Source organism: Phragmites australis, chromosome 15, assembly GCF_958298935.1.
Source record: "Phragmites australis chromosome 15, lpPhrAust1.1, whole genome shotgun sequence".
In the NCBI taxonomy this organism is placed as follows: Eukaryota; Viridiplantae; Streptophyta; class Magnoliopsida; order Poales; family Poaceae; genus Phragmites; species Phragmites australis.
This window is the reverse complement of record NC_084935.1, coordinates 28589771-28659783: the sequence shown is the minus strand read 5'-3', so window position 1 is coordinate 28659783 and position 70013 is coordinate 28589771. Positions and strand designations below refer to the sequence as shown.

At 44.6% G+C, this 70013-nt stretch overlaps 6 protein-coding genes, 1 long non-coding RNA gene and 2 other non-coding genes across 17 annotated transcripts; 4 read left to right on the top strand and 5 right to left on the bottom strand.

Annotated features, from left to right (window-relative positions):
* Positions 1-5078: 5078 nt before the first annotated feature.
* On the top strand, positions 5079-6700 carry LOC133891945 (transcription factor JUNGBRUNNEN 1-like). The gene is made up of 3 exons (XM_062332666.1): positions 5079-5448; positions 5719-6020; positions 6110-6700. Exons 1-3 carry the CDS (start codon positions 5229-5231, stop codon positions 6542-6544), a joined length of 957 nt encoding a protein of 318 aa, XP_062188650.1. The 5' UTR covers positions 5079-5228; the 3' UTR covers positions 6545-6700.
* A 26602-nt stretch (positions 6701-33302) lies between these two features.
* LOC133893325 (dihydroceramide fatty acyl 2-hydroxylase FAH1-like) lies at positions 33303-35503 on the top strand. Its single transcript, XM_062334323.1, has 6 exons — positions 33303-33385; positions 33783-33875; positions 33953-34149; positions 34235-34340; positions 34871-35017; positions 35116-35503. The coding sequence occupies exons 1-6, from the start codon at positions 33335-33337 to the stop codon at positions 35233-35235; spliced, it is 714 nt and encodes a 237-aa protein (XP_062190307.1). The 5' UTR covers positions 33303-33334; the 3' UTR covers positions 35236-35503.
* Positions 35504-38236: 2733 nt separating this feature from the next.
* LOC133892278 (uncharacterized) lies at positions 38237-40553 on the top strand. The gene is made up of 5 exons (XM_062332964.1): positions 38237-38445; positions 38543-38642; positions 38699-38867; positions 38935-39155; positions 40173-40553. Exons 1-5 carry the CDS (start codon positions 38237-38239, stop codon positions 40551-40553), a joined length of 1080 nt encoding a protein of 359 aa, XP_062188948.1.
* A 4440-nt stretch (positions 40554-44993) lies between these two features.
* Positions 44994-48391, top strand: LOC133892746 (probable UDP-arabinose 4-epimerase 1). Its single transcript, XM_062333687.1, has 10 exons — positions 44994-45636; positions 45873-46000; positions 46307-46420; positions 46515-46622; positions 46754-46845; positions 46925-47066; positions 47200-47300; positions 47390-47519; positions 47659-47803; positions 47919-48391. Exons 1-10 carry the CDS (start codon positions 45576-45578, stop codon positions 48158-48160), a joined length of 1263 nt encoding a protein of 420 aa, XP_062189671.1. The 5' UTR covers positions 44994-45575; the 3' UTR covers positions 48161-48391.
* A 792-nt stretch (positions 48392-49183) lies between these two features.
* On the bottom strand, positions 49184-56693 carry LOC133892604 (uncharacterized). Of its 9 annotated transcripts, none has more exons than XM_062333477.1 (14): positions 56226-56693; positions 55091-55473; positions 54095-54294; positions 53507-53674; positions 53036-53347; positions 52701-52859; positions 52473-52625; positions 52191-52370; positions 51168-51872; positions 50921-51061; positions 49976-50101; positions 49741-49871; positions 49565-49669; positions 49184-49479 (listed from the first exon to the last, which is right to left on the bottom strand). In XM_062333477.1, the coding sequence occupies exons 1-11, from the start codon at positions 56620-56622 to the stop codon at positions 49987-49989; spliced, it is 2913 nt and encodes a 970-aa protein (XP_062189461.1). In that variant the 5' UTR covers positions 56623-56693; the 3' UTR covers positions 49184-49479; positions 49565-49669; positions 49741-49871; positions 49976-49986. The 9 variants fall into 9 exon arrangements, with proteins under 9 accessions (XP_062189461.1, XP_062189460.1, XP_062189464.1 ...); XM_062333476.1 differs by having other exon boundaries at positions 49753-49871; XM_062333480.1 differs by having other exon boundaries at positions 49741-49833.
* A 1445-nt stretch (positions 56694-58138) lies between these two features.
* Positions 58139-59175, bottom strand: LOC133892021 (uncharacterized). Its single transcript, XR_009904338.1, has 2 exons — positions 58997-59175; positions 58139-58372 (listed from the first exon to the last, which is right to left on the bottom strand). It is a non-coding gene; the product is annotated as an uncharacterized LOC133892021 (long non-coding RNA).
* Positions 58695-58764, bottom strand: LOC133894200 (small nucleolar RNA Z105). Its single transcript, XR_009905010.1, has one exon. It is a non-coding gene; the product is annotated as a small nucleolar RNA Z105 (small nucleolar RNA).
* On the bottom strand, positions 58841-58928 carry LOC133894233 (small nucleolar RNA SNOR75). The gene has a single exon (XR_009905041.1). It is a non-coding gene; the product is annotated as a small nucleolar RNA SNOR75 (small nucleolar RNA).
* Positions 59176-67170: 7995 nt separating the features above from the next.
* LOC133893154 (G-type lectin S-receptor-like serine/threonine-protein kinase At1g34300) lies at positions 67171-68613 on the bottom strand. Its single transcript, XM_062334125.1, has 2 exons — positions 68495-68613; positions 67171-68384 (listed from the first exon to the last, which is right to left on the bottom strand). The coding sequence occupies exons 1-2, from the start codon at positions 68511-68513 to the stop codon at positions 67171-67173; spliced, it is 1233 nt and encodes a 410-aa protein (XP_062190109.1). The 5' UTR covers positions 68514-68613.
* Positions 68614-70013: the final 1400 nt, after the last annotated feature.

Here is a 70013-nt window from a genome sequence, read left to right as displayed (position 1 = left end):
ATGCATGTTTGGGATGAGGAACCTAAGAAGCGGCTTATCCTTTTGTCGGGCATGGGGATGCATAGGAAGACAAGTAAGGCACGAAAATAATTCAAACGACTTTCGAGGAAATATGATTTTATTATTATGAAGGTACTCTTAGTACTTACACTTGGGACTTACAGACCTTACTGACGACCCACAAGCTATTGTAGACCTAAAATCTTAAACCTAATGATATAGACTAGATTAAGCCGATAAGCAGTGACCCTTATTACTTTAGGGGTAGTGTAGACACTGTTACATGGGTTCCGAACTAGTCGTGGAACCCAGCCTCAGGGTTTCTGGGTTTGTGTCTTGAGTCGATGTGGTCGCGGTTACGACTGAGGCTTCTTGTTTACCTTGATCCTTGAGCTCTTGGGTTCCTTGCTTGCTGGTGTTGAACTGCTATGTCGAGACTCCGCTTGTCACAACAGAGACCTACCTTGGGAGAACCCTGGACGATGATAACTCTCTTGGGTCCTAGGATCTTCATGCACTGATAAGCGTAATGCGTGGCTGCTATGAATTTAGCGAGAGTAGGTCTTTCCAAGATGGCATTGTATGCCGTCTCAAAGTCAATCACGTCGAACATAATCTTTTTCGTCTAGAAGTTTTCATGTTTCCCGAAGGTAACAGGGAGCGATATCTGGCTGATGTGAGTGGCCGAAGATCTGGGTATCATGTCATAGAAGGCTTGTGTAACCGGTTTGATGGCAAATTCATCATAGATTTTTTATCAGATTGCTCCCGATAGGTATCTCGACAATCCATGTTGTCGGAAATTATGGAGGAAGATCCTAGCTTGTGGTGAATAGAGCATTCACGGCTATCTTGACAGCCGAGTGGTTCGAACTTGATGTTGTAATCCTTGATGCATTGATCCATAAAGTGACTTACCTTATTGCTAGAATTGTCGTCGGAAAGCTCTTTCGTTGAAGTTTATCCGGTCAATTACCGGTTCATCAGTAGGAGGGATGAAGTCATCATAAAATCCCTCATCTGAAAAACCGGTCCTCGGCGCAGGCGTAATCGATAACATGTTGTGTGTAGACTCTTCAATGCCTATTGTCATGATCCTCACGGACAGCGCCAGCTGTCGATGATTTGTGAACGCTGATCTAACAAATTTATTGAAGAAATAGAGGATGGTTTGAGTAGATGGATTGCAAGAGAATACACAGGGGGTCTTATACAAGTATGGGCCTCCAAGAGGATAATAATCATATGTCATATTTGTCTTCTATTGATCTGAACCTATTACAAGGGAATGTGTGGCTAGCCTAGATAGATCTAAAACTAGTCAGTGACTTTCTTGCTTGGCTTCTGTTAGCTTATGTTGCTCTGTATTGCTTGTGTTACTTTGTCTCGGCTTGTCCTCCGCAAGGTCCCCTGGCTCCGTATATATATAGGGGTGCCATACGCTATTTGGTGTCTTCCTTCGTATTTTTAGAGATAAACCTTCTCGTTTATGAGACATCTTAGGTAACTATGAGTAATTTTCTTTCATACAAGGATCTCTTCCTGAAAATAAAGATATACCCCGAGAATTAAAAAAACCCTCTAAGTACCCGGATATGATAACTATACATTATTTATTGTCAGAAATGAATAGATGTGTGGTATAGCTCGATTGATGCCCTATCAAGAAAATGATACAATTAAATTAGTTCACTTCAAAGGATAATTAATCATGCAAGCGCGTGCAACTTTTAGAGAAAAAAAGGATAATCATGCTTTGCAATGCCATTTTGTCATTTCTATGTATCCTTGATGCCCGTAATACATGTGACAATCAATAAAGTGGCAAATCCCTATATTTTCTGAACACAAGAGTATTTATTAAATCCCGATTTCTGACGAAGCCTGAAACGAGTTTGAGTACAACCGAAATACAACGAAAACAGAACCAAAGAACTCCACGTTATTCTCGGCTCTCTCTGAAGGTTGAAAAATCCACAAATTCAGTGTAATATATATAAGCTAGCCCAGAATTAATAGCATCAGTCAAAGATGAATCAAACTCGTTCATATTAAGTGCTCAAGAGTCATGCTTAAGATTTGCCTCGATCTCCGTGGAAGGACATATCTGTATACCATGACTAAGGAAAAAAGACGACCATGATTATTTGGCGATGAGCGCTTCTAATATACTGTTTTTAATTTAATTTACCTATGACTATTGACAGCACCTACAATTACATATAGGAAATTTGAAGAAGTGTATCAACAGGTCGTCGTTGCATGTTCACATGCATGCATTACTCCATGGTTGCATACTATATATCCTCTAAAGACGCTACAATTAAATTACTATTTTAGCATTTAGAGAGAGAACCATGCAAACGTGTACTAGCTAGCATTTAGAGAAAGAGAGAATATAATTGTAGGATTTGCAATTGCATTCGTTGTCCTATTAATTTCTCATTGACATACAGGACACTGAATAAAGTGAAAAATCCTTGATTTGTTGAGAAAGAAGAAATATGGCAGTGTACTTGTGTACAATCACCCCTTTACTTTTTGTTTTGTTTTGAAGCTAGCTACGAAAGACGGAAATATAAAATATATTTTGTTGGCTCAAAATGTGCAAAGTCACATTAAGTGGCTACTTACATATATATATGTGTAGTTGAAAAGGCAAAAGGGGTTAGTCATATAGCAATGCAAATCTTGTGGGATTGTTACGCTTGCAGATTAGACAGTGACAGTGACATATATGAAACTAAGCTACCTTTGCGTACACATTCTAAGTGAATTTGCAGATATTTAATTAGAAACAATTATTGGTCATGGTAAATTTATGGAGTGAATTTTCTCGCTCATTCTAATCGTCCATGACTCCACGTGGAAACAATATTTGATGGTTTTTCTACCAACCAAAAATAAGTACATGTCACATACTTATTGGCCGGGGGTTGAAAAAGTCACTCGCTCTTTCGTATTTTCTTTTGCATCCATGGAGAGTCAAGCAACAAAGGTTACTGCATATTTCCTGTTTTTTGCACCGTCGACCACACAAACCGCTTTGCATTTATGTTGAAGAAAAATGTAGAAATCTATGGGACTCTCGTTTGGAATATAAGGAGAATCTTCCTTTTTGTATGCTGATGTAGTTCTATCAAACCCTTGCGAGTCATATGAGAAAAACCTAGTGTTTTGTTGATGAAAATAATTTGCATTTTAGCTAGACAGGCAATTATCGACCACTTCAGCAAATGCCACAAGGTACTACGATCGCTAGTGTAAGTGTTTTTTTTTCCCAAAGCAAGGGTAGTCTTACTTTTTAGAGGGAATGAGTTCCTAAGTATGGAATTTTTTCTCATTGTAAGGCCTCTTGAATCGCAATTATTCTAGAAAAGAAAAGGGGAAACATCTCACTTGTCTACTTGATAAATGCTCCTTGAATATCCATTATAATGAGAACAAAATAAGAAAATCACAAGGAACGAGATTTAACATGAAAACCCTGAAATCAGAAAGACCAGTCGTGCACAGATGCAAATTAATTATCTACTTCATAAGAACTCTGCTACAACGATTCTTCATATCTAGTGTGTCTATAAAGTATGATACAGAAAGAGTTCCTACTAAAAAAAGAAGTAAGAAAATTTGGAAAGTACTCCACATACCTAAAGAAAACATATAAACTATCATATCATTAGAATTCAGATCACAAAATAACTAATTAATTATGTTTATTTTTCTCTTTACACAATTATTGTGATTTAGAATAAGTGCCAAAGGGAGAGAGATTGTTTTTTTTTACTGATGGCGTAGCTAAAGGCGAAATAAAGATTTACTTGTCCCCAAGTAGAGTTAGCATACATGGGCCGCAAATATATTTTGTTAAGCCTATTACCTAGAAAGTTGATGCTTTTTCGAGATTTTGCCGCCTTTGCTTTTCTCCAACAACAATGGAAGAGATAAGTGTATCCTATCAGAATTGATCTTTTCCATTCCAACTTGTGATTTAGTAGTTCCTTCTTCTATTTGTTGTTAGTGAAGAGGGCAAATATAAAAAGGTTAAGGCTTGGTAGTTGATACTTGGCATATTATCACACGACGATTGGACTTGGTAGTTGCATGTCAAACTCACTTTATTCTACACCTTCAAGTACAATAAAGTGAACGATCCAGCAGTAGTGGTTGAAACTTTGTATTAGTATATCATATATTCGAACAGAAACCACGTACTAAGCAAATCTAATAGCTCAAGAAAACTAATATGATTGGCGTATGATGACATGTGTGATGACCGATATATATGTACAGTATAGCTGTGTAGCTAAAGATACTTTGATTATTCGTACACAAATAGATTATTACCATGGAATAAACAGCAGGGTCCCCCCTACTTGTCAGCATTAGTTACGGGAGCTTTGTTCTGTACATATCTCTAATTGGGTCTTTATATTTCTGGTAAATGATTGCTTTAATTTGGGTCTCTGAAATAATTATATTTAACAAATTAACCCTTTGTAGTTAACTAGCTAGAGTAGTGAAATATAGTCAGTTTTGACCCCATATGTGCAATTCGATCGGACATGCAAAAAGAACAATGAGTAATACTCCATGGTCGAGGTCACCAACTTTCTAGTTGTAGCCCAAAGAGCTCAGTAACTTCTCATTGAAGGGCTGATCTCGAGCGTCCATGTTCCTTCCTACGCCCTGGCCTGATCAGAGTGTCGTTGGTGTACGGTGAAAGATTGATAAGGTCAATAATAATTAAGCATCCATTCAAAATTACCACGAGCTTAAAGGACTTTGGCTTGTACGGTGAAAGGTTGATAAGGTATTGCTGTTTACCCTAAGGCGACAGATAGACATACAAAACAAAAAAGCAGAAATCACCACGAATAATTCACCGAAGTACAGTCAAGGAATGCAAATTAACATCAGGACGAAGACGATATGGTTGGTAGCCTAGCTTGGGTAGCTAGAGAAGTCAAACCATAGCTTGGACCAGACATATGAACCTTCATGACTCCATCGTCCTCCCCAATATCCAGGGCAAAGTTCAGTACATGCATCCGTACATATATATAGAGAGAGAGAGCCCGACTACTCCCATCTCATCTTGCAAGAACACAGATCGATTTTTGAGCAGTAGAGCAGTGCAACAAGAGGAAGCAACCAACGGCTTGACCGTTCGATCGATCGATCGAAGAACTGCAAGAACCTAGCTAGTAGAAGCAGCAAAGGAGAGCATGCACGAGATGAAGAGTGATCATGGAGAAGGAGAGGAAGAGGTGGTGCTCGTAGGAGACGAAGAGGAAGAGGACTTGGTTCTCCCCGGGTTCCGATTCCACCCCACCGACGAGGAGCTCGTCACCTTCTACCTCCGGCGGAAGGTGGCCGGGAAGCGGCTTAGCATCGAGATCATCAAGGACTTCAACATCTACAAGCATGATCCTTGGGACCTCCCAAGTAAGTAGCTATACCTTCTAATATATCAAGGATGCATGCCTAGTACTTCATCATCTAGTTACTATATCTTTCAAGTTTTATCTCGATTTGTTGGCATGTTTGATATTATCATACATGACATGTACGTACAATCAATTAATCCAATTCCTTGCATGGTGATGTTCATTCATCCTTAATTTTAATTTCTCATGTCCTTCATCATGTAGAGCAAGCATTGAAAGGAGCTGAGATCCTGATATCTAATTTTGGTTCAATTGAATGATTACGCAGAGGCGAGCACGATTTCCGGGGAGAAGGAGTGGTACTTCTTCTGCCTGCGGGGGAGGAAGTACAGGAACAGCATCAGGCCCAACAGGGTCACCGGCTCCGGCTTCTGGAAGGCCACCGGCATCGACCGCCCCATATACTCCGCCGCCACCGGTCGCGCCGGCGACTGCATCGGCCTGAAGAAGTCCCTCGTGTTCTACCGCGGCAGCGCAGGCAAGGGCACCAAGACCGAGTGGATGATGCATGAGTTCCGCCTTCCGCCGCGCCCCGAAAGCGCCAACTCCTCGCCGAGCACGCAAGAAGCGGTACGTCCATGATCTCTCTCTCTCTGTCTCTCTCTCTCATCTGAATTTCAGTGTGACCGATCGAACTAACTTGTGCCTGAAAAATGCAGGAAGTATGGACCATCTGCCGGATATTCAGGAGGAGCATCACCTACAAGAAGCAGCCGCAGCGGGTCGCCGGCACGATGGCCGTCGCGCAGCCCGATTCGAGCTCCATCACCGGAAGCCTCGAGTCGGACACTGGGGACGAGTACATGAACGGCCTGCCGGCGCCGCAGGCTCCGGTGAAGAGCAACGTGAACAACGACTATGGCTACAGCCAGCAGTTTCAGGGGCAATGGAACAGTAGCGTCCTGCATGCGGCGGCCACGGCCCCTCTGCCATCGCCGGCGATGGCAGCATCCCATCACGGCGTGCTTAGTAGCCCCGCCGCACCGAACGACGACCTGTACTACAAGGATGGGTGCAGCTGGGACGACATTGGCAGGATGGTGATGGAGCTGACTGATCCGGGTGTGTTCTACGACTGCAGATACGCTCAGTGAAACCTGCCGACAAAACACGAGACTGACATGCATGTAGGGCCTGCGTGCTAGGTACTTACAGCAGAGTGCAATTATATGATAGATCACAGAGTACAAATTTTTGTTGTTGTCATTTGTAGCAGTGTATACATCATATGGGATAAGATATTTAAGGGACATGCTATTGTTCACTCGGCTGAAAATAGACTTGATTATCATCGACGTCTTCCAGTCATTTGATCTCATCAGACGGCCCTACTTCTTTATTCATCCTCCGACTCTTTCTTCCACCTGCAGAGCAAACCTTGTTTCTTTCTCGCCCTCACTCCGCCCTCCTCCTTCTATCTCTAACGATGCTCCCACCACTAGATTCACAACCACCACCCGACGCCTCCTAACACGGTGGTGTCGGGTCTTTTCTTTTTCTACCCTACCATTGGAAGAATACAACCACCATGTAACACCCATCTTTAAAATTCGTTTATAGTGCAACCCATCTATAGGGTAGACCCGTATACGAATAGCACATCTCTTATATTTTTATCCTCGTTTTGTGTAAAAAGGTTAACCGAAGGTGCTATATTTTAAAACACAAAGACTTATTGTTGGGGATCATCTCCTGCCATCCCCGTATCCGAAGACAACTGTGAAGTTAGTTGGAGGTGCTGCGGGACAACTGCTGTGTTGGTTGCATCTTCCTATAACCGAATTGGCGTATGCGAAGACTGATCTGCCTCGACTGTCGGGCGAAGCCCCAATTCGCATCCCGCGCCCTTCGCTCCGTGCGAAGACAAGACCAGGCCTTCGCCAGGAGGTGGCGAAGGCAGCTCGTCAAGAGGTCGGACGGAGTGGGCTTCGATATCCTTCGGTTGGGAGACCAGCTAGACAGTGGACCCAATTGTCATGGGCACGGTTGTAATTATGGGATCATGCTTATTTGTACTATATTACCCCCAGATATTCCGGGAATGTAGCAGGTTAGGAGGTAATATGTGTAAACCGGGTCCGTGATCGTCGGGTACGGGCTATAAATAGAGCCACAGTGTAAACATGAAAGGCAATCGAGACTGTTCTACTTCCAGTACACGTCACTATAAGGGGCCTTCGCCAATTCCACCCCCGAAGGCCCATCTTGTCTGGGACTTCGATCCCAACACTTATATAAGCTGGCTCCTAACCTATCCTAAACTACCAAGTTGATACTAAATCCATAAAACTAGAACACTTATATCACACGAATTGAAACCAGAAACACTAATAGACTGAGGTATTACATTCTCTTCCCCCTCTTCTAGGCTAACACCCTTAATAGCTTATCCCGTGTACGACAGACAAATACAGGATCTCCCTTGGTCCCATGGTCATGCCATGTCCCTTTCATGGGCCAACACGTATGCACTCGTGCAACGAGAGTTGACTCTGAATACCATCTGTAATATCCTACCTCTAAAATTCACTTACAGCTCAACCCACCTATGAGACGGGCCCGCATACATATAGCACATCTCTTATACTTTCGTCATCGCTTCATGTAAAATGGTTAATCCGAAGGTGCTATATTTTAGAACACAATGGCTTATATAAGGTGCCTCCACCTATTTAAACTATCAATGTGGTACTAAACTCACAAACCGAAACAGTTAGACCACATGAGTCGAAATTAGAAACACTAATGGCCCAGAGTATTACACGTTGGTCCTTCACCACCACGACCGGTGGCACCACCGTCGCTTTGCCACCCGGCCAACCCCCATTCTCCTCCTCCACTGCTGGTGTAATACCTCGACCCATTAGTGTTTCTGGTTTTGGCTCATGTAGCAAGTATTCTGGTGCGATGACTTATAAAATATTTGTGCTTCAAATATAGTACATTCGGATTAACTCTTTTACACGAAGCGATAACAAAAGTGTAAGAGAAGTGCTTTGTATATACGGACCTGCCCCATAGGTGGGATGGGCTGTAAGTGAATTTTGGAGGCGAAATATTACAGATGGTATCAGAGCTAACTCTTGCCTCACGAGTGCATGTGTGTTAGCCCGTGGAGGGAACATGGTCTTGCCGTGGTACTGAGGAGAGATTATGGGTATTTGTCTACCGTGTACGTGGTAAGTTACCGATGGTATCAACTCTGAAGAGAAGAATAGTGTAATACCTCATTAGTTTTTTCGGTTCCGTGTTGCCTAAATATTCTAGTGTGACGAGTTTAGTATTATCTTAGTAGTTTCGATAGGTTGAAGTCAACTTATATAAGTATTCGCATTTGCAAATATAGTACCTCTAAATTAATCTTTTTATACGAAATATAAAAGATATATTATACATATACGGGCCTACCCATATATAGACTAGATTATAATCGAATGTTAGAGATGAATTGTTACAGCTAGGCCTGCCTAACTAAAGATGGTCAAGTGGGTCGGGCCAAATGGGCCGGCACGAGGTACGACCATTTTGGCTCGATCCAAGCATGGCACGACACGACAACTTGAGCCGTGCCTGGGCTAGAGCTGCGGCACGACAGGCCAGCACGAGGTACGACCATTTTGGCCCGACTCAGGCATGGCACGGCACGATGGCTAACGGGTCAGGCCGGCACAGCACGACAACTTGGGCCGTGCCTGGGCTGGAGCCGCGGCACGACAGGCCATTACTGGCATGACCCGTTTAACTGTTCATATTTTTGTAGTATTTTATATAATTTGTTTAGATCTAATATAATATAGGATATGTTGTGCAATGTTAGTGTGTTTGACTCCCAAGTAGAAGGACGGGTGTTCGATTCCGAGTGAAAGCAAGTTTTTGTGATTTTTTTCAATTTTTCGCAGGCTGACAGGCCAGAAAAAGTCATTGGATCTACTGTGCCACAGGCCGATACGGCACGACCCGGTCTTAAATGGGCCATGCCTGGGCTAGAGTCGCGACACGTGGACCGACACGTCACGGCCCGTTTAGCTAATGGGCCTAAACAGGCCATGCCTAAATAGGTCGTGTCTCAATGCGCCTGTGCCATGCCAGGCCCCATTTGGCCATCTCTGTGCCTAACTACCTGGACAACAGTCTAAGCTTTGAGGGACATATCTTCCTGAGTACCTAAGTCCCATGAAGTGTACGCATCGTGATTTTTAGTTGGCTGTTGTATAAATCACGCGAATATTTAACTATATACAGCTAGGGCTGGAAACGAGCTAGATCGAGCCAGGGCTTGGCTCGGCCCGGCTCGTGAAAGCTCAGTGAAATGTTGGTTCGGTTCAGCTCGGCTCGATTTGCAAATCGAGCTAAAATGCTGACTTGGATCGGCTCGTTTGCTGGTTCGAGCTAGCTCGCGAGGGCTCACGAGCTTGTCAAGCGACGACGGCCTGCACGATGCTGGCTCCCTCCACATCCTCCTCCGCGTCAAGCGCGCCCTAGGCGATCGCAATGTCGGCGAGGTCCACATCCCCCTCTCTGAGCTCCTCTCCGGTGAGGTCACATAATCGATCGCCTACGCTCCCATCGGCCGCCTATGGGTGGAGCTCGACGCCGAAGACACGAAAGATCCATACTCAACTCAACAGAGACACCGGAGACACGGAAGATCCATTCTCAACGAGTTTGTGGTTGGATTCGACAGGGAGAGGGGCAAAATCTGGTCGAAGAAACCCCGTGCGTCCTTCCTCTTCGGCTCTCGTGGCTTGGACGGGGTGGATTGATGCTCAACTCAATGGATTTGGGCAGAAGCACAGAAGATTTGCTCGGCGACGGGTGGATTGTGGAGTTCGACGCTGGAGTCGAGGAAGATGAGCTCGGCTTCGTGCTTTTCGGCGATGATAAGGGGAGCACGCAGCAGAGAAAGGCCATGCGAGGGTGCCCAGCTCGAGGGCCCAAAGGCGCAGGGGTAGGTACGACCATGCGGACAAATCTTGAGGGTCGCGGTGGGATCCTCAGAGTTGGCAACGACGATCGCGCCGGCGTTGGCGCCCAGCGACAATGTCGTCGTCGCCCGCCCGCTCATGAGGGAGAAGATGAGGCGAGGCTAGGGGTGGGAGTGTCATTTTCCGTGGGGAGTAACCAAGTAGGGATAGGAGAGGGAGAAGAGCATAGGTTTGTTTGGGCTCGCGAGCTAGCTTGGCTCGGTTTTGTTTGGATAACGAGCCAGTAATATAGCTCAAGCTTGGCTCATGAAGAACGAGCCGAGCTAAGCCGAGTCAAGCCTCCACGAGTCCGAGCTAGCTCGTAAATCTCAAGCTTTTTGTCCAGCCCTGTATACAGCTAAGCTTTGTTTTCAATCTGTCTAATGACGTTTTCTTACACTCTACTCAGTCACGACAAAAGTACGGATAACTTTTACTTCATTTTCCGTCATAGCAGCCGGGCGTATAACATTATAAATACCCGCAACATCTACCAGACATCGAATTCAAAGTCAGATTTGCATGCTTTCTGATTCGTCCAGTCCAGTTCGGATTAGCACCAGCTCATTATCAAATTTGTAGAGAATTTGGACGAATGGTAGGTACCAAGAACAAGAACACATCAGATCCGACATTGCCGGGCAATTTCTCTATAGTTTAAACAAAGAAACATCGGCATCGATACATGTCACCGCCGTTCGTGCTCCAGACTCCTCGTCCCCACGGTCACTTTCAGGGTTAGGTGAGCAGCACCCGAGCGAGCAGATCTTTCCAGTGTCTTTCTGCAGCTAGTCTCTCCTCCAGTCCAGCCTCCGCTCGTGCGTAGAACTTGAACTGAGACATCGCCGCCGACGGCGACGAAGCATCGCCTGTCCTATCGGATTGTGTAGTCAAATTTGTGCACGCTTGCGGACAGGCGTGGAGCCTAGTGGTAAGATTCGATGGGACGAGTTGAATCGGCGGGAGCTCGAGCCTGTCGATGCTGAACGCTTGGATCATTTTCAGTCTGTCGATGCTGGCATCATCCAGCCATGTGCTGTTCTGTCTCCTGTGCCATGTTTAACTGCTTCAGCGGCCAGGAAAGGATATCCTGAAAATTCTTCAGCCCGGCTGATCTTGCAGTTCAGATTTCAGACAGAGATCGAACGAGACAGAGACATGCCTGTCTCATGTGGCGACGCATGGATTAGTAAAAGATACACGTGGGAAAAAAAGATTGAGCGAAAGGGGCAGGAGTTCTGGCGTTCAATTAAGAAGAGAAGATAGATAGTGTATGAGCGACACATCGGTGAAGTATTTGAGGCCTAAATTTGAGCCGAGAGTTCAGACCAGGCGAAAATTTCTCTTCAGTTTGCGTGTACAGGGTGCATGAAAAAGGTGGTGCAGACAAAATGAACCATTATTTCTTCCGTGGACAGATTCGTGCTCCTATCGATGCATCAGGAGTTCAGGACTAGTAAAAGAAGCGAGATACATTCTGATTATTTTGTGATATTTTTTAAAACGCAACTAGTAAAAGAGCTACCTGTTATATATTAATAAAAGAGTATGCCCGACCGACCAAAGCACAGAACTGAAAAAACAAAGGCAACGAAAGGCAACGAAAGGCAAGAAAGAAAAAAAGACAAACAAGAGAGACAGGTAGGCCTAACCTTGATTTTGTGACATTTATAGTGTCTTAGTGTAGTAAGTTTTGTAGGTTTGCAGTGTTCATGATACGTGCTTCAGTAAGCCGATCGAGCAAATCAAATTGAGCACAAAACGAAACGGCATAGCTCAGATCTAACCAACGCTCCCCTGCAGTTTGTGTCGCAGCAAGAACTAATAATAAATCGCAAAAATAAAGGGCAATCGCGAAGAACAGCAATGTCTCGCGAACCAATACACACCAAGTCATCATCTACCAAAGAACACGAATTATTTTGGTCCCAAAACAAAAAAAGAACACGAATTATTTTTTTCTAGAGGAAAGAACGAGATTTACTGGATGCCAACGGGAAAATCCCGGTTTCTTCTAGCCCGGAAACAGATATCAAGGTCCAGCCAAACTAAATTATCAGGCCTGAAATTATCGTGCTGGTCCAGGCGCCTGGATTATTTTGGGCTGGTTGTTTACTACCCAGGTCTAAACAGACTTATACTTCTTTCCGGAAAGGCTAGTGTCGGTGTATCAGAAATCGGGGTCCCCGAATTCCGAGGTCAGGTCAGCCATCCGCTATATGGCGCCATCCCGCGGAGTCTCTCCTGCAAGGTGAGAAAGATCGAGTCCCGGGAGAGGGCGCTCGGGGCCACAGTCGGTGGCCCCCGAGTATCCCAGTTCTCCGATGATCCATGAAATCTAAGTACTGGGAAGAAAGTGCTCGGTGGGGTGTACGGTGACCCCTGAGCACCCTAGTCCCTCGACGACCAGGAGAGCTAAGTACCGGGAGAAGCGTGCCCGGGGCCGCCGGTAGTGGCCTCTGGGCACCCGAGTATCCCGAGGACCCACCGAAGAAAGTTCCAAGAGAGAGTGCTCGGGGCTGCGTGTAGCAGTCCCCGAACACTCGGTTCCCCGAGGATCCGTACAAGAGTGCCCGGGAGAGAGTGCCCGGGGAGGTGAACAGTACCCCCGAGCACTCGGTTCCCCGAGGACAAGAAAGGGCATTCTCGGGAGAGAGTGCTCGGGGAGGTGAGCAGTGACCCCCGAGCTCTCGGTTCCCCGACGGCATAGAAAGCCCCCTGGCAGAGGCCCCCGAGGGTCCCACCGATGAGGTGTCAGCCAGTCAAAGGCCCGAGGCCGTATTTAAAGAGCGTGCGTGGCCTGTCACCTCCAACTGCTCCCGCCGCGCTCAGCGTCAGTTCCTGCCACGTTCTGGCAGAGAGGCGTGGGGTTATTAATTGCACGGGTCCCGTCCCGTGCCATCCGGCCCGTCTCGGGATAACGTCTTAAGGGCTGAGGCGTTCCGTCTGCCGCGCTGCGGTGGTAGGGGAACAAGACAGGGCGGACACACCAGGCCGCTCTGCTGCTGCCCGGTGGGCCCTCTCCACGGCGCCCGTTGCCAGAGCATTTATTGTGACGGATGGCCGGGCGTGTGCCGCATTTTCCACCCCTGGTCACTTCGCCCAAAGGAAATGATGATGCCCTTTCCATTTATAGTGTCTCGAAACTCGTACCCCCCTCCCGTTCGGGGCACGTTGCTGCCGGCGGGTATTTAAAGCAGCCGGCGGCACAGAAGAAGATAGCTCAGAAGACATATGAAAAAGACAAGTTTTTGAAGCTTTGAAACCTCTGGGCAAGCTATGCAGAGAAGAGAAGAGAAGAACAAGGAGCCTCAGGCTCTAAGATAGACAAATATTCTTATAACCAGCAACATTCTTGAGGGACTTCCTTAGGGCATTTATAGTATCCATACAGGAGTAGGGTGTTACGCCCCCGTGTGGCCCGAACCTGTCTAAATTCCGGTGCATTTACTTCTTTTTGCACTAGGTCATTCCACCACCACCGGCCGTTGCATTCATTCCTATTTATTTCTCAGGCGAACATATTCAGGATCATCTCCCTGGCCGAATCTCTAAAAAGGGGTTTCTCGGGATCCCTGCGACTGGAGTTAATCCTCCGACAGCTAGGTTAGCCGGATTTACTCCCCAAATTTTTCTTCTTTTTTTTGACGAATGAAGATTTATTTCAAGATGAAATACTATTTCGATCTCTACACCATGTAAAATACTGATGCACCCAGTCATTACAAAAGAAACTAAAAAAGAAAAGAAAATTATAACTAGGTGTGCACAAAGCAACACCAAGCCTCCAGCCCAAACCTGCTCAAAACTATCCTACACTACAGAACAAAATGCTTACTGTGCATTAGCACCTATTTCCTTATCTGATGGATTGAGAGATCCCAAAAACTCCTAATAACCGACGTTCTGCAGCAAATAGGTGGCGAACAACAGAAGCATCTAAAATTATTCACAAGCATCTATGCCCTAACAAAGCCTCTAGCGACCGGTCATACACTGGTCCTAAAGCTGCACATAGCCAACCGCCACTGTCAAATAGTGATGGACAATCACCCAGCATGATCTACGACCCGACCAGTGAACCATTGAACTTCAGTTGAGCATCTTCTCTCCAAGCAAACTCCAACAGTGCGGGCATGAACTCCAAAGTGACGCCTCTAAGGAGAACACGACGTCGGGACACCATCATCACTTGATCTGGCATAAGAACTGAATTTTCACCCAGGAAACCTACTAAGTGTGAGGAGCATCACAACAATGCCTCCAATGAGAGGAGCGACGGCCAAGAGCGTCGTCGTTGCAAAGTTTTCATCCAAATCCCCTACACCACCCACTACACCCGTCACCGTCATAGGACCATGATGTGGTGGCCGCGAGTAGCATGTAGGCGCCCATGGAATTATAAAAGACGTGGTCGGCACCAGCCCAACCCTGTAGGTTATGACCACAGGCACGAGTGCACACCAGCCAAGCGAAAGCTGTGAATGTGGGCCTCTCCGTCTGCAGGGACACGCAGAGCTCAACTGCCTTGCCACTGTCGCTCGATCCGACCACCACCGTCCCCCTTTTTTTTAACGAAGCCAACAGCTCTTTTCAGAAAAATTAACATATTGAGATATCCATAGCACCTCCACATTGATCGGTTCCTGCTTGCTCTTACGCGGAAGTGGTGATCAACGGGATGGTCGGAGGTGGGCAAGCTGATGGCAGTCAAGGCGGAAGTGTTGGCGGTAGGAGCTCTGGCTGGGGGAACGGGGGCTTTCGACATCCTCATTTCTTTCGGCAAGGAACTAAAGGGGAGTGTGATATTAGCGGAGGTGGTGATTCGCGTCGAGGTCATGGCCCAAATTGATGGGGTCGTGGCATCGGTGGTGGAGGACGTGGTCAGGGACATGATGGTGGTCATGACTACAGACAAGGCAGGGGTCGAGGTGTCGGGCGTGATCAGAATGCGTCATCGGCGCAAGATGGAAAGGCTAACCTAGGGCCTAATCATCAAGGGCCCCAAGTTCAGCCTCTGCATCTTCGTGCCGTCAGAGACCAATGCGAAGAAGCGTCAAGTGGAGAAGGGTGATACATCGAGAGTGACAGGTGGAGATGCTGCAAAGAAGAAGCAAGGGGCCTTGTGTTGTCATATCTGCGAGGAGGAGCATCTGACCCCAGAATGCCCGCTTCTACGTGCTCTAAAGCCGTCTGCAACCTTTTGTGGTTTTGCAGGTGACAAACTTGGCTTCTTCCAAATACCTACAACTGGAAGAACTATGATGAACTCTCCCAAGAAAGATACAGCTACTCCTTTGATTCGTGTTAAGGAAGGTGTGGTTCCCGTCGACTTAATAAAGTCAGAATTGGCTCGCCTCATTCCTGTTAAGTGGACATGGATGGTCTAGGAGCATGAAGATGGATTCATTGTTCTGTTTCCATGCAAAGTGGAATTACAAAGAATGGTGGCGATTCATGAGGTTAGAACAGACAAAGGGGAGGGGGTTATGACTTTCAACGAGTGGGATCCTAAGATTGAACCATGCCAATATCTGCAAAAGGTGTGGGTTAATGTGTATGGGGTTTCGTATGAGATTAGATCTTTTCTTCAGTTGTAGGCTGTTGGATCGATTCTTGGGGCGACTCAGAAAGTGGATAGGATATACACAAAGAGAACTGGGGTGGTCTATATATTGGTTGTTGTTCTGGATGCTAAAGCCATTCCTGATTCCACTGACATTGTGATGGCCGACAGGGTGTATGAGATGGAAAATGGAAGATAATTTAGATATTGAAAATGAAGAGGATGAACACCAATAGGGTGAGGATGAGCATATGGAAGATAGAGCCTCAAAAAGATCTAAGGGTGACTCTTTTGAGGACAAAAATGCGCCTTCTAATGATACACAAGAGGAAGACGTGATGCAGCAAGACGCTAAAAATGATTATTCTATAGTTATCCAAGGTGATCATGTTAATGAAATGATTCAAGATGCAATCAACATAGATGTGGACAATCTCTTATTGGAGATAGCTGACAAAGTCATTGCCGAAGAGGACACTACAGATGAAAGGAAGATTTTGAGGCTTCAATGGGTGTCAACACTTCTGTGATAAGTAGTCACAATTAGCCCAATCTTTGGGCCTTCCAGGGGGGAAGGTGTCCCTTGTTGATGTCCTTGCAGAGTGTGATAATGTTGTGTCTGCAGGTGTACCTAGCATGGCAGCCGTTTTCACCTCTCGGAGCCTAGGTGATGGTGGTGCAGTGGCGACTACCTTGGGTTATGACATTGGAGTTTCATCTGATGCTTCTACTGGGGCGGCTAAACCCATGACAGCACGTAATGCTACGGCCATAGCTGCAGATGGTCAGGCGACCAGTGCTGCATGCGGCGTGCTCACGGTGTCCAATGCATCACAAGGGGAGCTGGAAGTTCCAGTGCATTTGGGTGCAGCGCCGGAATGTCCGGTGTCTCAGGAGGACTGCATGTCGGACGGTCTGTTGCTGCCTTGTGTGCCAGTGTCCAGCGTGATGAGTCGGATGTGGTCACGACTGAAGTGATGACGACGCCTGGTGCTATGTGCAGTACACAGGGATTCAATGATGTAGCCTGCGGTAGGTCGATCCCTGATCTCCATGATGCTCTAGAGATGCAAGTGTTGATGCTGAACTCATGCACAGTGTGACATCCGGTGACAAATGGAGTCGCTGTATCGGTGACTGATACTGTTGTGGCTAGAGCTTCTCTAGTGCCGATGGCTCATGTGTTGGCTGATACGGACGACGTGCTTGCGAAGGTGGCCATATCTGCTGTTGGCGCACTGTGTCAACGGCCTTTGAATCTGCCCCCAGCAAAACGGTGGAGGTCGAAGAGTTGAACGACAAGACAATGGAGGAATGTTTGGCCCAGAGCGCATCGTTCGTCAAGCACGACGCTCCTGTGTCCAGGGCGGTCACTGATACTCATGTCCAAGGGGTGCAGAATGCAGCTGATGTTAATGGTGATAATGTGATGGTGGAGCTTCAGTCGGGAACCCCAGTATCATCATGCTAGCAGGTTGCCACTGATCCAAGGAGGGTTGTTCTTATTACTTTCTCTAGACAACAACTGTAGAATCTTTGCAAGCAAAATGGGGGTGAAGGCTAACCTAAAAAAATTCTGAGATGATTGAGGCCTTAGCGGCGCTACCGATGGTGGATGGTTTCAAGGAGATGAATGGAAAGACAAAGACTGCTGCTAAAGAGGGGGCATCCCAGGGGGATCTATTCCAAATCCCAGGGGATACCATGGTTGCTAAGCATCCCACCAGCAGCAGGCTAATAGCTTTGGGAGATGAAGACTTGATGACCAAGGTGAAGCATTTGGCAGCGAAGCGCAACTTGGATGGAGGTACACAAAATATGTATTTCCTTTCTTTACCTAATGATATTGTTACTTCGAACATTAAGAATCTAGTTGTGTCTACGGATAGAGATGTTAGGTTAATTAAGCAATCTATTGTTTCTATCAAAAACATAGAGATTGATCGTTTATCTATGGTAGGCAATACATCTAGTTCTAGTTCCAGAGGTAGAGGTAAATAAGATAGCAAGCTTCCGGTTCCTTATAATTTTGAGGATGAGGAGGATATTGATGAACTTGATGTTACCCTCAGTCACATATGTCGTGATTTAACTGAGGTCCTCGACGTAAGAGGGTTTAGACCAGGTTTGTGATAACCTAAATGTGGTCCCTAGAAAGAAAAAGTCCAACTCATCTAAGAAGAAAGGCAATGTTACTCACCTTCCCGAGAAGCCAAATACTCCATCCAAAATACATATCTGATGAAAGGTATCTTTTGGAATAGCAGAGGTCTAGGAGACTTGGCTAAACACAATTATATTTCAGACTTAGTAAAGGAACAACATCTCGATTTCTTTGCTATTATAGAAACAGGTAGAAGCACTTTTCGTGCTTCAACCCTGAATTGTTTATGTGGTGGTTTGGATTACTTATGGCATGTTATGCCACCACGAGGAAGATCAGGGGAATGATTATTGGGGTTAATGCTTCTGTGTTTAACATTGGCTCCATAGTTGAAGGGATTTTTACTCTAAATTCCTTTTAAAGAACAGATAAGATGGTTTCACTTGGCTGTTATATGCGGTTTATGGACCGGCCCAAGAGAATTTTAAAGCAGAATTTATCATTGAAATGGCTCATGTATGTAGTTTGGAAACCAACCCTTTGATAATAGGGGGGGGGGGATTTAAACATTATGAGACGTCTTGAAGATAAAAATAATGACAATTTTGACCCTCGGTGGCCCCGTTTATTTAATGCAATAATTGACACGTTAGATTTACGGGAGATTGAGATGAGTGGAAGACAATATACATGGGCAAATGACCTAGATCCACCAACCTTTGAGAAACTTGATCGAGTTCTCATGAACACCGAGTGAGAATCCAAGTACCCAAAGGTTACGATCGAGGCACTCGATCGGTCTCGATCAGACCATACCCCTCTTATGCTCAGCACGGGTGATAATCTCCTTTATGGTACACAACCCCTATTCAAATTCGAATTAGGATGGTTGATTTGCGAAGGTTTTGTTGAAATGGTGACCAATGTATGGCGAAATGAGAATAGAGGTAGCAATGCTATTGAAAAATGGCAAAACAAAATTAGAACCCTTCGATAATACTTGAGAGGTTGGGCCAAACATACTTCTGGCATTCTCAAGAAAGAAAAACATCATCTCAACACAATGTTAGATGAGCTTGATAAAAAGGCTGAAAATAATATTTTAACACCTAATGAGGTAGCAATGAAGCATTTTCTAAATGAAAGGTTAGCTCATTTGCTAAGAGAAGAAGAGCTCGAATGGTATCAAAGAGTCAAGGTCAAAGATCTGATGGAGGGGGATAATAATACCAAGTATTTCCAGCTAGTGGCCAATGGGAAAAATAGAAAGACAAGAATATACAAATTGGAACATGAGGATGGACTTGTCATTGGAGAGGCTAATCTTAAAAAATACATCACAAAATATTATCAAGGTCTCTTTGGTAAACCGGAGTATAATAATTTTGAGATGGATGAATCACTAATTAGTGATATTCCTCAAGTAAATGAAAGAGAAAATGAGATCCTTACCGCTCCTTTTGTAGAGGAGGAAGTAAAGAGGGCAATTTTCCAAATGGAGCATAATAAAGCTCCAGTGGATGGCTTTCCTGCAGAATACTACCAGGTGTTCTAGGAAGTCATCAAAGACGATCTCATGACTTTATTCAAGGATTTTCACCAAGGGTAATTATCTATTTTCAGTCTAAACTTCGATGTCATTACTCTGATTCCTAAAAAGAGTAATGCACTGAAAATCCAAGAATATTGTCTGATTTGCCTCCTTAATGTCAGCTTTAAAATTTTCACTAAAGTTGCCATAAATCGGATTGGTTTAGTTGCTGAAAAAGTAATAAGTCCCTCACAAACTGCATTCATGTCTGGTCGAAACATAATGGAATGAGTGATAATACTTCATGATATTATTCATGAGTTGCATAAGAAAAAACAAAATGGTGTTATCTTGAAAATTGATTTTGAGAAAGCATATGCCAAGGTTAAATGTCCCTTTCTCCAGCAGACATTAAGAATGAAAGGATTTTCAACACAATGGTATGATTGGATACAAAGTTTTGTGTCTGGGGGCAATGTTGGAATTAAGGTTAGTAATGATATCAGACCTTATTTCCAAACACAAAAATGACTGAGGCAAGGAGACCCTTTATCGCCTCTCCTCTTTAATATTGTAGCTAATATGCTTGCAGTATTAATATCGAGAACAAAATAGGATGGACAAATCACTAGAGTTGTTCCACACCTGATAGATAATGGTCTATCTATCCTACAATATGCAGATGACACCATCAATTTCATGGATCATAACCTTGAGCAAGCAAAAAATATGAAACTACTGCTACGTGTGTTTGAACAATTATCTGGGTTTAAGATAAATGTTCACAAAAGTGAAATCTTTTGCTATAGGGCTGCCAAACAATGTGAGGATCAATACACATAATTATTTGGTTGTGATATTAGATCTTTGCCCTTTAGATATCTAGTCATTCCGATGATTCACAAGGAAGCTAAGGAATATAGAATGGAAGGGGATTGAAGAAAAGTTTGAGAAGAAACTTAGTAGCTAGAAAGAGAAACTTATGTCTGTTGGAGGTCGATTAGTACTTCTAAACTCAGTACTAAGTTGTCTCCCCATCGTCATGATGTCCTTCTTTGGAACTCCCCGGGGTGTCCTAAAAAGACTAGATTATCTTCGGTCAAGTTTTTTTTTGGCAAGGGGATAGTCATAAAAGGAAATATCGGCTTGCTAGATGGGATATACTTTGCCAACCAAAAGACCAGGGTGGATTAGGGATTACTAATCTCTCGGTTATGAATATTTGCCTCCTTAGCAAGTGGCTTTTTAGGCTGCTTAATTAGGATGGGGTTTGGTAAAAATTACTCAGAAATAAATACCTTGGCAACAAATCTCTCACACGGGTTGAGGGGAAATTAGGAGACTCATTTTTGGTCTGGACTCATGAAGGTGAAACAGGATTTCCTCAAATGGGGATCTTTCCAGATTAAGGATGGTAACCATGCTAGATTCTGGAATGATACCTGGTTGGGTAATGCTACTCTGAGTGAACAGTATCCATCGCTATATCATGTGGTTAGAAAAAAACAAAGCACAGTGGCGGAGGTTATGAGATCATACCTTTAAACCTCTCGTTTCGTAGACCAATTATTGGAGATAAACTAATAGCCTGGCACAATATGGTGTCAAAGTTAGTTCAAATTCAATTATGCAATGGACGGGATATCCTTAAATGGGGGTTGCACTCGAATTCTATTTTTTTGTTTGCTCCATGTACAACTAAATGATAACACAACCCATATCTGTTCATACAAAAGGTCTATGGAAGCTTAAGCTTCCAGTCAAGATCAAGATTTTCTTATGGTATTTATGTAAAAGAGTTATTTTGATCAAGAATAATTTGACCCAAAAAATTGAAATGATAGCTTAAATGTTGTTTTTCAACCACAATAAAAATATTCAGCGTTTGTTCTTTAAATGCCATTTCGCTAGATCCATTTGGTACATAATCATTATTGCTTTGGATATAAAAAACTAACAGTATGGATCATATAATGGGAAATTGGCTTAGGACAAGGGGAGTTATTTCTAATTCCCAAGTTCTAGTAGGGGCGGCTGCTATCTTTTGGTCTATATGGTTTTGCCGTAATAATATTGTATTTAACAAAAAAAACCTCTATGACTTTAATACAAGGAATTCTCAGAGAAACATATTGGTTACGTTTCTGAAGGCTCGTATAAAAGGAAACATAAATGAAAGATATTCTGAAGACATGTCATTCTTTAGATGCGGTGGTCATGCAAATCTTTATCAAGAATGAGTGATCGGTTAATAATAGTCTACGTGCTTAATGCTATGTCTTTCTCTTATTTCCTTTATATCGAATTAATGATGTAATAATAAATTAAAGTTGTATGTATCAGAAGATATAAAAGGCCGAAACTCTTTCCTTTATCTTAAAAAATCCACAGCACCTCCGCTAAATTATGATATTACAAACTGTATATATTCTTATAAATACCCAACTATGAACAGCAGTATCTCATCCTAAATTCTAACTAGATTAAATAAGCATGGTTTATTTCTTTCCCCATTGCTCCTTATTCCCATATGTCACTCTTTTCCCATTGTCGCCGCCACCTTTCCGGTCTTCCCCCTTATACGACTGTTGGCACAATTTTTACGTCGAACACTTAAAATATCGATCTTCAATCTGATTTCTCTTTTTTTTCTCTCCGTGTGATTTGACCGATATTGTGCACACTGTTGTGGTTGCTGGGAGACTCGACGTGACGCAAGAACAGTAGGCAATCAAATTCCCCACGTCCTCACGAGGTAAGAGTATGCTTGTTTGACTTTTTGTTTTGATTTTTTCTTAGAACTTGTGTTTTTTTTACTAGAAAGTTATTTTTGATTTTAGCTATTGATTTTTATAATATTTTTTAACTTTGTAAGTACATTAGTTTTTAAAAAAATCTACTCTCGACTAAGTTATCAAATTTTAATTTATTTTTAAAAAAATAGACTTCTGATTTCTTTAAAATTTATTTTTTAACAAAACCATATATTTAAGTTTCTAACCTCTAAGTTTACGATAGAAACTAAAAAACAAACCGAAACAAATGTCCTAACTCCCGACACCAAGAAGCATTCAACAGCACGTGAGTGGTGATTGGTCAAAAGCAACAGTGCACCTGATGGTTCCTGTCCTCACGTGATGATTCTAGGCAACTTTGATCCTCGTGCGGCCTTGGGAACACCGATCGGACGTGATTGTGTGTCTCCAATTATCTAATTCTCTAGAACTACTCCAAGTTTAAAACCATAATAAAGAGAAGCGATACGAGATACCTAAATAATAAGATATGGTCAACTAGACCTGACGAATCGGCCCGAACACGATTGCCACACACGGGGGCGACAGGGGCGGAGGTGCGGCGGGGCAGCGGTGGGCTAAGGCTAAGGTGGAGCGGCAGCGGGGTGGCGTTTAATCAAGCCGTATTGTGCTGATATGGTGTGTCACAACATCGATCCAAGCATGGCTCGCCTACCGACTATGCCGTGCCTTAAGCTTAAGGTTGCACAGGGAGTTGTTGGGACTGTAGTTGACAAGGGCTCTGTGCTAGTGTTTATTCCTTAGAATTCTTTTATTTATATATTCATATTTTTAATATTTGCAAAAACACATAGTGATTTTAAAATATTGTATATTTAGGGTATTGTCGCTCGTTAGAAGGGTAACAGCAAGATCTCGTCCATTCAACAGGCGATACATTGTAGGATCCATGATACAACGGACAGAAATTAAATATCATGGTCGACGTGGTGTTCACGTTAATGTGTTGTCCAACCAACCAAGGACAACTTTAATATCGCATGTTGGAAAAACAATAGGATTAAACTGTGCCCATGGGCAACATCTTTTCATACACATACTTTTTTAGTCCAAGAGAAACAACATGCATTGGTGTGTGTCCAAAAGTATGCATACTGCATTAATGTGTCTGCATATTAAAAAGTGTGTATGAATGCATGTTTTTGGACTAAAAAAATATGTATATGAAATTTGTCGACCATTGAACAGGAGACAACTTTTTTAGTGGACTTAGCAGGGTCTTATTGCTCTTTCAATTGGCGACAGTAAAGGTGTCGGCCGTTGGTTAGACGACATGTCGACTAAAGTATTTAATTTCTGATCGTTGTGTCATGAGTTCTATAAGGTATCATCTGTTGGATGAGTGACATCTTATTATCACCCTTCTAACAAGTGACGGTAATTTAGATGTGCAATATTTTAAAAATAACAGTGTATTTTTATAAATATTAAAAATAAAAATATGTAAATAAAAAAACTATCATTCCTTATACGATGCAAGCCGTCAAGCAAGGATTCCAGGGTCTTGGTGCATCCTCTTTGCAGTCCGCCCATGATCTCTTACGATCAAAATCTCTTAGACCGGAGGTATGTACATTGGAGCCACTTTTGTGTATAGATAATATTTTGTCATCTATGCTGCTTACTCTTCAGTATTCATGATGTGAAATAATTGTGGACCACACTAATCATCTAATAAGGTAAAATCATGAATCTTCTTATCTAAGGTCTTTCGTTGACAAAATTAAGATTGTTCAACTTCAAGCAAATGGATACACCCCGCTTTCAGTAAGAACAAAAATAAGCCAAGCACTGTGCCTTTATTATTATTATTATTTTGTGTACAACGGTATTTTGTCACGAATATGCGTAACATGCCCTTATATATATCCATCCATCCATATATATATATATATAGAAAAAAAGAAAAAAAGAAAAGAAAGGGGAAAAGAAACAAAAAGGAGATAAAAACAAACTCCCCCTCGCTGGGCCGGCCTCGGCCCCCTCCTCTCTTGTTCTCTCTCACTGGGCCGAGCTAGCCCTGGTCTCTTCTTCTCCTCTCTGCGGCTCAACCTGGTCCGAGCCATCTTTTCCCTTAGCGCAGCACGGCCCAGGCCGGACGCCCCAACCCCGTCTTGCCTCTGTCGGACGGCGATCCCCTGACTTCAGGTGATTTCATTCCGCTGTGAGCCGTTGAATCTTAAACGGATGAACCAGATTTAGTGCAACAGTAAGAAACCCCTGCATCCCGCTCGGAGCTTTTGCTGTTCCTGCGTCGCCATCGACGAGAAGGTTCGAGCTCGCCGACCCCTAGTTCGATTGCCGCCGACGTCTCTCACGGTGAGTCCTGGCCATGATTCCACCCCCCCCCCCTCCTTTTCTCTGGTGCGGGCATGTCCATCTGTGATGCGCCGTCGTAGCGCTTTTGTGTCCGCGTGCTGCTCGCCGTGTTGTTGCGTCCCCGCGTGCGCCTGAGATATGGTTCTTTTCTCTCCGCCGCCGCCGCACGTATTTCTTTCTGGTTGCTGTCGTGCGTCTGTATCGCTGGTGATGACCTGCTGGTAGCTGTCTTCTGTTGCCGCCATGGTCTTGCTTGCCCGGTGCTGATGCTGTTGTTGGCCAGAGCTGCTGTTACCATCGCCCAGTCGTTGCTGCCTAGGGGTTTTGATTGCTGGCTATGTTATGATCATGGCCACCCCTCTCCTATTGTTGATCTGGTTATGTGATGCCTGTGAGGACTTTGGCTCCCCTCTGTTGTCGGATTGGCTCTGTGCTAGGCTTGATGGTGATTGTGGCTTTGTTACTAAATGGGCTTGTGATGATGATCTTGCTCTGTACTCCCTGTTGCCGGTTAACACTGTTACCCTGCCTATGTAGCTTTTTGTTGCCTTTGTGGATTGTGGCTTGTTGCCTGTTGCCGTCAGACAACCGTATTCCGAGGTCCGAGGGAGTTCATGAGCTAAGCGACCATAGTCGTTGCACCGATTTAAGCTACCTTTCGTGCTACGCTCCTAACTCACCTTCATTGCCTTTACACTATGCTGAGGTCCGATATGCAACCGATGATGCCCTGAGTTGCCTGCGGTCGATGATACAATGCTGAGACTGTCCATTCTTTATTCCTAACACTATTACCATTTGTTTGTCTTTGTGCATGTGTTTTTCAGCCTTGAAGACGCAGTGACGACCTCAAGACGACGACCACCAGCGCAGCTTTATCAGAGATAGCTCGAGGACGGACATAATCAACCGGAGTGCTTCGTGAAGCCTGGGAACCAAGAAGACACAGTCGCAGATGATTACCTAGTCAGGTAGCATGTGCGTTCATGTATGGAGTAGCACGTTGTAATTTGAAAAACTGTAGTTTATGAATTCGATAATAAACGAATAAAGATCACATTTCCATTACAACGTTCTCCTTTACTTCTTATACTTTATGTATAATGGCACGCCCGTATTTATTGTTTTCAAGTTATACACTACGATGCAAGTTTCTCGTTCGCGAAACATTTTGGAACCAAAAGTTTCGGTTTCTAGTAACCACAAGGTCAAGCTCCATACTCTACTTGATTCCATTTCAGAACAGCAGTCACTGACTTTGCACCTTCGTCCTGTATGCCAATCAAGTATAGATCTAATGCATCCCGTTGTAGCATTGTAGAAAGTATTTTTGCTCAGCAATAGTGTATTTTATATTGGTCTGAACATAGAACCGTCGGATCAGCTATGTACTAATTCAGTTGAAAAGCTTGCTTATCCTAATGATTGCAGGATTTGTTTATATCTCTGAATATCTCTGAAAGTGGTACTAGCAGCAAAACGAAAAATGTCTGTCAATTGAACTCAGGCTTGCATTCCATGGTTCTAAGGCCATCGCCTTTTGCCCGTGCTCTATTTATTCTGTGACCTTTTTTAACTCAAAACGCAATGCACCTTATGGACAAATCGATGCTCAAATTCAGGTAAGAACCGGAGCCGCCCAAGTGGAAGGAGGGATCTACGGGCTGGTTTCATATGCGAAGAAGGCATTCTGAAGCTGCATTGGCCCCATGGACCAGGACGAGCTACCGAAACAAACCAGCCACAGCCAGCGTGATGGTTTTCTCTGTAACTCGTTAGTGTCAGCCGGAACTCCGGCGATCACCGGCACACTCAGAAACACACACACACGGACACAGAGGAATTTTTTTTTTGTGCTGCCTGACGTTGCAGCTTTTTCCTTTGATTACAGACGCCGACTTAAAGGAAACAAGCACACGCCGGCCATTCTCTCCATGATCCGCAACGTACGCGCCATCCCACGTACGCCGTTTTTCCGGATCGCGTCGAGCGGCCAGACCGCGTCGTCCTGACTCGGTCGATGCGAGATAAGCTCAACATCAACCAATCACCTACAACAGAAGGCTGCGGCTGCACACAGGTTGTGAGCTCGCGCCAGACACTGCACTTAATCTGAAGAACAGAAAAACACATAGACTCTGAACAAGCTTGGACAACAAATCACCCCCTCAAGCTTTGTTCACCTAACCTCTACAATGCCAAGCCTGGAACGTTGCTCTATGAACTTGGAACGGCCCAATGGCTTGGTCAGGATGCCAGCCAACTGCCCCTCAGTTCCGATTGCTTCAATCTTCACTTTCCCATCTTCAGCACATTCACGAATATAATGGTACCGTGTGTCTATGTGCTTACTTCTCTCATGAAACACCGGGTTCTTGATGAGAGCAATGGCTGACTGGTTGTCTATCTTCAGTGCAAACGGCCTGGCTTCTTCATTCCTCAACTCGCCTACCAGCTGCCTCAACCACACACCCTGACAGGCTGCCGCCGTGGCCGCGATGTACTCCGCTTCACAGGAGCTCAGCGCCACAACGCGCTGCTTCTGCGATTGCCAGCTGATCACATTCTGCCCAAGGAGGAAAAGAACGCCAGACGTACTTTTGCGGGTGTCCACGTCGCCGGCCATGTCGCTGTCGCAGTACCCGAACAGCTTTGCCTCGCCGCTATGCCTGGTGTAGTGGCACCCGTAGTTGATCGTCCCGGCGACGTAGCGCAGCAGCCGTTTCACCGCCGCCAGGTGCTCGGTAGTGGGCTTCTCCATGAAGCGACTCACGTACCCCACCGAGTACGCGAGATCAGGGCGCGTGTTGACGAGGTAGCGCAGGCACCCGACGAGGCTGCGGTACTCCGTCGAGTTCGCCACTGGCGCTGAGCTCTCCTTGCTCAGCTTGAACCGCGGCTCCATCGGGGTGTGGACAGGGTTGCAGCCCGTCAGTCCAGCCTTCTCCAGTATGCGCGCTGCATACGCACTCTGGTTCAGCGTGATCCCGTCGGCACTTTGCTTCACCTCGATCCCCAGGTAGAAGCTCAGAGCGCCAAGATCACTCATCTGAAACAGCCGCGCCATCTCCTGCTTGAACTTGGCTATCTCCTCTGCATCCCCACTAGTGATGATTAAATCATCCACGTACACGCCCACAAGCAACCTTGATGCACTGACGCCACGCGCGTAGACTCCATGCTCGCACACGCTCTGCTTGAACCCGAGGCCAGCAAGACTTTGGTCCAACTTGATGTTCCAGGCGCGAGGGGCTTGCCGCAGCCCGTACAGGGCCTTGTCGAGTCGCAGCACCTTCTCTTCTTCTCCCTCAGCAACAAATCCAGGAGGCTGCACTACATACACCTCCTCGCTGAGATCCCCATTGAGAAAAGCAGATTTTACATCCATATGATGGATAGTCCATCCCTCTTGCGCCGCCATGGCCAATAACAGACGAACAGACTCCAGTCGTGCTACTGGCGCAAAGACATCATCAAAATCCACCCCCTGCTTCTGGACATAGCCCTTTGCCACCAGCCTGGCTTTGTGCTTAATCACCTTCCCCTGCGCATCCTTCTTTAGCTTGTAAACCCACTTCAGACCGATTTGACGATGTCCTGGTGGGAGCTCCGTTAGCCGCCATGTCTTGTTCCTCTCAATAGCAGCTATCTCCTCCAGCATAGCCTGGCGCCACTCCGAGTGTCGCTCAGCTTCTGCGAATGTGGCGGGCTCCTCCAGACCCGCCAACAGGAGCTCCTCGTAGTTCAGTTCGCGTGCCGCCCTTCCCGGGACGTCCGCCGGCCCAATGATGTCGTTGAGGGCGCGGACCTGGAGAGGGCAGCTGCTGTCGTGGTCGGCGTCGAGGTGGGCGCTCTCCAGCGCCGCGCCGGCCGGTGTCGCGGGCGTTGGCGTGGTCTCCGTGGGCTCTGTGGGCGCCGACACGCTCTGTGCTGGCTGCACCTCCTGGCTTGCCACCCAGGGATCGTCCACCACGAAGTCGGGGTTGATGTCGCCGTCGCCGCTGCCCCATGGCCACGTCGTGTCTTCGTCGAACACGATGTCCCGCGACACGTGCACACGCCGTGCCACCGGGTCGTACACCCGGTACGCCTTGGCTCCTGGTTCGTATCCGAGGAGCATCATCTTCTTGCTGCGATCCTCCAACTTGTTCAGGTGCGGCTTCATGTTCTTCACATGCACCACGCACCCGAACGTGCGTAGGTGTTGCACCGCCGGCTTGACTCCGTGCCACGCCTCATACGGTGTACGGCCGGCAAGGCTCTTCGTCGGTGCGTGGTTGAGCAAGTAGACGGCCGTCACGACCGCCTCTCCCCAGAACTCCGCTGGCACTTGTCTCCCCTTGAGCAGACTCCTCGCCATCGCCACCATAGTCTGATTTCGGCGCTCCACGACGTCGTTCTGCTGCGGCGAGTATGGCGTCGAGAGATGTCGACGCACCCCCCGATCTGCACACCATTCTCCAAATTCAATGGAAGTAAACTCACCCCCATTATCCGTGCGCAGCACCTTGAGCACGCGCTCAGTTTCCGCCTCCACGGATGCTTGCCACCGCTTGATTTCCACCGGTGCTTCAGCCTTGGTGCACAGCAGCCTCAGCCACATGTACTGCGAGTGGTCGTCGACGAGTAGTAGGAAGTGGCGCCGCCCTCCTGGTGTCGCCGGCGTTACTGGGCCGCAGAGGTCTCCATGGACCAGGTCCAGCAACCCCTGCGCCCGATACTTCGCCGCCGCCGGGAACGATGTGCACCGCTGCTTTGTTGCCACACAGTAGTCACACAGCTGTTCGACGTGCTCGATAGGAGGGAGTCCGCGCACCATGTCGTCGCGCGCCAGCTTCCACAGCGCGTCGAAGTTAAGATGCCCGTACCTCTCGTGCCAGCGCCATGCCGCGTCGCCACGCTGTGCCAGGAGGCACACGGGCTTCGCGACTGCCAAGCGCAGCAGGTACAGGCGCGCCGGAGAGCGAGGTACTCGCGCCACCAGTCGTCGGCGCTGATCCCAGATCCGTAGCACCCCATCGTCGATGTGCACCTTGCAGCCTCCCTCATCAAGCTGCCCGAGGCTCACAATGTTGGTCGTGAGCCGCGGGATGAAGTACACTCCAGAGAAGCACTGGTGCTCGCTGGTCTTTGCCTCGAAGAGAATGGTTCCCCGGCCTTCAATTCCAACCACAGAGCCATCCCCGAAACTCACTGTACCTTGGATGCCGGTGTCGAGCTCGGTGAAGACCTCCCGCACGCCGGTCATGTGATTCGTGGCTCCGGTATCCAAATACCAAAGCCCGGCGTCGCGCTTGCCCTCCCCGTCCAGCTGCGCCAGGACCTTCTCCTCGATGAGATGCACAGCAGTGGTGGGCGGCGGCACCTCTTCGTTGACCGCCGCGGATGCGAAGAAGAGGGACGAACCCACCTCCTCCTCGCCTTGGGCTATATGGGCTTCCGCCTTTTTGGGCTTCGTCGGACAGTCCCAGGCCCAATGCCCGACCTTGCCGCACCTCCGGCACTGATCCGGCCTGACGCTGCGGCCGCCTCCTGATGACGGCCCAGAATCGCCGTCCTTCTTGCCAGCGTCGCTCCCACGTCGCCCGCGCGCGCGCCGCTTCCCTTGGGCGCTGCTGCTGCCGCCGCCATGGCCGTCGCCCTACTCGCGTTGCCTGACGCGGGCCACCCACTGCTCCTCCGTGAGGTAGAGCTTCCCGTCCGCGTGCGCCGGTGGCGGCTCGTTGTCCTCGGCCGCGCGGTCCTCCGCCGCGCGAAGCCGGCCACCGACGTCCTCCAACGTCAGCTTGGTGAGGTCGGCGGTGACTTCAATAGCCACGGCCACCTGGGAGAGACTCTTGGGGACGACCCGGAGCAACTTCTCGACGACCTTGCTTTCCTCCACGGTGTCGCCGACCGTGCTCATCGCGGCGACGAGGTTTGAGATGAGGATGACGAAGTCATCGACGGCCTCGCTTTCGTTGAAGCGGATGGCCTCGAACTCCCGTCGCAGCCTCTGCGCCTTCATCTTTCTCACCGACTCGCTACCGATCCGCATCGACCGGACGGCCTCCCAAGCCTCAGCAGCGGTGTCCTTGACCGCCAGGGACGCCACCATCTCCGGTGGCACAGCGTTGGTAATGGCGTCCAGCGCCAGACGATCCTCCTGCAGGGTAACACCGGAAGGATACTCGATGGCATCCCACAAGTTCCTCGCCTGCATCTTGATCTTCATCAACAAAGACCACTCGGTGTAGTTTGTCTTGGTGAGGAGCGGCCAGTTCACCGGCCCGCCGATTTGGACGACGCGCTGGACGACCTCCGGCTCGTGGTCGTTCTTGTCGCTGCCGCCGGCGCCGAGCGCACCTTTGCCGGTGTCAGAACCTCCCCTCCGCCCAGGGGAGCGACCTCGCCTGCCAGGCGGCCTCGACCCCGCTGGTGATCCAGAGGGGGAGCATCGAGGCGATTTCGACGGCGACTTGGAGTGTGTCATCAGTTCCTGCTCCTTTCCTTCGGCTCCAAGACCTGGAACGCGGCTCTGATACCAAATGTCAGCCGGAACTCCGGCGATCACCGGCACACTCAGAAACACACACACACGGACACAGAGGAATTTTTTTTTGTGCTGCCTGACGTTGCAGCTTTTTCCTTTGATTACAGACGCCGACTTAAAGGAAACAAGCACACGCCGGCCATTCTCTCCATGATCCGCAACGTACGCGCCATCCCACGTATGCCGTTTTTCCGGATCGCGTCGAGCGGCCAGACCGCGTCGTCCTGACTCGGTCGATGCGAGATAAGCTCAACATCAACCAATCACCTACAACAGAAGGCTGCGGCTGCACACTGGTTGTGAGCTCGCGCCAGACACTGCACTTAATCTGAAGAACAGAAAAACACATAGACTCTGAACAAGCTTGGACAACAAATCACCCCCTCAAGCTTTGTTCACCTAACCTCTACAATGCCAAGCCTGGAACGTTGCTCTATGAACTTAGAACGGCCCAATGGCTTGGTTTTCTCTGTAACTCGTTAGCTCGTCTGTAACACTGTCTGTACAATTTTGGGGATCATTAGTTTGCCTGCAAGAAGGGTACAAAAGCGGCAACCGTTGTAACCTGTGGTTTCATGGACTAAATTCAACATTTCCGACTGAATAATGGCTATGTTATGTATGAAATAAACTGGAATGAATCCATTGATGTTGGACTCTTCCTCTTCATGTTTTGTGTTAGACCACTTCCAATACTTCATGGTTTACAATGTCTCAAGTACTCCCTCCGATTTTAAATATATGTCGTTTTCACAAACATCTAAGTCAAACTTTTAAAATTTTGATCGTCAATAGTTTTTAAAATATTTATTTTAGAAACATAAAAATCACACGTGTAGATTTTTCTTAAAAAATAATTTTATAATATTATATTTTTAGGTTTTCAAAATAAATATTTTAAAAGCTATTTACGGTTAAAGTTTTAAAAATCTGATCGGATTTTATTCAAACATCATATATTTAAAACTGGAGGAAGTATTAATTAGGTAACTACGTAGGATAAAATATGATGTGACACAGAGTTAAATGAAAAAATAGAATGAGCTAGTGTCTTCTATAAGATATTAGCTTGACTCAAAATCAAAAGATAAACATAGCATAAATATGCATTGGTGTAGCTTATGTCTTATATGATGTGAGATGAGGGAAGATAATATGTATTAATTATGTGAATCCCATTTTAGAAACAATGTATTGGGATGGTTTATATCTTTTTTATGTTTATATAATATGGTAATCTTTAGCATTAGCTCGTGATAATCTTATTAGGAGTGGCCTTATGCATTTGCAATTTTTGAGGGCATCGAGATCCAATAGCCAACAGTTTCGGAACCCAATACTATGGGCCAGTACATGTTGTAATCCAGGATGTCAGGCTGGCAAGCGAAGACCAGCGCCCACAGAATGCAGCAGCTGAATCATCGTATTTTCGTTCCGGAAGCACCACCCACGTGTGCCGTGATTACTCCCCCTTCGCCGCCGTCCTCCTACTCCACTCCCTTCTCGGCGTCCGGCGAGGAGCAGCGAGCCAGGCACCGCCAACGAACCCATGCCCCCTTTCCCCCGCCACCTTCGTGACTCCGTATGGCTTCTTGGCTTTGTGGTTGTGGCTTGTGAATCCGTGTTCTCTTGTTTTTGCTCTTCGTTAAGTTTCTGACAGGTTTTGGTAAATGCTGGATTTTGGGATTTCCCTGTCCTTGTTCAGTGTTCATCACGTACTAACATAGTAGCATTTGCCTGAATTCACATGAACAATCACTGTAAAGCACATTAGATTCGTCAGATATGTTACTAGTTTTTTTTTTGAAAAATAGAAGTTTTATTAATTCTGATCGTTACATCAATATCATACAACCGCACAAGAGTCTATCCCGGCTTCTGCATATCATAGATAAACACAGCTAAGATATGTTAATAGTTAGGATGAGTGTTTTTAGTGTTTACAGGCGGATGTGCCGTTCAATTGCATATTGAGCTCAGCTTATATATTATGGCTGTTGATTTGTGCATATGTAAGGTGTGAATCTTTGCGGCGGCTATTGTTTCAGGAAGATGGTTGTCCAAGAGTTCACCGTCGATCTCAACAAGCCTCTTGTTTTCCAGGTTCCTTCTGTTACCACTGTATTGCTACTGATACCTGAAATGTTTTAGCTCTCTGATTGTCCAGTTCTTAATGATAATTACTCTTACTGTTGCCAACTGAATATACAACTGTAATTTGTCATTTTATTTTGTTTTGTGCAAATGTTTGTTCTGTGAATGATTCTGCAATACTTTGCTACGGCTAGCTGTATGGTTTAAGTATTTCTCTTGCATTCCCATCGTGTACTCCTATTGAACAACACAAGTAATTAAATCCTTGTGAGAACTATTTATCATAGTTGTTCAGCTGTCACTTGTCAAATTCGAATTTGTTGGATGTAAGAGAAATGTTTCCAGTTTATTCTTTGCGGGATTAACATTTAATTTGTTGTTAAATTAATGCATATGAGCAATGAAGGTTGGCCATCTCGAGGAGCGCTATCAAGAATGGGTTCACCAGCCTATTGTCAGCAAGGAAGGCCCACGTTTCTTCGCAAGCAATACCATGGAGGTAATGCATTATTATTTTTTATATATTTCTGCTAATTTTGTAGTAGACCTCTTATTCGTGACATGCTCAATGCGCAGTTCTTGACACGCACGAAATGGTGGGCTGTGCCGGTCATTTGGCTTCCTGTTGTCTGCTGGATGTCAATAAAATCTATCAGGATGGGTCATGCCATTCATGAAGTAGCTCTTATGGCTTCATTCGGAATATTCATTTGGACGTTGATCGAGTATACTTTGCATCGCTTCCTATTTCATATTGAGACTAAAAGCTACTGGTAAGAATTGTTATGACCTTAGTTAGCAGCGCTTTGTTTAACATTTTCTTCTGATCGGCAAGATGTTGCTGATGCAATTTTGCAGGACAAACACAGCGCATTATCTTCTCCATGGTTGCCACCATAAGCACCCCATGGATTCTCTCCGTCTTGTATTCCCTCCTGCTGCAACAGCAATCTTGTGTTTTCCGGTATGGTTCAAGTCCAGGCAAGGAAAAATTTATCGATAATAAAAATTTATCAGAGGTTAGCGATAAATAGGATTATCGGAATTCTATCGGTGATAAAAAAAAATGGACAAAATTTGAAAAAAAAGACTGAATTTATCTAGAAAATCACATAGATTGCATCCAAATCATTTGACATAAAAAATAACACATAAATGAATTAGGATTGGACGGGTGGTCTGGCGGCCTGCGGGCTGACGTTTTGTTGCTCGCGTGTTGGATCTGGGAATTAAAAGACGCCAAATTCAAAAATTACCGAAATTTTTGACCGATAAGTAATTTTACCGGCCCCCACCGATAAACAGGATTATCGGGTTTATCGATTTTTTTCGGCGATAAATTTTTCACGTCCAGAGATTTCTAGAGCTGACAATTAACGAAACAGAAGATTTAACTCTGAACCATTAGTTGATTTCATCGTAATGCTGCTATTTCCATTTGGAAGCTTCAAACATGATCTGATATAATTGTTGCTATTTATTTATTGACTATAGTTCTGGAAACTGGTCGTCTTCTTCGCCACCCCATCAACCACTCCTGCGCTATTTGGCGGTGGCCTACTGGGCTATGTGATGTATGATTGCACTCACTACTACTTGCACCATGGACAACCATCCAAAGATCCAGCTAAATACCTCAAGGTGAGTATTATGTACTTACATTTAGTTACCTGTTATGCTTTCGTGCAAACGCGAGAGTTTTCTGCCGTATCTTAGAGCTAAATTTGCTCCCTGCGCAGCGGTATCATCTCAACCACCACTTCAGAATCCAAAACAGGGGCTTCGGCATCACCTCAACATTCTGGGACATTGTTTTCGGGACATTGCCCTCATCGAATGCAGCTGGAAAACGCTATTGACACTCGTATGAGATCTTTGTGATCTGTGATAATTTAGAGAACTTGCAGTACATTGTGGTTTTGACAGAAAATATGTCATTGAGTTCGGTTCAGTGTGTCATTTCATTCAATGTCTGGTGGTAAATTACATTGTCTGTTCTGATTTGAACTGTGAAGAGATTTTGAATTTTGATGCCTTAATGTTTGTAATTGTGTCAGGGAGCTACTGTCTACAGCTAAGATTCGACTTTCAATTATTGCATCAAATAAAAAGCTCCATTTTGATGTATGACTTCCTATTTTTCTCAGCATGAGACCTAATGAATTGAATTTCCCCTCCTATCACTTACAGATCCTGGCTACTTCAGTCAGAAAGCTTTCCTTGCCTTCCATCTGTGCAGCGCCACAAATGATAACCAGTCTCCATTTGAAGCTGTTATATCTTTTGTGAAGCAACAAGCTGACTTGGCTATCAGAAGAGGGATGAGATAATAGAGAAAAATTAGATGAGGAATAGATATGTATTGATATTTTCGTTGCCTCATACAGACTGCCACCTCTCTCTATATCTGGGGGGATAATCCTAAACTGACTCCAGCATATCTATCTATAACAAACTGTACGAAACACCGGTGATTCAATTGCGAGACAAATTGCAGGGACTGGTGATTCAATTGCGAAACACTGTACGAAGCTTCACGCTCAAACTCGATCTGTGGAGATAGATGTAAAAAAAGAGAAACTCTGGCTGTATTGTGGTCGGGGTCTAACATATGTGTCCCTTCGTCAGTTGGTCTAGCTGCATATATGTGTTCGTCAGAAACTCGCGCGCATTTCCTTGTGGTCGAGACTGCTGACCACCTGCTCGTCGATTGTAGCGTTGCCAGAGAAATCTGGTGGGATCTATGTGCTCAACTGGCTGTAAATCGTCGGGTTTTCAATTGTTCAGCGACACCGATGGCGATGACCCAGCTCGTTGCCGCCATCAAGCACGTACGAGACCGACCCCTGGATCACTGCCGGAGCCAAGAATTTGGGTAGGCTGAAGGCGAGAGAGTACCTTGTTACCCTCCTTAGCCAATCATGCTTGTTTTATTCTTGCATATTCTCATCTTCTAAAATGAGTTTCTGCTGTCTAAAAAGAACTTCTAAAATGTGTGTTGAAGCGGCCAGTCGAAGGATCCACTCTTGTAATGGTCTTGAACAATCTTTTATTTCTTTTTAATACAAAGATATGTACAACTTTTGATTTCTTCTTAATACAAAGATATATAATTCCCCTGCATGGTTCGAGAAAAAAAAGGGCTCATAAACAGCTGTTTGCCGGTGCACGTGATGGAAACCTCGGAAGACAAGATCATGGAACGGAAGAAACTACATAGTCAAATTTCAACCTTCTTTTAGTTCACAAGATTATAGCTAGTCAGGTGAAATTGAAGCTGCTGGTTTGTTAAATTTCCATCAAAAGTATACGTTTCTCAAAATTAACAGTCAAATTAAGGGTATCATATGTTTGATTTCACCCGACGGTTGAAGCAGTGTTCTTGACAGTCCTCTGCATATACAGGCACCATGTTTGCTAACATGACATAGTGCACCGATAGGTTATTTTTGAGTATACCGTCGGCAGCTTGTAACTCCAGACATACGATTTTTTTTTCATATGACATTTCCTTCTTTCAACTAGTCAACTTTCAGTCTTTACAGGCGTTCTTAATTTATTCGAATGTTATAGCAGAATCAAACCAAAATAAGGAATTATTGTAGGTAGCTGTGTAGCACATGGAGAGAGGATCATATCAGTCGGTGGCGCAGATTTTGGTGGCTCATCAACATCAAAGTGCATGTTCACCTGCCTACTTAGATTGGCCTTTTCAGTTCTGATGATGAATTTTCTAGAGCTGGACTTTTATGTACCAGAGATGGCAGCGAGACTAAATTTATTTTAGATAATGGAATCAAGTTCTAGCCTGGGCACATAGCTAGGTGCACACAACATTATTCATTATTACATCAATCAGCCTATAGGCCTTATAGGCTAAATTCTTAAATGAATAAAATAATGGACCACACGATGTTTGAAATGTCAACCACACATAGTACATTATTAAACCACCATCCATTCATGGTAACAAACTCCAATGTTTGGCATGCCATGTGAATGTCTGATATGCGTATGTCTAACAAGTAAAGATTCTAGTGCATGCAGTTCATTCAGTGGAGTTGTTTATCCTTCTATTTGCCTAGTTACTTCACTTTTTTTCTTTTTGATATGGCAGTTAATCAATATTGCTTAGTATGGGATAGATCCTATATAGATCGTCCTCTCTCACTCAGAGGGGAGCAGTGACAGAGCTTCATTGTGTGATCAATCGTGATTTGATATGTATCTTTGTATAGATAGTAAGAACCAATCCTAATCACGTAATTGTAGGATGGTTGCTTGCCTTGTACGCTAAGTTGTACCACTGCGTGTATATGAAAGACACGCTAGTGTACATGGTGATCACAACAAATTAGTTTCTTAACTTGGTATCAGTTAGCCTGATCCCATCTATCACCGGTGCCATGTCCACCACTGGTGGCTTGACCCTGTTCACCACCAACGCGCTCAGCTCCACCTCCGCTGGTGCGACATCACACACCCTTTCGTCGGCTTTGTCCTTCAATGGCCTCCTCACCGTACAGCTCATGCGCGCCAATTTCCTGTTGTGGAAGGCACATGTGGTGCATGTGATGTCCAGCTAGGGCATGTTTGGCCACCTGGACGGCACCACGACGGCTCCCCCTCTGATGGTGACCGAGGGGATGAGTGAGGCAGCCTGACAAGTGCCCAATCCTGAGTACGTGCGTTGGTTCCAGACCGACCAGACAATTCTCGGAGCCCTTCTCTCCTCCATGTCTGAGGAGATCCTTGGTCAGATGATCACCCTGACCTCGACACAGGCGGTGTGGACTGCCCTTCACTCCATGTTCTCCACGCAACATCCGGTGCCAGTTGGTGTCGTTGAAAAATAATGACATGACCGTCACCGAGTATTATCACAAGATGAAGGGCCTCGCTGACACCATGGCCACCGTCGGCCACCCGTTGCACGATGATGAAGTGATCGGCTACATCATGACTGGTATTGGACCCGAGTTTGATCCGTTGATGGCATCTTTGACCGTCCCCAACACCACCGTGAGTCTTCATGATTTTTATGCCTTTCCTTTGAGTTTTGAGGCTCAGTAACAACTTCACAATTCGATGGATGAGTTCACCTCCTCCGCCAACAACACCACTCGCTTGGGTGGATCTTCCACCAATACCACCTCTCACTAGCAGGATGGCAATGCTGGTCACGGTGGTCATGGCAGGGGTGGCAAAGGCCATGGCCATGGATGTGGCAGCGGTGACCGCTACCGTCCCTAATGCTAACTTTGCGGCAAGTTCGGCCATGAGACGCTGAAATGCCGCTAGCACTTGAATCACGCATTTCAGCCAGATGGCTCCCATGGTGGCTACCATGTTGGCAACTCTACATCAACCGGCGACGCACATCGGTATGCAGACATGGGTGCCACAGATCATCTCACCAACAACCTCGATCGCTTGACCGTGCACAAGCACTACACTGGCAAGGATCAAGTCCAAGTGGATAATGGTGCAGGTTTGATGATTTCACATATTGGTCATGTCTATCATTCCCGGCTCTATCGTTCTTCTTGCTCTTAAAGATGTTCTTTATGTTCCTCATATTAGTCGTTCTCTCCTATCATATCATAAACTCATTTATGATAATAATGCGCTCGTCGAGTTTCACTGGGATTCTTTCTTTGTCAAGAACACGGTCACGAGGAAAACAATTCTACAAGGTAGAAGCCATGGTGGTCTCTACCCCATTCCATTTGGTCGTGCATCTTCATTGTCTCCTCGTCATGCCTTCGCTGGCGTCAAGGTCTCGTCCCACCAGTGGCACCAACACCTCGGTCACCCTTCCCCAAGTGACGTCCAACCCGTCATGAGCTCCAATAATATACCTTGCATGCCTATTCGTGAGTATTTTGTTTGTGATGCTTGTCAGTGTGCTAAAAGTCATCAACTCCCATACAATAATTCTGCTCATATAACTTTTGCTCCCCTAGAGCTTATTCATACTGATGTTTGGGGACCTACTCTTCCTTCCTCAAGGGGTTCAAGTTTTATGTGATCTTTGTTGATGACTACAGTCATTTTTGTTGGATCTATTTGCTTCGTCATAAGTCAGATGTTGAACAAGTGTTTTATATGTTTTAGAAGCATGTTGAACGTTTTCTTAATTCCAAAATCCGCATTGTTCAATCCAACTGGAGGGCGAGTATCATCTTCTTCATCGCTATTTTTAGCGTGTTGGCATTTCTCACCACGTATCATGTCCACATACTTCGCAACAGAATGACACTGCCGAGAGGAAGCATCGGCATCTAGATGAAATCGGGCTCACACTGTTGGCACACTCCTCTCTCCCACTTCATTTTTGGGATGAGGCATTCCTAACCGTGTGTTATCTTATTAATCGCATGCGAAGCCATGCCATTGGCAACACGGTTCCCATCACTCGTCTCCTCAATATTGTGCCTGATTATTCCTTTCCCTGCACATTTGGCTATGTGTGTTGGTCGAGTCTCAGGAAGTACAACTCTCAGAAGTTAGAATTTTGGTCCAAAATGTGTGTTTTTCTTGGCTACAGTTCTATGCAAAGGGGTACAAATACATTGATCGGTCCACATGACGCATTTACATTTCCCGGGATGTTGTCTTTGACGAGACCGTTTTTCCTTTTGCTACACCTAATGCCCATGTGGACCTATCTTTGTTATTTCCTCCTGTTTCATTTCCTTTAGTTGAGCCAGTTATTCAGGGTGCCCAAATGTAAAATTATGGCATGTCCTATTTATCCACTAACTCTACTAGTACAGTTGCTGGTTTGGTGCAGGAAACAACACATAGTGCTAGTGTTCTATCTGGACTTGCGCTCAGTGGCCCTCTATCTGCATCGTCACACGTGTCTCCTGCTGGTTCGGCCCTTGCAGCGCAGAGTGGCCCACCTGCTGGGCCTGCACTCGGTGACCCTTCGTCTACGCTGTCACACGAGCTGCCTTTTGGTCTGGCCCCTACTGCAGTCGATGGGCTAGCAACTTCGGAATCATCATCGACAACGCCTACTCCTAATAGTGAGCTGGTGTCCTCAACTTCACCACCATCTGCTCCTACCGGTGGCAAACCGGTTACTGCCCCGACGGCTCCACCAGCTCCTCCATCTGGTCACCCGATGCGGACACGACTCAAGGATAATATTGTCAAGCCCCTTCAATGAACGGATGGCACGGTTCGGTATAATCCCTATTGTCATGCTTTTTTCTTTTGCTAAGTCAGTGTCTCATTGTATTGCATTGGCTGATACTTCATGGCGAAAGCCATAGAAGGTGAGTTCCGTGCTCTTCAGGACAACGATACATGGCAGCTAGTTCCTCGTCCGCCTGATACAAATATTGTCAACTCCAAATGGGTGTTCAAGTTGAAGCAAAAGTCAGATGGTTCCGTGGACAAATATAAAACTCGTCTTGTTGCTCGTGGTTTCTCACATCAATATTGTATTGATTATCTTAAGACTTTCAGTCATGTGGTTAAGCCTGCTACAGTTCGCCTTGTTCTCTCCTTGGTAGTTTCTCGAGGCTGGCATTTGCGTCAGGTGGATGTGAGCAATACCTTCCTCTATGGATTTCTTGATGAAGATGTCTATATGTAGCAACCTCCTGGTTTTGAGAATCCTGATCATCCTACATTTGTTTGCAAACTTCAAAAATCTATTTATGGTCATAAATAATCTTCTCGAGCATGACACTCTCGTCTTAGTGACAGACTTCATCAGCTTGGTTTTCAGCCTTCTACTGCAGATACATTGTTGTTTGTATTTCATCATGATGGCATCTCCATTTATATGCTCATCTATGTTGATGATATTGTTATTGTTGGGTCCTCTCAATCAGTTGTTGATCATTTGTTGAGTAATCTCTCTAGTGTGTTCCCCATCAAGGATCTTGGCCGGTTGACTTATTTTCTTGGTCTTGAGGCCACTTATAGTTTAGGGGAAATGTTTTTGACCCAACGTAAGTATGCTGTTGATCTGCTTCATCGAGCCTATATGGAGAACTGTAAGGCTGTGTCTACACCCATGGTGGTCACTGACAAGCTTGCTCGGACTCTTGGTCAACCGTTGAGTGATGAAGATGCATTCAAGTACAGAAGCGTAGTTGGAGGGCTATACTATCTTACTCTTACACAACCAAACATCTCATTAGCTATCAACAAGGTGTGTCGTATCTCTCTAAACCCACTGATGTGCATGGGAGGCTATGAAGGGCATCTTACGCTACATTAAGGGCACTCTTATCACTGGACTTCGTTTCTCCCGCCCTTCATCCACCTTGCTCAGTGTGTTTACTGATGCTGATTGGGTTGGCTGTTCTGATGACCGTCGTTCCACAAGCAGCTCTGTGGTGTTTCTTAGCCCCAATCTGATATCCTAGAGCTCTCAAAAATAGCCAACAGTATCTCAATCCAGTACTGAGGCAGAGTACAAAGCACTTGCAAATGGAACCGCTGAAGTGACTTGGATACAATCTCTTCTAAAGGAGATGCACATTTTCTAACCAAGAGTGCCTGTTTTGTGGTGCGATAATCTAGGCGCAATCTACTTGATTGCTAATCCAGTTTTCTATGTACGGACAAAGCATATTGAGATAGATTTTCATTTTATCAAAGAAAATAGTGCTCTCGGTACTCTTGATGTTTGGTTTGTCTCTTCAGGAGATCAGATCGCTGTATTTTCACTAAGCCACTTCTCAAGCCGGTTTTGGAGAAATTAAGCGCAATCTCAATCTGATGTCCACGATTGAGATTGAGGGGGAATGTGATGAATCATGATTTGATATGTATTTTTGTATATATAGTAAGAACCAATCTTGATCACGTAATTGTAGGGATGGTTGCTTGCCTTGTACGCTAAGTTGTACCACTGCCTAGATATGAAAGACATGCCGATGTACATGATGATCACAACAAATTAGTTTCTTAACTCATTGGGGGCCAAGGTGTGAAAAGTATTCATGTTTAAGCTAATTTACTCATTAGGCTTCAGATTGACCACCTCTGTATTGCTTAATTATACCATTGCCCCCCTCGCTCTGATTTTAGGTACAAGCTCTGTCGCTGGAAGGGTGTAGGGATCAGTGACGTCCTAAGAGGGGGATGAATTAGGATAATTAGAACTATTTCAGCTTAAAAAAATAACACAAGATAAACCTATATCAATTTCTATCTATATGTGCTATAGGTTTATCTAATGTGTCTACTCTACCAATCAAAGTATTTGTAACCTATCTAAGAAGGTAAATTGCAAGTAAGTAAATGCGAAAATGTAAATAAGTTAGATAGAACAAACTCGGCATAAGGATTTTTCCTGTGGTATCGATGGCATAAATGCCACCCTTAGTCCACGTTGGAGCTCCACAAAGGATATACTCTCGGTCGGCATCCGGTCACGGCTCTTGAGCCACCAAGTCACAAAGATAAGGCCTCCACCCGGATGAGCCATCAAGCCACCAAGGCAAGGTCTCACCACTAGTCTCTCTTCCGGTTCCTCGCCGCTATGATCACTTCGGAACTTGAGCCACCGAGGCAAGGGTCTCCGGGTCCCCGTACATACTTCTTGTCGCCACTCCACACCAAGTCGGATGGTCAACAAGCTTGAGCAACTTTGGCTCAAGTTGCCAGTGAGTCACCTAGACTCCAAGGGGTCAGCGTACCAAGAGGTACAAGCTTGGATCACTCCTTGATCCACTCTCTAGGCAGCAATCACCTAGCAACACACTTTCTAGGCCTATAAGCACTAATCACTCTCTAATCTTCTGTTTAATTACTTTAGATGATCACTTTAAGCACTTTGGTGGCTTGGATGTGTATATGAACTTCTCTAGACTCCAGCAGCATGCCACTACTTCAAATGACCGAGTGAAAGGGGTATTTATAGCCTCAAACCCGCGCACTAGCCGTTAACTCAACGGCTCTGAAAAGCTGTTAACACCGAATGATCCAGTGAGAACAATAGTACTAACACCGGATCATCCGGTAAGTACACTCCCACAAACTAGCCGTTGGAACCCCACTCAAGCCACTATGAACATCAGACACTCTAGTGTATACTGCAACATAATCATCGGACATTCCGGTGAGTATATCTTAGCCATCCGAGCCAACATCTTCTCTGTGTAAATTGCTCCGGGGTGCTTTCTCCAGTGCTTATCAATTTATCACCGGACTATGCGGTGAGTTATCTTCAGCCAGCTGAGCTTCTGCAACCCTCTCTAGAAATAATGCTCTGGTGTACACAGCCTCCATCACCGGACCATCCAGTGTCTTGATCTCTGCCTTCCTCTTTGTATTGTTCATTGTCCGATGTATTTTTCCTTTGTACTCTTGCTTCATCACCGGACTATCTGATGCCTTCAAAATCTTCTACCCATAACCAAATGCTCTGGTGTGTATTGCTTGTCGAACACCGGATCATCTGGTCAGTTGATCTTCAACTTCAACTTTGAAACTGCATCTGTCTCTATACACTGTTTATTATCCAATGTGTACAATACATTCAACACCGGACCATCTAGTGAGAATAAAACTCCTAGGACTTCTCTAATTCAACCAAATTTTATTCCTATTTAGGTGATTTCTTCATGTATTATATCTATAAGATCTACTAACATATATTCTTGACAAACATATTAATCTAATTGACTATATTATCATTAAACAACCAAATCACAAACATAATTTAATAGGATCATTTTCAAAAACAAACAAAACTTGGTATGGATGGGCAAAATATGCAAGAACTTGTCGATCGAGTGCATGTGCACATGACTGTGAGCTAACGCCAAGTGTCCCTACCCTCTCTGCATCTCAATTGCCACGTAGGAAGATTTCCTTTTTGTAGAAAAAAGTATTAGACCCGTGCACAGTGTGTTTGGTTTGCTGAGATACACATGATTATGTACTTGACCATGCACTGCTAGTGGTAGGCAGCCACATCCACCGCCTTGCATACCGAGATGATTGCTTGCTTGCAACGGGAGAAAGGAGCAAAGCGGGTAGCCAGCCATCCTCGCGGAGCATGCGCTGTACACGAGAATACGCGTCCGGGACCGGGACTGACCGGGGTGGCCGGGTACGTGTCGACGGCGACGAGCGAGCCGCCGAGAGCGAGTACAGTGCGCCGGTGCTGCACACCACTCCGGGAAGGAAAACCTCGTGTGATTAGTGTCTGAACGTATATACATGCTGAAATAAAGCAAACTAAGCGAAATCATATTTATTAAAAAGAAAAATATTTGATTAGTTACTGTGTAAATAGTTTAAACTGAGTTTCTATTTAGTTGATCGAATATAAAGTCATAGATATAAGAGTTGAAATTGTGATTATTTGCTCGTATAAAAATAATCTTATAATACTAATAAATAAATTTATTTATATAAGTAGATGCATGATTTTGTATTTGGCAAACCAAACTACGTATATTTACATATACGTTAGGATTATAGACATCATTCAAGCCACTTCGGACCAGATTGGTTGGTGCACGCAACAATCCGACCCCAACGAAGTCACGTCACACAAGAGAGCAGGAGACAGGGTGAGGAGGACCACTGCCTCTGCCACTCACCACTGAGGTCGGTAGGTAGCCGCTCCCAACGGCACTTCTCTCTCTCTTTCTCTTTCTCTCTCTCGTACGGTCACCTCTCCTCTCCGCTGCCGCTCGGAGAGAGAATCGACAGCCATTCCCGCCCGCACCTTCCCTACCCAGACCCAGCCACTTCTCACCGCTACCTTTCCTCGTCCCCGCCGATCGAGTAGTGGTAGTAATCACAACAAGGAAAGGCGCCACCTTTCCCCCCTTTTCCTTGGCCTCTTCCGCGTGTCCCCGTCCCGATTCCGACCCTGCGAATGCGATCTGCCGCCGCTCCCTTTCTCTCCCTCCTCTGCTTTCCCTTTCGCGAGCTGTAAAGGCCGGGTGCCGGGTTATTGCTCGGATCTGTCTCTGCACCCGGGGCGGGGCGGCGGCTGCAGCTTCGGTTGTTGCGGGCTTGTGTCTGTCCGCCGGTCCTTCTCCCCGATTCCGACGGCTCAGAGCTCGGAAGGTTCCCTTCGTTCTAGTTGATGTTCTTGCTCCAGCTCAAGCAAGAATCTTTCTTCGGGGCAGGAGTGCTTTGAGGTGACTGATCTCTGGCTGGGGATTTTGCGGAGTGGAACGTGATAACGTCGGTGTGCCGCTAGCTCCAGATGCTGCCCACCAACCGGAACAGGCCTCAGCAGAGGCCTGCCAGATCTTGGTCCTTCTCAGGTATGCTTTATATCTCACCTTGTTCCGTTCATCGTTATTTTTCGACTGATTTCTAGACAAACCGTCAGTGAAGTTGGGTTACTGTGAGAATTCACTATAGGTGCTTCGGTTTCTTGTAATTGGGTCTTGTAATTCAAAATTTGGAACTTTTCAGCTATGGCAGTTCATACTCTTTCTATTGGTCGTCTTATTGTTGAAGATTTCTGTACATGTTACCGAACTGGCTCTGTTTGCAGAAATGGACTTCTCCGATCCGAAGCGCAAGCCGCGGTACCTCAGCAAGATAATCATGGCGGCGCTCCTCACCGCTATGTGTGTCGTCATGCTCACTCAGCCACCCTGCCACAGGAGGCCTCCTAGTGTGGTAACCTTTGATCTCATTTAGTAGTGTAGTCGGATCCATTTGAATGAGATGAGGCTGCACTGAGCTGTGGGCAGTAAAAAGTCGATATGAAAGATGCTTTGTGGTTAAGCTATAAATTTCCAACAAATGTTACTTAAAGCATTTGCGGATCCTGAACATAAGCTTGGTGCCACTAAAAGCAATGGAGTACAACTGCTGGATTTTGTTTTTCGCTTTGATGTTTTGAGAAATTGAGTATCTTGTCATCGAGGATAATTCAAGTTCAAGTGGCTGATATAAAAATCTTCATTTGTATGATGTGCCCAGTTCTCAATCCATGAACCTGGCGTGACACACGTGCTAGTGACGGGTGGCGCTGGCTATATAGGTTCACATGCTGCTCTTCGGCTGTTGAACGACTCCTTCAGAGTCACCATAGTGGTACTTTTTTCACAACTTCCCTTTGCAGTTTCTTGAATCCAGCGTCATTAGTATCTAAATTTATGGGAAGCTTACAAACTTTTGGTATCAACAGGATAATCTTTCACGAGGAAATATCGGAGCAATCAAGGTTCTTCAAAACTTGTTTCCAGAGCCTGGGCGATTGCAATTCATACAGACTGATTTAGGCGATCCAAAAGCAGTATCCTGATATATAATATATTGTCTTCGTTAATAATTGAATATTTCTTTAGACACGTCTTCCACTTGAAATGTGCCAAATATGCCGAAAAGATTACTTTTTATATATTTCATTCCTTAACATATCCTCAGGTTAATAGAATATTTGCTGAAAATGCATTTGATGCTGTTATGCACTTTGCTGCTGTTGCTTATGTTGGTGAGAGCACACTTGAACCTCTGAGGTACTAGACTGCCGCTCATCAGTCTCTTATTATCAGTCAACTTCCCTACATGCACATGATACTGAAACACTTCCGACAGGTACTATCATAACATCACTGCAAACACCTTAGTGGTGCTGGAAGCTATGGCAACACACAGTGTGAAGACTCTAATCTATTCTAGCACATGTGCTACCTATGGAGAGCCTGAGAAGATGCCTATCACTGAAGAAACTCCCCAGGTCAGCTGCTGTTTCTGCAACCTTGTAGTTGTTTCTGAAACAAGTTGAAGGCATTTTCGGATGCCATTCACGGATAGGAGAGCAAAATTTCCATTGTTTCTTCTCAAGTTCTTTGCTAAATATTGTTGTGCAGTTTCCGATCAACCCATATGGTAAGGCCAAGAAAATGGCAGAGGACATCATTTTGGATTTTTCAAAGTCCAAGAAATCAGACATGGCTGTGATGATTCTAAGGTTGGCATTGTTCACCAAGAACTTTTATGTACCTTTTTCAAGCCATCATTTGATTGCTGAGTTATTAATGAGTAACCTTACACCACTAGATACTTCAATGTCATTGGTTCTGACCCGGAAGGGAGGCTGGGCGAGGCTCCTAGACCTGAACTGCGTGAGCACGGACGTATATCCGGTGCATGCTTCGACGCAGCATTGGGGATAATCCCAGGTTTGAAGGTACGTTGGCTAACCTTGCTCTTTGTTGAGCAATTCTTACATCTGAAAACAGTGGGTGTTTTGTAGCCTATTGCTTTTGGCATTTATAATGTTCTTTAACTTACATTAGATCACTGATTAACGGCCCTTGCCACTACAGGTTAAAGGTACCGACTATGAAACGCCTGATGGCACTTGTATTAGAGATTACATTGATGTCACTGACCTGGTTGACGCCCACGTGAAGGCGCTCAACAAGGCAGAAAGAGGCAGAGTTGGCATATACAATGTTGGCACTGGAAAAGGTCATCCTCACATCTCCAATACTCTTTTCGGATGAAAACATAGAAACAAAAAACCACATTGTCTGCACTACAGTTTTGATGAGCTAATACATGTTCATTATGTTCGGTTGGCCAGGTCGGTCAGTGAAGGAGTTTGTAGAAGCCTGCAAGAAGGCAACCGGAGTCGACATCAAGGTCGATTACTTCCCTCGTAGACCAGGTGACTATGCGGAGGTGTACAGCGATCCCGCGAAGATCAACCGGGAGCTGAACTGGACAGCGCAGCACACCGACCTGCACGAGAGCCTCAGGGTTGCGTGGACATGGCAGAAGGCGCACCGGAGTGGCTACGAGCCTCCAGCGGCCATGATTTTGTGAAGAGGTTGCCATGTAGCAACCGGCTGGCTGAAGCTTAGGTGAATATATTCGTAGAGACTTTCCTCAAGGGCTCTAGTCGATCACTCACAGATGGCAGTTTATATATAGTGCTCATGGTCATTCGTTCGATTCTTGAAAATTCGTAATTGCAGGCTTTAGCTGTTCCTTGTAATATGGATGTATTCGTCATATAAGATTATACAATAAAAATCCAACAAGCTGTTCTCAGAATGCGTTTGTGAGATGAATTTGCTCGAAGGGGCGATCAGATGATGGTTTTCAGTGAATGCACCGCATGCTAATGTGGTCGGTTACTGATGTGCGGTTGCATTGTAGTTACTGGTCTTCGCAGTTTGCACGCATCGACACTGCAAGCAGCTAGATAATATCAACGAAAATGTCAGGCAAGTGACTAAGAAATCCAATTGACAACCGTCCTGGGAGACGCAGAAACTGAAGAATCTCCGTTGAATTCTTAGAAGAATCCTATAATTCAAATGCTCAAAAATTTGTTGCTTCAAAGAGACTTACTACTTCCGTTCTTAAATAGATGTTATTTTTATTTTTAAATAGATGTCGTTTTAGATTTTTAAGATGATGTTTTACTAGAATGCCTATATTAAAAGCTATTGAAAAATTAAATTTTAATTTAATAAGTGTGGTAGATTAATGTCTTATGTACCATTGATTGAATATTAGAGAAACCGAGAGGAATAAACATTGTTATACATAAATGAATTTATTATAATCTTTCTGTGTACCAAAGGCTAACCCAATATCTAAAAGGGAACCGAAGTAGTACATAATAGTAGTGATAAACAAAAAGCATGGTTACACGCATACCCGTAACCCGCTTCATATGTCAAGGACGATCTCAGGAGTCAGGATGCAGACCTCCAGCCGGTACACGGACCAAGAGTGTTACTGAATGTCGCAAAAAAGTTGGCGTATAGGCCAGAGGCTTGGTGCGAATGCAGAGGTTATTAAACGCGCAAACTACGCACATTCAGAACACAAGCGTACTGCAGAATCAACGAAAAAATTCATTAACGCCGGTACCAAGTAAAACGTACCAACTGGGAACGATTCGCCAGGCCTTCAAAGAACAGGTCAATTTCATTCCGTACATTTTCGTTCCCCAACCAAGATTTGAAAACCTTTCGGAGAACATTCGCATAGATACAACCATGTCCAATTCGAACCTAAACGAAAACTTAAGTGATACTCTTTGCAAGAACTCACTCACTCTGAACGGTGTACCAGTTTGGCATCAACAAATCACATCCAGGGTGGCGGTGGTTCTGTTTGAACAAAGACTCCTGCACAAGAGCGAGCAGCACGGTAATGCATCCACCAAATAAGCTCATCATAATAATGTCCTCACTCCAAGTGGTTAAAAGAGACCTTCAGGAAAGGAATCAGCAGCGGAGCTACTGAGATCCAGAGTTCATCGCAGTCGCACATACAAGGCACTGTGCCTGATTAGCCTCCAGCTTATTGGGCACCATCCTAAACAGAGCCACACGATAAGATCATTTCTCCTCTCTGAAGCTTGAATACTGCTATTGATATTTTACTACCTTTGAACATACCAAGTATATCGTCTGCGCCTCATTTTAACTCTTCTTTATTTCTCAAAGGTTACTCCCGTCAATCTTGATAGGAAAAATCACCTTCATAGAAGAAACTAAACTCTTTCAAGGAATGCTTTCTGCAGTCACAAAAGCAAGCAAATGAGTAAATAATATACATCAGCAGAAATAGTAACAGTTTCTAAATTTCATGCAATGCTGCAATTCTCAACGCATGTTATACCTCAACTTCAATTATCTTCTGTTCCTGTTGGTTCCATTCATCCGGGCAAAGGACAAGCAATTGGCAAGTCGCTCGAATGTGGAGTGTTTATTAGCAGCCCCTTCAGACATGTTTATCTGCTTGGGTCTGTAAACAAGGGGGTAGAAAAATTTAGAGGAAACAGCTGATACCCATCAACTTAATGTCATATGCATGCACCCAAAAAAAAAAAGAGCAAATTTCATTTTGGACCATGTATTAGTGCACTTGGTGCACTTTGAACCACATTTAACAATAGATGTCACTTTGAACCATATATTTTACACAAACATTTCAGTTTGCACCATTTTTAAGGATTCAGCCTTTGACCGTGCTCATGTGACAAGTAGTTTCATCCATCTTAGCTCCACAAATTCAACTGGGAATGTGGACTGCTCGTCCATGCCCACCTTTTTTCCTCTTTGTTCATTCTTCCTTGCCTGCTTCCCCCTCTGGCCTGAATTTGCTAGAGCCGCCTCTCTGTATCAGCCTCCAGAATCCAAGTACCTCAAGTCGTCACCTACATGGACGCTCCTATCTAGCTATGTCTACCTCACTGCCGCCTCTCCTCAAGTTGCCACCTGCACCGCCGCATCACCCTGGCCATGTCTACCTCGCTGCCACATATCTCCGCAATGCTATGTCCCTAGTCGACGCAACGAACATGTAACAGAGGGGCGGAGTACACGTAGGATGGCTTTACAGTTGAGTGGAGCTAAGGACCTGAAGTGGATGGAACTGCTCTTCACGTGAGCATGATAAAAGGCCCATTCCTTCAACACGGTGCAAATTGAAATATTAGTGTGAAATATGTGGTTAAAAGTGACACTTGTTGTTAAAGGTGGTTCAAAGTGCACCAGTTGCACTAATACATAGTCCCAAGTGAAATTTGCTCAAAGTAAAAAAACAACAAGATTAGTAGTGTACCTTGGGGTTGACTTTCTTTTCCCCTTATTCACAGTTCCAGCGTCAACAACTCTTTCTTCAGAAGGCACAATTGGAAGGTCCAACTCAGGGGCAGCATTTGCCATACCATCTGCTGTCGAATTATCTTTAGCTGATTTCCTGCTGAGAAGAAAAAGATGCTCTTGATGTTACTTGGCCTCCATGAGAAACCAGTGCAAATGATGCCAAAGAAACTCTTCAAGGAAACAAATGCAAAAAAAAGTGCTACCTTGATGACACTCTTTTCCTTTTCGTAACACCACCATTATTTTCAATAGAGACAGAACCCATCATTCTCTTTTGGACTATGCCCTCATCACCAACAGAGATACAACCCTGCATCCTCTTTCTGGCAACTCCCTCATTGCCAACAGAGTTCGAGCACCTCGTTCTCTTTTTGACTACTCCACCAACAGAAACAGGGTCCCTCATTCTATTTGTTCCTGCCTCATTATCAGTGCCAATAGAACCCCTCATCCTCTTTCTGACAACTCCCTTATTGCCAACAGATTTCAAGCCCCTAGTTCTCTTTTTAACTACTGCTTCTTCACCAACAGAGACAGGGTCCCTCATTCTATTTGTTCCTGCTTCATTATCAGTGCTGACAGAGCCCCTCATCCTCTTTCTGAGTACTCCCTCATTGCCAACAGATTTCGAGCCCCTCGTTCTCTTTTTGACTACTCCCTCTTCACCAACAGAGACAGGGTCCCTCGTTCTATTTGTTCCTACCTCATTATCAGCACTGATAGTGCCCCTCAATTCCTTTGGGACAGCCTCATTATCCACAGGGATAGATCCCCTCATTCTATTTTGTACAGCCACACTGTCGTCAGTGGTAGATTTCCTCTTTCTAGATCTGCTACGGACGCTAGATGAATTGTTGAGACCATCAGACACGGCTAAACTCTCTTCCGTTTGATTTTTAGATCTACCCCTGCACAAAAAAGTATGATACAAAATAGTGAGCAAGTGCAAGGTATAAAACCCATTAATGACTCAGGTCAAGATTTGTAATGTATGACAATTTGCTCCTTGACCTTCATGTGGTGGTATTGTAATTGATATCAGTATTACACAATCAGATACAGATGAATTCGTACAAGTAGAAGACTTTGATGTGTCATTAGGTGACAGTTTATGCTTGACAATGAATTGGGATTGATGAAGAAGAAAACATATGAAAAAAAATATATCTTAATGAAACACAGCTACTAGATAGAATTTGCAAAGCATAGAAATTCAATAAGACTACCTTCCAGTGTTCTCGTCACATTCGTCACCTTTGGAGTGCACAAGTGATATTAGGTCACCAGGGCCAATTGCAGGTCGCTCTTTTTCTCTATCAACAAAATTGGTTTGAAAAATAGCTTTCTTTATTTGACTGGCCGCTTTAACTGAAGGCACTTCATGTTTACAGAGTTTTCTCCATTGTCTGCAGTTCACAACAAAATAACTATTAGCAAGGAAGTTTCTCCTCGTCATGGAACATGCTATTGATGGTAACATGCTAAATCAGGAAAGAAGTTAGCTTTACCTATAGCACATACTATCAGTACGGTGAGGAATAATCACCCTAGCAATCTTGGCCCAGCAAGGCCCAAACTCAGATACTGAAGCCAATAACTTGGAATTTTCTTCAGGTCGCCACTCCTCAATATTGATATCTGGATCAAGAACATTACACCACCTGTTTTAAAAGCATAAAGAGCTAGCATCACCATCAAATAAACTTTGAGCCAATATGTTCAAACCACTATATTACCTCTCGCTGCATTGAGTTTGTGTGCGACCAGGAACGAACTGAGCAATCCTACTCCAGCTGCCAGATCCGAATAGCTTGACAGATACCATGAGGCGTTTGTCCTCATCCAGATCCCATCTGCCCACTCTGGTCCTTTTAGGGTGCAAGGTTTTCCTCCACCTAGCAAAATCAAATGCAAAAACATTGCCAAACAAAAATCAGATCAATGAAATTAAAAGATAAACCCGATCAATGAAAGCAATATCAATTTTGTCATAACAGAAAACAAAACTACAGAGGTTTGGCAAACACCAACTAAAAAGAGAAGGAACAAAAACCAAAGAACCACATGTTACCTATTAGAGCATTGATTGCCAGTGCGACCATCCAAGCTAGCTGATACAAGTTGCCAGTTATCACCAAAGGTCTCAATAGCAGCTTGAAGTTGGAGGTCTTCCTCTTTGGTCCAGGCCTTCTTCATTATGTGGGGATTAAGACTTCGTTGATAACGAGCAAGACATTGGAAAGGAGTCCGGTGAGTACCCAATGTAACTGCAATGTTAATCCAGTTACACATTCCTTTTTCTTGAATAATTAGTAAAAGTCTTTTTTCCTCCTGTGCAGTCCAGGCATTGTGATTAATCAATGGATCATCACAGTTTAGCCACCTGGTCAAATGCAATGAGAATTCTTTAAGAACGAACATTTGTCACAAAGATGCATACAGGTTGTAGAAACTACAGAAATAACATCAGCAGCAGTAGAGAGAGAGAGAGAGAGAGAGAGAATGCTGCGTACATTAAGAGAAGTAGTAAGAACGTAAGTACCTCGATTCACATTCAGCACCAGATCGACCAGGCAAGTACATAGCAGAAATTTTATCCCAGTTTATTAATGCCAGGACTGATCTGAGACTTTCCGGAGTCACCTCAAAATTGACTGCAGCATTCGTCAGTGCATATGCCATATCAACAGCATTGAATTCACCAATGGCACTGTAGCACAACAATTTGATTATAAGCAAACACGGTAAATACCAAAATTACATTGAAAGTCATAAGGTTGGTGTCAAACCTACATTTCTTTTTGTGGAAAACAAATACTTCGATAGCACAAATAGCTAGAGCCAAAAACTGCCAATTCATTAACTGATAGATATTCAGTCAGGCCCATTTACAGAAAACACTAATATATAGTTATTTGATACGCTACATCATTGAGAAACAGGATTACTATTAACTTGCTTAGAAGCATCATATTTTTTTTTTTTCTTGGCTTTGATATGTTTGAAGCATAAAAGGAAAAGTATTGTCAACAAAAATTGAACAAAGATATAGTTTGTGAACTAAATTCCATGACCAAAATAGACAAGAAAATGTCAGGTTGGGGCCAACAATTAAGAAATTCGATATTACCTTCCGTTATTCATCGAGTCCAAAATCAATGTTTCTTGATATTGCTGCTTTATTCCTCTGGCAAGTTTATCTTTCTCTGCATCCGACCATGGTTTCTTCTGAAGTGACATTGGGAATTGCTTCAGCACCATTTTATACTTCGAAACATGCATGTTCTCAGCTGGGCCAAGAAATAATGCAGGCATCTTCCGATATTTATTCTGCACCAAATAGATCTCACTTCCGTAAGTAGCTGTATTGTATGTTCCAAGAAAATCTAAAATACTAAAAGGAGGCAGACATTTCATTACAATAATGCTCGCACACAGGACAGGAAAGGTATTAGATGAAAACAAAAACTTCCATGGTTCAAGAGCTAAAAGGTCAAAGTACGACAAAGTTGCAATGTAAAACAAAATTCAAAAAATACTTATTGACAGTCCAAACACCTAAGAAATTAGCCAACATGACTAAAAGGAGAATTTATGTGAATAAAATTGCAACTCCATGGCTACCTATAGAACTATATACGGAAAAAAGGGATGTGTCTTATAAATATAGAAACCCACCCTAGTAAATAAATATGTATGGGCTTAGTCCATATTAAACACTATGTTGATGATGAGATAACGAAACCACTATGATTTGGTTTTGTGACCTCTCAGTGATGTGCCTAAAAAGAGAGATTTTTTTAGTTTTTGTGGGAAATGCGTGATATTATGTGGGACTGGAACATATAACGTACTCCAATCTCAACAGAATTTACCAATAATATATAGATATGCTTATCCATTTACATTTTCACATAGAAATTTACAAATAAAAGTTGTGAAGAAACCAGAGGGCAGAGTAGAAGAGTTCTTTAGGCTAAGTTAACTGCTAACCTTACCATGATAGATTTTGGAGAATGAACAACAACGGGGAGAACAATAGAAGGTCTAAATGGTTCTATATCCTAATGCAATAATATGTATCATGCAACATCTAATGCATAGGTGTAAATAGAAATGACATTACCTTTGCGCACTGCTGAGCTGGTTTTCGAGAGGAAATCAATCTGACTCGAGGATCCTCCTTCTGGCATAAAAATCTGCCAATTGATTTTCGGCAGCTTAACTGGTAGCCCATAAGACATTTTACGCGGTCCCTAAGATCCTTATTTTCTTCAATTTTTGCTTCAATGGTAATCATCTTCCTTCTAATGAACTTCTGGCATGCTCTGTTCTTCTTGAGAGCATCCACTAATAACAGTGCAGCTTTTGGAAACCCAGTTCGATTTAGAGCCTTTACATTCTGCTTCTGCACAGCAAACTCTTCATCAGGCCCATCTGCAAAAAGTTCGCTATGCACTCCCTGTGATGCCTCAGATTTCAAGTTTTTCGGTGACACAGTAGAGGTACCTGAAGTAGGTAATTCAAAAGAGTAAGGACCATTCATCCATTGAGTGATACACATGAAACTGAATCGGGAATTACAGAGATATTGCACATGTTGTATTTTGAATTTTATACTGACATGCGCAGCTTCAAAAGAACAGACATAGAAACACGTGTAATGGCTACCCTCTCGCAGGCAATATCCCATGTATAATAAAATGAGTCATGCAGTGCATTTGATTCTTGATTATATACCGGTAGTTGTGTTTCCAAAACAATAAGCATAGAATCTGTAACTATTAATCTCACCTACTGGAACTCAGGTATCAGGATAGCACCATACACTTGGCAGCATACCACACAGTTTAAAAATGTAAATTTACATTTGTTTCTAAAGCAACATGCAGAATATTTTAATTGCTAGTACAAAATTCTAGAAATTACAAAACGGATATGCATATGAGAAGCCTTAAATCACATTTCTTACTAACAAGGTTATTGTAATACTGTATGTTTTGATCAAAACTAGGGTCGCAACTCTGGCACACCCACATTTTCACATGTTAGTCTAGCACCAAATACACCAAGTATTATATAAAACATACTAGATATCCTAGTGGTATCATCAAGTAGCAAGACATATCTAAGTCGACGCCATGCCTCCTTCAGATAAAAATCAAAGGCTAGTAGCACTACAAATGCATGAATTGGCAACGAAATTACTCTAAGCTTCGTATTGGAAGCGAAAAAAACGATCGGATCGCAGGGGAGCTCACCGGACTGGTAGTGCGAGAATCGTCGCTGGATGGCGCGGAGCGTCTCGAGGTCGTCCTCCTCGTCCTCGTCCGTGTCGGACGGCGGCCACGTGTAGATCGGGCGCGCCGAGGAGGCGCCCGCGTCCGCCTCCGGCAGGGGGGACGCGGGCGATGCCTTGTTGAGGTGGAGGTTGGCGCGGATGCTGCGGACGAGGGCCAGGTCCTCGTCCTCCCCCTCGTCGTCGTCCGACGAGCCATCATTATCCGCCGCCGAGGGGGCGGCGAGGTGGGAGGAGACGTGCGCGACGGCGGCGTCGGGGTCGGCGCCGGAGAGGATGCAGGAACGGCGCAGCGCGTCGAGGTCCTCCCGCAGATCGTCGTCGAGGTCGGGATCCGAGTCGTCGGAGTAGAAGTCCATCGCGGCGGCGCGGCGGGGTTTAGGGTTTTGCGGCGAATTGGAGGGGGGTGGCGGCTAGGGCTGTGGCCTGTGGCGCTGGCTCGCGTTGGCGTTGCGGGGGGGGGGGGGGGGTTTGAATCTTCCGCGAGACAGGGGAGGGGTGGGGGAGAGGAGGAAGGCTCGAAACGATTTGCAGCGTGTCGGTTTCGTAGAGAGAAAAAAAAAACTTTCCCAATTCCGTTTTCTGATTGTGAAGGCGTAACAACGTTTGCAGAAGCGCTGGTTTACGTTTTCCTGCTTCGTTTACGTGGTTCTGAGATGAGCTACAGTAACAAAGCTTGCGTGGCCGCCCCTTGTGAAAAGGCTAAACTTGAGAGTTACTACTCAGAATGCATTTGGCAGTAGGGTTTATATGTTGATAAACCTCACCTCAAGTTAACAATATATATATATATATATATATATATGTATGTATGTATGTATATGTATGTATCCTCAATTCATCTTCCTCTTGGCCAGGTCTCACATAGTTCTGACTGGATTGGATCTCAGTGACAACAAATGTAGCTCTACCGAGATTTCTGGCCATTTTAGGCCTTGTTTGTTTTTTCTTAATTTAAGATCCACACAATCTGACTTATACGAAGAAGCTCATTCGTATCGGATTATGAGATTTTATACTACAATTTAGACCTTATTTATTTTTTATTTTGATTATAGATTCTAACCTTAAAAACAAAAGTAAAAATAAATAATCACAATATAAAAACTGATTCTCACAATTCACAAATCAAATTTTACTATAAAATCTCATAATTCACATTCTATTAAAAATAAATTCTCAAGGATTCTAGAGACTGAACTTGATTATCACAATCTAAAATTAAAAATATCTTGAATTGTGAACATCAACTTTTAAATTAGCACCGTTTGTTTTTGCTTATAAGATTAAAATTCATAATTAAAATAAAAAAACAAACAAGATCTTAGTTTGGATCTTTAGTAGTAAATAAATGGGATGATGAACGGAAACAAGGTCATGTAAATCATGTCCATCGCGCTCCTCCATCTCTAAATAACAAATCTGGTATCTTCACAATTCAGGGAGTGCATCTCAGATGTCTAATACGAAGTAGAAATGAAAATACAGTGGAGTTTAGAGAAAGAGTTTGCAATGAAAATCATTTTTTAACACAGGTGTGACTTGGCCAAATGCTCAGCTAACAACCCAAGACAGAGCCAGGTGACTTTGTGACTTGTGAGGCAAACTCCAGCGAGAATAGCAAGTCACAAACTAGATCATGAAATCAATAAACCTGCAATCGGGATGGCTATTGTGCCAAGATACAATTCACAATCTTTGACAAGGATCCACATCCACTATAGCAAGAATCAGCTAATTCAGTTTTGAGACTCTGGTAGCAAGATTAGTTACCACAAGTAATCAATCTTATAGCAAAACACTTCATACGACCAGAATTATCTGGACAATGTTACGGAACCACATTCAGATAATTATGATGCAAGAAACTTCAGGTAAAAAGGAAACACAAGTTCACATATCATTACAGATCACAGCAGACAACAATGTTGATGACTTAAGATACATTACAGTACCCTTTGTTCTACTAAAGGAAACAAGAATTGATCAGTAAACGGCAATTGAACAAAGACCGAACCAAACACAGACACCACCATGATCTGTCTACTTGGACCTCTGCCTCATCTTTCGGCGCTTCCTCTTGAGCCGCCTCATCCGCTTCTTCTTCCACTGCGTCAAACCAACAAGACAAAATCAGCAAAGCCACATACACACTCTAAACCAGAGGCATGCCAACATCAAATAATCAGAAACCAGACCAAACGTTCTTCAGCTCCAACATTATCATAGCACAAGTTCTACACTCTTAACAAACATGGCAAATTATGCCAAGTTTCTTTGTCTTCAAAAAACAGATTACAGGAAATTTAGAAAGGAAACCACAACATTCAGAATGTGCAGGAGAATTTTTGCATTCAGTACAGTAATTTAGAAAGGAAACAACAACGTTTAGAAAGGAAACAACAACAGTACAGTAATGGAACTTTGGCATTCAGAATGAGTAGGAGGATTTTATCATCCAGTAGATCAGACGTAAACTATTTCTTTCCTCATTATGCCAACAAAAAAAACTACTAAACAAGCAATCGAACAAAACTGAAACAGAAAAACTAGCAACACTAGTGCAAGATTACTGTGCTCCCTCAGACAAATGCCTCGATTGTCCCCATGGTATAATGGAATGGATTAGATCGGACTCGTCATCTTTGTTTGCTCATCACAGAGAGCACAGCAACGCCACGGAACACAATGTCGCAGGTTGCACTATGTAGTGATTCAGGGGAGGGAGCTCACCTTGGCCCTCATCGCGTCGGTCGAGGTCGCTCGCCGGTGCTCCTCTTTCTTGCAAGGCGAAGTGTGGAGCTGGAGGGGAGAGCGACTTACGGCGCATTGGATTTATAGGCGGCGCCGATGGGCAAACCCTAGCTGGGACTGCTGGACGGCCAGTATTGGGCCAGATTTGGTCGTGAAGAGCCTCCAGGAAAAGTACGTTGGCTCTTTCCTTGCAGGGCCATGTCTTCGTCTTGTGTCTTCATTTTCTTTTTCGAGTACTCCTTCCGAAATATAGTAGGAGACATATTTTATTTAAAAAACCTTTTATATATTTTAATTAATATTTAATTAAATTATAAAAATATCTAGTGTATAAAAATTATATAAATAGATTTATAATTCAAAATAATTTCATACTATATAAGTTTTGTAGCTATAAATAATATATTTTATGAGAAAATTTAGTTAAAATTTAACTTCGAAGATCGAGGAAAAAATATGTATACTATTTTTGAATGGAGGGAGTACTATTGGTTAGTATCCACCCCTTACAACTCCGCTCCCACTCCCTCATCGCTAAACAAATCGCAAAAAAATTACACTCACTCGAAAAAATCGCACCAGGACCCACCAAAACCGCGGACTGCAACACCCACCCCACCAGCCAGATCTAGGTTTTTGGGGCTAACGCACTTCCCGTCACTCCTCCCCGCCACCTATCAGCTACCGCCTCCACTTCCTCCGCACTAAGCCCCTCATCCTCTACCACTACCTCATCTTCGCTGTGAATCGGATCCTCTGACTTTACTGTGAAGCTTTGAGCCGTTGAATCCTAGAGGAATAGCCAGTGTTGTGATGCTACAGTAGATTTGGTCCTGCACCATTTGCTACAGTCCTATTGCTAGAGTATCCGACATCGGCATACTGTTCATCGCTCACAAATCATTGTTCCCCTTTGACTTCACCGATTTGGATCCCCTCACTCCCGCATTGGTGCCACCATCATTGCTCCGATGCCCTATCCACGGGCCGAGCGTGCCCTCTGTGTCGTCCTCACTGCCACCGATGCTGCCTCAGTCTCTTGGCCTCGAGTAATGTGTCGAGCTCGTCACAAGCGTATCCCTCCCCGCGCCGCCCACTTTTGCCTACACCACAAATGTAGCGAGGGAGCTGGAGCCCGCGCCCCTCGAGGTGGTCGCTGTTGAGGAGGATGGGGAGGAGAAGAAGGGTGAGGAGGAGGTGTGGGATAGCGTGGTGGTGAGGAACTCAATGACAGAAACGAGCGGCTCATGGCATGCCTCGACTACGTGCTGGCCCGGTCACCGATTAAAGCTGGCTGTGACGACAGGGACACCATCAGCGCCATGCTTTCCATGGGCGTATTCTACTCCGTTGTCTGCGACGTGCTCAGGGAGGTCCTCCGTTGCGCGGGATGGGTCCTGGCCGCGGCTACAGCGTCTGCCTACCCCGGCGTCTCCTACTCCAAACCTGGCCACTGCTGCTACGCCCTCCTTTCTCACATCTGCCTCTCCATGTTCTCTCATTTCACCCCACTGTTCATCTTCTTCCACCACTAGAACCCTCCCTTTTCCCTTCTAGAAGGTTCCTCTAGCTTCTTCCCATGTGGGTTGCTAACAAATTGGTAATCAGAGCCATTCGAATCCCTAGAGTTTTTGGCATGGAGATGGTGCGGGAGACACACATGAGCAGTAGGTTTGATCCGAGGCTGGAGCGTTGCACGGGTGATAACCACAAGAGTGGTGCCCGCAACCTGTTCGGTGAAATGATCATGTTACCTGACAAGGACTCACTTGGTGAAGCTGAGGGCATATGCATCTATAACATGAAGGTAGATGGTTGGTCCTGGGTGTCACTATCAGAGAGTGTGCCCGATGGTGTAGTGGTTCTATGGACACTGTCAATGAAGTGTATCAAGTGGCAACCGTGGTCACCGCCTGCGCAAGTGAAGATCATGGGTGACATTGATGAGATTCGACTAGCGCCATGGCCATCTTTCACTGTGAATCGTGGGGTTACGGTAGTATGGGATTTCAGTTGGCTCAGGAAGTTTCCATGTCCTTCTCAATGGAATTTCAGATTTGTTTCTGTTGAAACTATACGATCCTTGCAATGCATGATGCTGAGATCAATAAGGTTTATTGAGCTTAACCCTTGGCAACCACATGCTCACAGGAATTGGAGCAATGTGGTGTTCTCAGTTAACATGGTGTTCACTGATACTAATTCAAGTAGCAAGGTAGCAAAAGTGTGGTGGAGTTTGTGGTCATAGATATGCAGGAAGCATCATGTTATTAAGAGAATCTTGGAAGTGCAAGTTTCGGCTTGACATGCTTGAGAATGCATGGCAAGTAGATGCATGCAGTAGGAGAAAGGCAATGGGTTTGTTACAGCAAAATCATTACATTGGGTCTTGCCTTACTATTTTATTGGATCTGGTAGCATGCAGCTTATGCCATGGAATGATGGGTGCTTCTGATTCAATTGCATGTTATGCTGGCCATGAACTTAGAAGGGTCTTGCAGTACAAGTTAGAGCTATGTAACAACACAAGAAAATCAAGGATGAATTACGAGCATCGATGGAAGCCTACAATATATGGTACACAACTAGGGATCAGAGCCTCTATGGGGTGGCCTTCTCTTATTCTTATGTTCAAGCTTATGGGCAAGGGAAAGGAGCATTGGCAAGGTATTGTTACTGATAATCCAAGTGGAGAGTTCATAGGAACATTGTTGAGTACTTCCAGTGCTTTTAGACAGTATGAGAAGCTACCCCTTGCCTATTCTATTGTTGAACTGCACAATAAAGAACCACTAAGTGACAATGGCAGATACAACATACTTAGACCTTTTTCTAGTGGGCCGATATTCCTTTATTCATTGTTGCTCCTTAGATCAGCCAGTATGGTCCTTGTGCTTGTCCACTTAGAAAAATTCTGCAGTATGTTTACTAGTCATGAAGCAATACAATTGATACATGGATCAGGAAGTCAAGCAATAAAGGTACAACACAAGAATCATTGTTTCTAGGTAACACACATATTCGAGGCCCAATTGGTTCCTAAGTCCATGAAGAGCAAGAAAAGAGCCACATGTAGTGATCCTTTGGTAGAGTATCCTCATGTCACTGCTGCACCACGAGAAGAGACGCTCCATTATTTTCTCACAATGTAAGAGGCATACTGCAAGTGAAACTTCCTAAAAATTTATATAGATGGAGCTATCTAATGCACTTCATGGAGTTGGTGATGTGTGGTGCTCAAGTTGGTAGGTTACTTGTTGACCTTAAGGAAATGCAAACACCATGGGATCCAGGAGGTTTCACTTCATCAACTTGGGGACAAGCCGAAACTCAAGAAAGGGGGAATATCATGGCCTCCAATCTGTGGTGGGACTTCATTGTAAATGGGCCTAACCCAAGTCTCAAGCCATATTGAGAAAGGCATACAAATACCAGAAAGCATCACCACGAGAGAGCATCGAACATATGAACCAAAAGTCCAAAACTAAACTCCTCTTGTGTCTCTGTTCTTCTTCTATGTTGAGTCTCCTTCCTCCCTAGTTCTATGCTCCTCCTATCTCTGCCCTGTGTTGTATCTTAGACCCTCTAAATCCTCTCATCCCTCCCTAATTTCTACTAAATTGTATCCTCAGTTATCTGTATCGTGGAGTGAATTGGCAATGTTGTAGTGATATGGTGTTTGATCGAGTGGGTTGTTAACAAAATCCAGCAGCATAACTAACACTACCACGCTTGAAGGAATCAAACTTGCAATCCGTTGGAACGAGTCGTTGTATCAATTCATCAAGCACTCAGATGTAGACCCCATGGAGCTCATGCATTCAAGCCTGATTGCAAATTCACCCAATTTTGCTACCGAAAGTGCAAACAACTCATCCATCCTAGCATCGAATCATTCTTTGGGAATTTAGACTAGGGGACATTGTCAGTGATGGGTGTGGCCGGCCCACTCTATGAGCTGTTTGTTACAATGGCAAGCTCAATTTGGACACTGAACAGGTTAGCCTGAGCATATGATCCGGCAGTTGGTATATTTGAAGTAGTCTAGGGTACAGAGTACTCGTCGGTGTACATGGAGAACATTGTTCGATTGAAGGGTTTTTTAGGGAGCAGGGAGCTTGGGAAGCCGCTACGACCAAAGGTCGGGATCACGGTGGTGTCGAGCTTCTGGCTCAGCGGGACGGTGATCCAATGCAGGGTGTACCTAGATTATCAAAAGAGGGAAGGGATTATAGATTCAATTTGAAATGAAGGGAAACAGTATAGTAAAAAAAAACTTTACATTTGGAAACAAAAGTAGGTTGTGTAAAGGCGATCAAGAACAGTGTGTCGAAATAACCTTGAAGGATCAAAGTCACTGCTGGATGATAAATATAAAGAAAGCTATTTATCTTTTGTTTTAGTTTTTGTTCGGCTGAAAAGGGGGTGTTTGTAGTGTTGTACAAAGGTCGTCAGATTCAGAGAGCTTTGTGTTCTAGCATTATCGAAGAGTTATTGTCTAATCTTCGGTAACTTATTTGTGTGTAATTTGATTCAATCTATAAAGGTATATTTATGATCATGTGCTCATCAATCTCTTGCATATTCAGTAAATCAAATACGACATTCTGTCATTGTATTACCATTGTTCCCAGGTCATTCATCTACTAGTTGCTTGCTTGATTCAGAACAACAACACAAGCATGTTTGTCATTCAGTATTTCTTCTCTGATATGTAATTGTCATCACATCAATGTCTTATCTTTTTTTTAGGGTATGCTAAATGTCTGATAAATTATTTCTAATTCAGTATTGCGTTAGGTGACCTTTGCTCACACCGGGGAATGAACCGTCAGGTGACATATTGGGACGTGGTTAGTGGTTAGTGTCATCTCGACAATTCTGACAACACACACTTTCTATGAGGAACCGTTCAAACAGTACTCTAATTAATCACTAAGTCGATAACTGACACGATCATGACTATGTTATCATTAATCACCAAAATCACATACATACCCTAAATATGGTCACTATAATCTCTCCAAGAGCATGTTTGCTACATGGTGTACATCTTGCGATTCTCACCTCTTGATTCACTGGTCTTTGGATTTCTTGATCCATGGCTAGATTTGCTAAGCTTATCTCAAACCCACCCACCCCCTTCTGTTTTGCAGGTACGAACATTACCGGCGGAGGTGCAAGATCGTGGCACCATGCTGCAACCAGGTGTTTCCCTGCCACCATTGCCAGAACGAGACCATGGTATGATGCTGTTGTTTCGGAGACCTTAGTTCATATTGTTCATGTAGAACAGTAGAAGGCAACTGATCTATGCTACGTGAACAGTGGACCATGGTTCATATCGTTCCATAGAGTTTCTCTGGAAGGTGTATTAGATGTTCTAAATGATTAGTTAGTGCACTTACCAGTGTGTACTTTTGTTTGTTGCAAGCGGAAGATTTAGGCTTAGTTCATTAGTGTTTTGAGACACTTGGCAAGCTGAGTTGCTCCCTTGAAATTGAATTCATAGTTTGATTGTATAACTGGCTCAGTCTTAGATCTCGTTTGGATCAACTTTTTTTGTTAAATCCTGAGCATGTCAAGTCGGTACGTACAATTTGATGGCGGTAATCTCTTGCAGGGTAGTGTTTATATAGTATAAATGAAGTGTTCGCAAAAAAAAAAGCAAAATCATGTATGCAATTCCCAACATAGGAACTCAATATTTCAAAAGTTTCAAAGTCATTTTAAGAGCAATAGTACAATATGGATTTCTTATAGTCTCCCTTGTACAATTGAGCTATCAGGTTTTGATACCGTGTAAAGAGCCATCCAGTGAGAACATTGTTTTTAGTTTTAACTGAACTATTGGTAGCATTGTCTACATTGCAGGCTTCAGGTGATCAGCATACAATTTGTTGCCATTGAAAAAGTAAACCTCTCATTTGCTGGAGACCGGCGCCTCCTACAACCTGCTCACTGTCCTGGTCGCTACCCTTGCCTTCTACGGCGACCCTCCGTCTAGTTGTTCACCGCCTTCGTGCGAATCCCTACCCAGGTGATGTTCCGATAAACCATGATGAATGTGATCATTCTATCTGCTAGATTTTTTAAACTCTCAACATTATCTGATAATTTGGTTTATTACATTGCGTTAATTAATGGGAAAGTGATGAACGAGACTGTACCTAGGCCCTAGGTAATGGAACTCATCAGAGACTAAGCAATCAGCCAATCACTATGTCTCGTTTTTTACATGGCTATCTCTTAACTACTATGTACATTCATATACCAATGTAGTTATTTTTACCATATACCAATGTACATTCATACTACATGGCTGGTCCCATTAGTCGTAATGCTTGTCACTGTGCACGATATACTTAAATGGTCATTTCCTTTTCATTTTGGTTCATCCATTATGGTTGTACTGATGTACGGGTCTGCGTGTTTGATTGTTAAATATTTGATGTGGTGGTTGTCAGGTGATTGGGGCAATTCTTTGAGTGAAGGTCATCCGATTAGCTTTCTCTAATGTTGGTAAAGGAGCCCGCTTAAGTGTTGGTGCTCATCATGGAGCATTAGCTGAAGGATTAGTGACTTTCATGGTTGTTATGGTGTCAGTGACTCTTAAGAAGGAGATGAAAAGTTTCTTTATGAAGACATGGATCACGAGCGTTTGGAAGAACACAATTCATATCCTTAGCTCTTCGATTACTTGTCAATTGGTATGCATTGTTGTTCTTGCTACTGAAATGCAATAGTTTGTAAGATTGCATCCCTTATAAAATTGCTTAGCACATATGGACTTTCTTCATTTGTTATAAAGATCTTAAAATATTTATGCTATAAAAGGTTATACATTAGTCATGTTACATGGTGTCAACTAGCTGTATCTTAGATGTTTACTTCAGTTATACATGACATTCACTATTGCCTTTCTTCATGTAACTCTTGAAAATTGGTAGTCCAACTTCAATTTTCTGATTACTCCGATTGGTATGTGCTTCCAGGCTTTTGCTTGGGCATATTCTTCTCTTGTCATATCGATTCTCAGTTAACTAACGTTACATTTCTTCTCTTGCAGGATCATCATGCTGAAGCTGATCGCCAGTTCCAACTCCTTGTTACGCTAGCTTTGATAAATTAAATGCTGTTCTGCAGTACATTGCTCGGTAGATGGATGGATGGATTTGAAATGTGTTATGGGTCTGAAATGTGTTATCTTAACTTGTAGCTAGTAGTTTGTTGTCGCATCAGAGATGACTGGTTTCTTAGAAGTAAAGTTCAAACAAGTTCTGGTGGGTGTTTAAACAGTCTGTTTGGATCTGAATTTTATCTTCCTCCTCACCCCGTATTTTTGCCTATAGAGAAAAAGAGCTAGATATAAGAAGATGATTTGCCAACATATGGACTTCCGAATCCTTCACTCTAAGATCAAGAGTGGTGCAATCTCTTCTACCAAGGAGGTCCTAAGAGATATGCTCCTAAGAGATTTCTTAGAATAGATGTTATATTTTATTGTAAGATAACCAAAATCTACACATCTTTTACTGTAATATATACACTATTTTAGACATTGTACAATCAACCTTTTCATTCCTCTAAAGTATCAACCTGATAATCTCTTCTTACTATGTATGACCTACCAATGAGGATCAGTAGGCGCGGTAAAGCCGTGCCAATTTTCTAGTTTTAGTCTAAACACCTTATTTCTCTCTCCTCTAAATCCGGAAACAAATATTTTAGTTTCTACAATGTCCTCCACCAAATTGCCACAAATGAATGATGTCTATCAGCGAAACCAAGATTGAACAGTGTCCTCCAGCAAATTTCACTATTGTAGAGTGTCCCGGAGCAAATTTTGCCTATATATTGATGGTCACGCTTAAAAAGTTTAACAGACAAAAATCTTAAAACGAATTACATCTCCGATTGAAAGGAGTACAATGGAAAATTAGAGCCCAATTAATACAGTGAAGCGTCAAAGCAAGACGATCTCATTGCTACTCCCTCCGTCCATTTTATTAAGGCGTATTCTGATATGAAAATGTCTTGATAAGTGGATTTTGACATTTGATTTATCTTAAAATGTAGTGTCAACTGCTAATAAATCAACACTGTATTAAAAACACTTCGAAATACAAATATATTGATACGATTTTTGTACACTAAATACAACAAGTTTGACAGTTGCTATTTGCCGAGACCGTGTTCCCGCTACTCGTTGTCGTCGTCCACAGGTTCGCCACCACCGGTGCTGCCATCAGATGCTGGAACGGGTTCGCCGGAGGAGCGATGTCCATCTCACCCTCCAGCATCTTCACCACCACGCCCATCGGAGGCCTCGCCTCAGGCTGCTGCTGCACGCACCAGAACGCCACCTTGCACATCCTCTCCACCGTCTCCTTGCACTGCTGCGCATCATCGTCGATAACCAATACAGAATGGCCACGGCTCGGCGCGGCGATGATCTCCATGAGGTCGCCGCTCTCGTACTTGGTCCACGCCAGCTTGGGGAACCACTGCTGGCTCTGTGGCGCGGCCTCGTCGAAGTTCCTCCGCCGGCCGACGATCTCGAGCAGGAGCATACCGAAGCTGTACACGTCGCACTTCTCCGTGACGCCTGACTGCATCCACAGCTCCGGCGCGGCGAAACCAGGGGTGCCTCGCACGCCGGACATGGATACGTGCGTGTCCGCGCGGTTCACCAGCCGCGCGAGCCCGAAGTCGGCGACCTTGGGCGTGAGGTCGCCGTCGAGGAGAACGTTGCCGGGCTTGATGTCGTAATGCACGATCTTCTGCTGGCACTCCTCGTGGAGGTACCGGATCCCCCTCGCGACGCCGACGGCGATGTCTCGCAGCGCCGGGAGGCCGACATCGCGGCCCTGGTCCTGGAGGTAGGCATCGAGGGCGCCGTGTTCCATGTACTCATAGACCAGCGCGCGCAAGTCGTCGTCGAAGCAGAAGCCGAAGAGCCTGACGAGGTTGATGTGGTGGGTCCTGCCGATGGTGCCCACCTCCGCCATGAACTGCTGCTCCTCGGACCTCTGGTCGAGGCTGCTGTGGAAAACCTTGACCGCCACAGCGAGGCCGTTGGGGAGCTCGCCCTTGAACACTGTGCCGAAGCCGCCGGTGCCGAGCCGGGTGGAGTAGTTGCGCGTGAAGCCGGCGATCTGCGGCGGCGCAAACCTGAACGGCTTTTCGTGCTTGATCTCCGAGAGGAATTTCTCGATGGTCACATTCCTGATCCGGTGGTCGGGCACCACCTCGTAGTGTTGCGTCGTCGCCGTGCTCCTCCGGACGGCGAAGCACGCATCGCAGCGTATGCACAAACGGAGAAGTACCATGGCCAAGAACGGGACGAATATGACCGTGGCGATCACTGAAAGAGTCGAACAAAACAAGATCGTAATAAGTATCCGGCAAGACAAGAGAGATCGATACGCGCGTCACAGGACAGCCGCGCCGGAGTAGTTGCGCCTGCTGACGCACCAATGTCGGCAGTCTCCATCTTGGCCGGCCGGCCGGCCGGAGTAGTTGCTCCTGCTGAAGATCGAGTTCAACCCAGATTCGTGAACGGCCGGCACAGGAACGCAAGGCAGGAGGAGGACAGGAGGCTGGCATGAGAGTGAGGAAGTGAAGCATATGGTTATAGGCACTTGAGCAATAGGCTCGGACGGTTGACCTGGAGTAGTCAACCAATAAGAAGCCCTTGCGTGCATGGACGAAGGTCTAACTCTAGCAGCGGATTGGCGTCAACAGCCCACAGTTCTAGGGTGCGACTGCGTGCAAATTCTCAGTTTCCTCAGGCGCCCGCGCCCATCGTCTTAAAGTCTGGTCAGAGCTTTATCATCAGGAGACATTGCAGAAGGCTCGACTACTTCTACTTATTTGCTACTATAGACGTAAAATCAATCTATGATATATTCAGCAATCAACAATAGCATAAGCAAGAATAACAATATTCTATAAACAATAGTACAAGAGTAGATCAAGATATCTCCATTACACATGATTTTACAAGTGATTAACAGCCGTTCATAGATTATAATTACAGTAATCATGTGTACTAGCAATTTTGAACATCAAGGAAATAAATTAAATAAAAGAGCTTTCAGATTGTTTGCACTAATTAGCCCCATGACAGATAAAGTTCTGCCCCCTAACTATTGCTAGCTACACATCATAAATTTCGCTGGATTTTAGCTTTCATCTAGTTTCAGAACCCGTATAAAACTCTAGAAGAAATGTTTATGTGTACAACGCTACTGTACTTTTCCAGAGTACAGAAATTCAGAGGTTAAATTTAAATTATAGCTATAATCAGAACAACAATAGAGTAGCGGCTCTTCAATACATTCATTGACCAAAATTGAACAATGAAATCATGTTTTTCATTGATCGCAACTAAAGAATCTGAACCACCACCAACAACTAGTCCACTGAAACAACCAAGTATAATCGGACAACTAGAGAACTATACAGGTCTAAAACTAATGTACTCTGTCGGAGGGTTAACTCCTGTCGTAGGGATCCTGAGGGACCCCTTTTTAGAGATTCGGCCAGGGGGATGATTCTGAATATGTTTGCCAGAGAAATAAATGGATATGAATGCGATGGCTGGTGGGGTGGAATGATCTAGTGCGGAATGAAGTAAATGCACTGGGGTTTAGACAGGTTCGGGCCGCACGGAGGCGTAACACCCTACTCCTGTATGGATGCTATAAATGCTCTGAGAATATCCCTCAAGGATGTTGCTGGTTACAAGAATGTTTGTCTATCCTAGAGCCTGGGGCTCCTTGTTCTTCGGTCTGTGTGTATCTGTTGGCTTTGGGTGCTCTTGGCCTTCTCGATCTTCTCTACTTCCTTAATTGCTTCAACCGCGCAGAGCTTGCCGAGAGATATGCACTTCTTCAGCGATTGTCTTGCTTTCAACTTTTTTCACCTGTCTTTGTCCGTGCTGCCGGCTGCTTTAAATACCCGCCGGCAATAGCGTGCCCCGAATGGGAGG

Coding starts and splice junctions, on each gene's coding strand:
- LOC133891945 (XM_062332666.1), top strand. CDS start 5,229: ATGCACGAGATGAAGAGTGATCATGGAGAAGGAGAGGAAGAGGTGGTG. Junction 5,449..5,718: donor TGATCCTTGGGACCTCCCAA/GTAAGTAGCTAT, acceptor ATGATTACGCAG/AGGCGAGCACGATTTCCGGG. Junction 6,021..6,109: donor CGCCGAGCACGCAAGAAGCG/GTACGTCCATGA, acceptor TGAAAAATGCAG/GAAGTATGGACCATCTGCCG.
- LOC133893325 (XM_062334323.1), top strand. CDS start 33,335: ATGGTTGTCCAAGAGTTCACCGTCGATCTCAACAAGCCTCTTGTTTTC. Junction 33,876..33,952: donor TCGCAAGCAATACCATGGAG/GTAATGCATTAT, acceptor CTCAATGCGCAG/TTCTTGACACGCACGAAATG. Junction 35,018..35,115: donor ATCCAGCTAAATACCTCAAG/GTGAGTATTATG, acceptor CTCCCTGCGCAG/CGGTATCATCTCAACCACCA.
- LOC133892278 (XM_062332964.1), top strand. CDS start 38,237: ATGACCGTCACCGAGTATTATCACAAGATGAAGGGCCTCGCTGACACC. Junction 38,446..38,542: donor CCTTTGAGTTTTGAGGCTCA/GTAACAACTTCA, acceptor TCTCACTAGCAG/GATGGCAATGCTGGTCACGG. Junction 39,156..40,172: donor ATGCCTTCGCTGGCGTCAAG/GTCTCGTCCCAC, acceptor GGTTTGGTGCAG/GAAACAACACATAGTGCTAG.
- LOC133892746 (XM_062333687.1), top strand. CDS start 45,576: ATGCTGCCCACCAACCGGAACAGGCCTCAGCAGAGGCCTGCCAGATCT. Junction 46,001..46,306: donor ACAGGAGGCCTCCTAGTGTG/GTAACCTTTGAT, acceptor TGATGTGCCCAG/TTCTCAATCCATGAACCTGG. Junction 46,623..46,753: donor ATTTAGGCGATCCAAAAGCA/GTATCCTGATAT, acceptor ACATATCCTCAG/GTTAATAGAATATTTGCTGA.
- LOC133892604 (XM_062333475.1), bottom strand. CDS start 56,622: ATGGACTTCTACTCCGACGACTCGGATCCCGACCTCGACGACGATCTG. Junction 52,860..53,035: donor GGCAATCAATGCTCTAATAG/GTAACATGTGGT, acceptor TGATTTTGCTAG/GTGGAGGAAAACCTTGCACC. Junction 52,371..52,472: donor ACTGATAGTATGTGCTATAG/GTAAAGCTAACT, acceptor TGTGAACTGCAG/ACAATGGAGAAAACTCTGTA.